The 72,089-nt window shown below is 54.0% G+C and overlaps 2 protein-coding genes across 3 annotated transcripts in view; one reads left to right on the top strand and one right to left on the bottom strand.

Moving 5' to 3' along the window:
- LOC144953215 (uncharacterized) overlaps window positions 1-10,670 on the top strand; it is a 15,225-nt gene extending 4,555 nt beyond the window's left edge. For both annotated transcript variants that reach the window (XM_078883773.1, XM_078883774.1), the window contains exons 2-5: window positions 5,178-5,431; window positions 5,963-6,164; window positions 7,807-8,005; window positions 8,324-10,670. In XM_078883773.1, coding sequence (XP_078739899.1) covers window positions 5,246-5,431; window positions 5,963-6,164; window positions 7,807-8,005; window positions 8,324-8,432 — 696 coding nt within the window. In that variant the 5' untranslated portion in view covers window positions 5,178-5,245 and the 3' untranslated portion in view covers window positions 8,433-10,670. The remainder of the gene's footprint in view (window positions 1-5,177; window positions 5,432-5,962; window positions 6,165-7,806; window positions 8,006-8,323) is intronic.
- Window positions 10,671-33,124: 22,454 nt separating this feature from the next.
- On the bottom strand, window positions 33,125-66,768 carry RARS1 (arginyl-tRNA synthetase 1). Its single transcript, XM_078883859.1, has 15 exons — window positions 66,626-66,768; window positions 61,899-62,057; window positions 56,075-56,443; window positions 54,330-54,438; window positions 51,417-51,517; window positions 49,832-49,953; window positions 48,869-48,989; window positions 44,895-45,024; window positions 43,970-44,074; window positions 42,596-42,774; window positions 40,791-40,900; window positions 39,780-39,885; window positions 36,697-36,869; window positions 35,956-36,206; window positions 33,125-33,886 (listed from the first exon to the last, which is right to left on the bottom strand). The coding sequence occupies exons 1-15, from the start codon at window positions 66,668-66,670 to the stop codon at window positions 33,777-33,779; spliced, it is 2,190 nt and encodes a 729-aa protein (XP_078739985.1). The 5' UTR covers window positions 66,671-66,768; the 3' UTR covers window positions 33,125-33,776.
- Between the last annotated feature and the right edge of the window lie 5,321 nt (window positions 66,769-72,089).

Genomic DNA, 72,089 nt, shown 5'->3' with positions numbered 1-72,089 from the left:
CAGCACTCACACACACACACACAGCACTCACACACACACAGCACTCACACACACAGCCAACACACACACAGCACACACACATCACTCACACACACACACAGCCAACACACACACAGCACACACAGCACTCACACACACAGCACTCACACACATACAGCACACACACAGCACACACACACAGCACTCACACAGCACACACAGGACACTCACACAGCACACACAGCACACACACACAGCACACACACAGCACACACAGCACACACACAGCACTCGCACTCGCACTCACACACACACACAAAGCACACACACACAGCACTCACACACAGCACACACACACACAGCACTCACACAGCACACAGCACTCACACACACAGCACACACACACAGCACTCGCACACACACACAGCACTCACACACACACACACAGCACTCACACACACACAGCACTCACACACACAGCCAACACACACACAGCACTCACACACACACACAGCCAACACACACACAGCACACACAGCACTCACACACAAACAGCACACACACAGCACACACACACAGCACTCACACAGCACACACACAGCACACACACACAGCACACACACAGCACTCGCACCCACACACACAGCACACACACAGCACTCACACACACACACAAAGCACACACACAGCACTCACACACACAGCACTCACACACAGCACACACACTCAAAGCACACAGCACTCACACAGCATACAGCACTCACACACACAGCACACACACACATCACTCAGCACACACACTTAAAGCACACAGCACACACACACAGCACTCACACACAGCACTCGCAAACACATACAGCCCACACACACACACAGCAGTCACACACACACACACACAGCACTCACACACACAGCCAACACACACACAGCACACACACAGCACTCACACACACAGGCAACACACACACAGCACACACAGCACTCACAGCACTCACACAGCACACACACACAGCACTCACACAGCACACACACAGCACTCACACAGCACACACATACAGCACACACACAGCACACACACAGCACACACACAGCACTCTCACACACAGCACTCACACACACACAAAGCACACACACACAGCACTTGCACACAAAGCACACACAGCACACACACACAGAGCACACACACACACAGCACTCACACAGCACACACACACACAGCACACACACACAGCACTCGCACACACACACAGCACTCAGCACACACACTTAAAGCACACAGGACACACACACAGAGCACTCACACACGGCACTCGCACACACATACAGCCCCCACACACACACAGCACTCACACACAGCACTCACACACAGCACACACACAGCACTCAGCACACACACTTAAAGCACACAGCACACACACAGCACTCACACACAGCACTCGCACACACATACAGCCCACACACACACAGCACTCACACACACACAGCACACTCACAGCACACACACTCAAAGCACACATACAGCACTCACAACCAGGGGCGGTTTCTTCATTAGGGCGATTGGGCGACGCACCACCAATGTCATTCAACCACAGAGTCACGCTAGCCGTCACTGTGCCTCTGGATATAGTCCAATCAGCGTCATGCTACGTTCTGTGGAGTACCGCCTCTTTTTGGGCGATTTCCCTCCGGCTGAGAATCGCCCCGAGTGGTCCCATAGACTTACATTCAAAGATGGTTTTTTTTTTCGAACGGGGGGCGCTGCAATGCATTCTCTATGGCTTCCGGGAGGGCTCGCACTAACGTGCTTACGTCATCATACGTAAGCACGTTTCATCCAACAAAATTATTTGTCGCCACCTAGTGGAATCTTTAATAAAAGAAACATGAGTGGATTGTATTAATAGTGAGTATAGAAACAAACAAGATTATTGTAAGAGTCACTTTATTTTTCATTAATATTAAAGAAGTGAAGTTGCCTTTACATGCTTAAGCTGTTAATTTATTCTTTGTGTAGGGCTGTTACGGAAGGGCTGTATGTACATAGGATCAAACGGGGAACAAACACAGTGGGCGGAGCTCCGGGAGTACACGGGGCGGTGCCCGCAACGACGTCCGCATCGGGCAGCCTGGGGGGTAGGGCTGCCCGGGGTTGTGATCCTGAAGGGGGTATAAAGGGGGATGACAGAGAGAGCTCGTGGCTCAGTATTAGAACAAAGGAGGGAGGATTGAAGACCCGGGTAGCTAGAGCCCTGGACTCCCCTGAGACGCCGCCCTTGTCAGGGCCGCGCAGGACCGAGCCAGCGGCGTGGTCCCGTGAACCAGAGTCAGCACTCTGGGACTCCGGGTACCGTAGCCCGACTCACCAGTGTCGGGCCAGATAGCCTCCCCTAGCCCGTTAGTGGAGGACTCGGGGGTAGGTCAGGGATAGCTAGCGGTGTGTCCCCAGTTATCCGGGTGAGGGGGCCGATACCCCCTCTAGTGCTGTCCTGTAGTGACCACTTGTGAAATAAATATACGTGTGCCTCAACCTCGGTGTCCAGCGTCTTCAACGGTACTTCATTTGCATGGGTGGACCTTATACTTATCAATCATCCAGACATTTGCCCCCCCTGAGAGATTTTGCAGGAGCCGCCACTGCTCACAACACGCACACAGTGTCACGCACGACACTCACAACACACATCCGATTTGCGTTCCAAACATCAGTTTGGTGAGGCACGCCGGTGTCGGTGTGAGGCGCCCCAATCGGCGTGGTCGTGTTCAGGCGACCACGTGGGGCTCCCGGCGTTCCTCGCCTCCCCCCAAAGCAAAATACAAAAACCGAGGCGCTGTCTGAGCGAGTCGCCGTCCACGCTCGAATGCCGCTCGCTGCCATCAACCAGCAGCGCGAGTCTACTCTGTCACCTGCTCAGAGTCGCCCAGTGTCGTTAGTCACCCAGTCAGAGTCACCCAGTCGCGTAGTTGCTGCTGCTGCTGCTATCGCCGGATATTGGAGGCGACCTCACGTTCCTGCTCCCTCCCCAGCAGCATCATCACAGCTGAGAGGAGGAGGTGAGGTTGTCTCTCTCGCCCTGCTCACGGAGACTGCGTCCCTGGGTCCCCACCGCGATTCTCGGGCTTCCATTTGGTTCATCGACTCCTCGTGTCTTTACCTTTGTGTGTGACGTTGTCTGTGTCTGGTGTGAGTCAGTGGCTGTTTGTCCCACCGTGTCTACCTGTGTGTCTATCACTCCGCCATTGGGTCGAGGTGCCAGGCTAGGGTGGGGTAGGTGGCGGTGCCGATTGATGTGATTCCGATCATTGCCTCGCGTACGTCGGCAGGAGGTCTAAATGCAGAGCGCGCCGCGTTATTACAAAACGGCGTAGCGCAAAAGCGCCTCAACCGAGGATTGTCTGCAATGGCAAAGGAGCCACCATCGCCCCCCCACCACGACCCTCCTCCGGCTCCCCAGTCTCCCAGTCGGTTACTTTGTCCCGGAGTTTGGTGCATTTGTAGCGTCGGAATTACATCGCACACACCGGCCTGTGTAGACTTGCCTGTAGTTGCGGGCACGAGTCGATAGGGGGTGCCACCCTGAGCTAGAAGGCCAGCTAGGCTGGGACCCCTGGGACCCGACGTCCTTTAAAGGGCCAAGCGTGGACCAGTGGTCGAGACCCGCACCTTGACTGGGTCGGGTCAGGTAGCTTCCCCTTGGCCACCCTTAGTCGGAGCCCGTGGCCCCAGTGGTGGGGCACGTCAGCCCGGAGGCCAGACCTCCCCAGTTAGTGGGAGTAAAAACCGTGTTGCCTCTTGTAGTGCCGTAGATGGGCCACACTTACCGGCAGTGGAGGACAGGGCCCATCTGCAGGTACCTCAGACCCCCAGGAGAGGGGCCACTGTGCCAGCCCAAGAGGGGGGGGCTGCTGGGGGTCTCAGGATCCCAGACAACCCAGACAGCTGAGCCCCTTGGCGCCACCAACGGGGGGCTGCGGGGGATCTAGGATCCCACGCAACCCTACCCCTCGATGGGCAAGAGGGATAAAAGGGCAGCTCCCCAGCCGATCGGGACCAGTCGCCGTTCAAGACCCAAGACCAGCCAGCTTAGGACCCTGGACCCCCTCGTCCCGCTTGTCCTTGTAAGGGCCGGGACGCTGTGCGGGCCAGTGGTGGAACTCTGGGACTCCCAGCTCTGCGCCCTTGTAAGGGCGAGTTGGCTGGATCGGGTCAGGTAGCCTCCCCTAGGGTAATCGTAGCCGGAGGACCCGAGAGCGTAGCCAGAGTCAGGCACGTTAGGAGTGGGCTGTTACCCACGGGCTGTGTCCCACGTAATGAAGAAGTTACCTCTACAAGTGTCTCCGGAACCCATTACACCTCTAAAGACTACAGCTCCGTGGAACCCACTACACATTCATTAATCCCCTCCCCCCCCCCCCCCCCATTGCGTGCAAGAAGTGCTCACAAGTGACACCATCACGTCTACCGCTCTAAGTAACAAAACAGGATTTCTGCACAACTCTGGCTGTCGCCTGATGAAGCTGGTTGTAATTACTGGAGAAACGTCGTACTCAAATGTAAATGTTGTGGCTTTGTTCTCCAACACACCGATGTGCTGCTCTAGTAACGAATTGGCATGTTCTGTTTATGTGACAAACGTTATTAATTGGCTGTGTTGGGTGATGACGGGTTTAAAGACACATATTTACGCGAAAGCCTACAACGTGTTAAACTTGCTATACCACTGCTCATAATCGCAATACTGCCTGCTCCATCACCCCGGACTTTTCGGTTTCACAGTCTGCTACCTTGTTCATGAGTTTGTAGTTCCTCGCCTTCAAGGGTCGTAGCCCCCCTCCCTATATGGCGACAACCCCGACTGAACCAGATGCGTTGCTGCGTATGTGAGATTCCACTTCTTGTTCAGTTCAGACTGAACAAGCAGCAGTGCTAGGGGTGTGATTCCCGTACAGGATGACTGTGCCTTGGCATTCCCAGAACATCGTTTTCTTTCACTTACGAGCCAGTGTCCATGCAGCGTGTTCAAATGAAGCATGCGTTTATGTTATTAAAGTTGGGATAACTAAATCCAAAAGATGAATCTCATCACTGATGTTACAAATGTTAAGATGTAGAAGCGGAGTGATGTGAAAGTGAGGGAGCATGAAGCATTGGAGTGAGGCTGAGAGATGAATAATGACTCATTCTCATTTGTGATCAACAGCAGACAGAGCCAACCATGAAGCTGATCCTCATCCCAGTGTTCATCTTCCTTCTGGGTGAGTTCGCCTGATGATGCCGGTTGTAATTACTGGCAAAACGTCGTACTCAGATTATAAAATGTTGTTCCTTTTGCTCTCTAACACACCGGTGTGCTCCTTCTCCCCACCGTCGCCCGACCTGGGCCACATCGTCCTCGAGTGGTTCACGATGCCCAGACGCTACGCAGAGAACGTGACGAGAAGAGAGATGACCAAGGTGACGGCCGCATTTCATGTCAACCGTGAATAATTGTCTCCGTACTTGATGTCTACGTCGACACGTAACAGATAATAACAAAGTTACGTGGCGCCCTTCAATTACCCAGAAATGTCTCAATTAGTCTCACAACTCCATTTCAAGAAGGCACTGCTCTGAGATCTTTGCCCAATGATGGTACGTTAATGAGAGTTTGGCTTCATGTGGAGGGAAACCAGACTACCTGATGAACCTCGTGTTTAATTCGAGGGGGATTACACGCAATCCTCGACGCAGATTCAAGTCCACAGGTAGACCCACTCTTAACACTATGCAAACTCAACATTGATATTTTGCCATCCCCTTGTCGCCTTGCAGCCGAAGCCTACAACGCTTGGTGTTCCCAGGAGGTCTCCCATCTAGGTGGTAACCGAGCTCAAACCTGCTTAGCTAGCGACATCCAAAGAGCCCAGGGGCATTCAGGACGATTTTACCGTGGGCATCGTGTGCCATTGTGGTTGACCCTCCATATTGTGGTTTGTGTCATTGCAGATCTATCAATCGGGGTATGAAATGCACCCCTTGAGTATCGTTAAGTCTGTGGGAGACGTACGGATGGGAAACTGCTCCATCGGCATCCCCAACTTCCCCATTAGCCTCGGCCCGGTGGCTCTGTGCATCATCAAATGTCACCGATGTAACGCGGAGAACACCGAGGTGCGAGAGGAGATGGTGCTGAACGTGATGCCTGCAGGTGAACAAGAGCTGAGCGTGGCACTCACGTTGTGAGATGACGGCGTGAATTGCGCTGATACAGCTACGCTAGCCACGATATGGCGGTACCCCGCGGTACCAAAGAAAAAAAAATAGCCGAGGAAATTAAATATTTTATTTCTGGGACCCTATTTTTTCCAGGAGTCTACTTAACTCTGCGACTGGGGTACCAATCAATCCGAAATCAGTGCTACTCCACGATGTCGAAATGCCAAACATTAGCATAAAAATCCGTTATCGAAAAATTTAACTTTGAACAGTGCAGTGTCCAGCTCGTCGAGATGAGTCGATTCCCGCATCGCCGACCATCAACAGACTAAAAATTACTGCATCACAGACATTATGCAAGAGCCGGGGTACTATGGTACCCTGGGGTACGGCCATAAGGTTCATATAACTCTTCACAATAGATAAAATATCAACTTTCACAACATCATAATCTCGATCTCAGATGTTATTAACTTGTTCACGTTCATTATACAGGAATCTCTCGCCAACCCCTGTTTCATGTATATGTGGTTTATTATCGGTAGACCAATTAACCAACCGAAGCCAGAAAGTTTGAGTATCCACGGTTAAGCACGGCATTCAGGAAGTCACGTGACATAGGTATTACATCATTGCATTGCAGCATGACATCATTGTATTGCGTGACGTCATTGTTACACAATTCGCGCACCCTGTGGTGCTGCGTAGCTGATCAGCTCCCCGTCTGTTTCGTTGTACGTACTGTACGGCGTGAACGGGCGGGTGTCCCGTTCACCGCTGAATCTCGGAACGGGCAAACGGTTCAGCGTCAATTTGATTCAGAGCGGCTTAGCGCCGTTGTTTTAATGGACATTGCACTGTACTCGCCGCGGAGAACTGTAGCGACACGACCACACCGTGTGATGGCGAGCGCCAAACTGCGCCACGCGCCCTCCCGCATAGCCTAGTAGGAGCTTCGGTATGTCTTCCCACCTACGAGCCAGCTTCAACACGAACCACAAAGGCGACAACGACAAACATTTGTTTATTTTACCAGGTTAGGCCCAATGAGCTGTGTAGCTCTTTTTCAGAAGCGACCTGGCCACAAGTGATAGCCCAACGAAGTGGCTTATCGCGTGGGAATTTACAGCAGCCAAATACTCTTACACGCGTGTTGGTGAATGTGGAGGGGAAACACGGAGCACACGGACAATACAGATGTGTCATATCCACGCCTTAACAATTAATAACGAGTTTGTAATTTTATTATTTGGCAGGTAAAAAACGTGATAAAAATAAAATGAGCATCATCCTTCACGATCTTGTTCAAAACAGATGATGCGATCATGGAGGAGGAAATTGCGAGATCCAAATCGTAGAAGCCGGGAGGTCGAGGGTCACGAGAAAAACGGGGTGCAGGGCTGGAGTGGGCATTTGTACAGAGCTGAGTGATTCTCAGCCAGGAATCTGTGATGCACGTGGATTGGGCCTATGAGTGTGGCACGTGAAGCCGTGTTGAATGAGTGGTCTCTCCCTGCTGCACGTGAAGCCGTGTTTAGTCGCTAGTTGAGGCGGTGGTTCTGGGTGCGAGTGGGGGTCTCGTTGAGCCCCCCTCTCTGTCTAGGTTCTTGACACCGCCGTCCGTGTCTCTGCAGATCCACAGCTGCACAGCGGTGCAAGTGGCACGAGTGTCGCTGCGGCAGGGGAGACCTCGCCCACAGCAGGTCCCCACTTCCGGGGCAGGAAGGGGCTTGTGGCGGCAGTGGTGGTGGTCGTCGTGGTAGCAGCGGCTGTCGTTATCATCTTCATCCAGAAACGCCGTCGGTCGTCTGGTACCTCCCCCGGCTCAGACAGGTATGTACAGTACGTGTGTGTGTTGAACTTCTTTTGTACCCTACGTAGCCATCCGTAGCTAACCGAAGGGGTGGGGGGAAGGACAACAAACTGAACACCCAAAGCAGTTATAAAGAAATGCATTTTTAACCTCTTGCTCAGGCACCAGGATCCTCCAGCCCTCACGAATGAATATGAACACAGGAAGCTGGGCTTGGTTCTCAGAGGTGTCGAGTCGGCACCACTGAGCACCTGGGGGGTGATTCCCCGTGAACTGTGTCCATGTGTTGCTGGGTGCAGGCACCGTGCGGTTTATAAACTCGTGTTCTTGTTCCTCAGTGGCGATGGGCAAGCAGACGTGCACGGTGGTGTGGAGAATTGGCGTCCACTGATGGAGGTGAATGGACACAAGGGGGACAACGGAGACAACGGCACGGGCGCCGTGTGAAGAAATCTTGTGTGGGCTCCCCCGTGACCACCCTGGCCGGCACGTGGAGCCGCTCTTACCCACAGTGCCAAGCGGGAGTGCGGTGCTGACTGCCTGTGGTTCATGAGCTGATTGTTTACAGACCGTGCTTTTGTCATCTCTCTCCCTCTCTGTGACTCTCCACACTCCTCTTTGGCCAATTTAAATCCCTCACCGCTAAATTCCACACGATCCAGAATCTTACTGCTGCCTCACCTCACGGCTTCTGTAAATGAAACCTCATCACAGCCAATCCTGAGATTCCCCCACTGGTTCCCAATCCGGTCCCCAATTGACTGAGACGTCGCACTCTGCACATACACGATCCTCCATAGACTCTCCGCTAGTTCTCTTCTCTCTGTTCAGGGCGTCCCCAATATACGTCCGGGTTAGGGACCGAAAAGTTGTGACTTCATGAAACAATGTATAGCAGGGAATTTAACCCCATCAGAATACTACTCCGTGTTAATGGAGGGGCGATAGGGACCGTAAGAGCGTAAACATTGCCTATGTGATGCAAAGTGAGACAGTTTCTCCCATAAGAATCAATGGAATAGGTAGGGATAGGGACCGTACCTTAGGGGAATGTGTTGTGCTTCATACCTAGCAACCAAAATACGTACTTTAAATGTAGACAACTACATACTGTATGTGTACAGAACTTTACAACACAATGTACACACATTTATCACCAATTATGAGTTCAAGAATCGTTAAACAGCATTTAAACTTATCAAGCACTTTATTGAAAACCAGCTTTATTAGCATTTCGAAGCAGCCCTCTGCACTTTAAAACGTTTTCCTTTTCTTAACAGAAAAACTAAATTGTGACATGTTTAAGCAAAGACTCTAGCAGAAAACTTTTGTAGTGTAAAAAAAGCACTTAATCTTGAACAGCATTTTTTTAAGATGTTACCTTAACCTATGAAATGTTAAATTGCGTCCCTCAAATTCTCAGCGACGTGAGTGCGAAACAAGGGTGTGTGTGTATCGATACTATGAACATCAGGGACCCCCTGCACTCCCCACCACGTGTTCTCCACTCCAGCAAACAAGGCCTTCTGTCAAAACCCTCAGTCAACCCCTCAATGTCTGCTCGCTTATTCGCACACAATCATTCAACGAGGATCAATGAGTCGCAAGACACTTTGTACACGTGGAAGGTAACTGGAGTAACCTTCATGCATTAAATAATTAGTGTTGGGAAAATGTTGTATTTTAAGGTGCAGAATTTTACGTATTTACGTTTGTAAATATTGTTTAATGAAATCTTTATATTGCAATAATTGGCTGTTTTTAAAGCATATAAACCTATGGTATATATTTTTGCTATGAGAAAACATTGGTGTTAAACCACTCGTATTTTCTATTTTTATAGACATGAACCTTACGTCAAAAGCGTAATTAATCAATTGTTGACGACTCCGTCCCACCGCGCACATAAACGCCGCGACCCGCCTAGCGCGGATCATTCTGTTGTCATGTCGTGTCCAAGCGCAGCAGCAAGGACGAATGCGCAGAAGAGCTGAACAAGCGAATGCACTCCATGCTCGGGTATGGGCAGGATCATGAGTCGTATCCAAAGCTGCTCAAACTGCCTACCCGACTTAAGTCCTTTGTGTCATAACGGTATGCATAATACAGTGAAACTGCTCTCTTATCTTAATTATTATTTGTGACCTACCAATATCTGCAGCCAGGATCAATCGATGACAATCCTATTACCTGCAGATATTTAACATATGAGATGCGCTGCACCGTTAATTCTTCCTGTTTCATAATAATTATCTTGTCCGTATGCATCTGTGTTTCTTTGCGGTTCAGCCATAGTCCCCACATACCGCACGTATCAATGCGGATAAGAGGAGCGGTGACCCACTACTCTGTAGAGTAACATCGGTATAAACGCTTGTTTACAATATGAACAGCGCATTGAAAACGCGTACTATTGTATGTACTGTTTACAAAGTGTTTACAAATCCACACTGAGAAACATGATGATTGACAGGGGTATAAATTATTGTTTCGATAGTGTATCTAAATAGAGGTACTGCAGGTGGGTAGTTTTCATGTGATAAAGATCAAAGTTGTTTTATTTTCATAATATAATATTTACATATTAATATAATATTTATGCAAGAGCTGGGGGCTTATGGGACCCCGGGGTCCCGCCATGAGGTTCAAATGCTGGTCGCCAAAAACTCATAAGGCAATAAAAAATGTTGCAGCCATAGCGAGTCTTGTCTATTAATCATCTTATCACAACACGCCTGTAGCTGGGAAGCTCCACTGCAGGCAAGTGAACGCTCATCTCAAGGGCAGGGCCCTGGCTCAAGCTCCCTCCACCCCACTCCACCCCTCTCCATCCCACTCCACCCCACTCCACCTCTCTCCATCCCACTCCACCCCATGTTAATAAGGAGTTGTTAGTGAGTAAGGAGTTGTTAGTGAGTAAGGAGTTAGTAAGGAGTTGTTAGTAAGTAAGGAGTTGTTAGTAAGTAAGGACTTGTCCCTTGCTTTTTTTCAAGGCGTGTGCAGCGATGGCGCAGCTATCGATCGAGGGTCGAATTCGAACCGCGTGCGATCGGCATCGCGCTCGCTGCAGGTGTTGATGCCTTCAGGGAAGTCGTGTACCGTATTCGCAACTGCGCACAATTCAATAAGTTGCTTATGTCGTGGGTTTATGGAGAGCAGAGACGACTCGTAGAGGCAATGCGTTTGTTCCAATAAACGCTAACAGCAACAGTAACAGCCTTCACTAGGGCAACGGCCCTTTTCACCCACTGCCTGGGGAGGTATGGCCTCCGGACTAGGGTGCCCTAACACAGGCTACGGGCTCTAAGTCCTCCGGCTACGAGTGACCTCGGGTGGCTACACTGACCCGACCCAGCCAAGGTGCGGGTCCCGACCACTGGCCCACTCGGACCCGGCCCTTACAAGGACGTTGGGCCGGGGGTTCCCAGAGTCTCACCACTGGCCCACAGAGTCCCGGCCCTTACAAGGACAGCGGGGCGAGAGGTCCCAGGGTCCTGGCTAGCTGCTCTTCTGGCTTCTGTCTTGGACTGGCCCCGGACCCTTCCAGAGAGTTCCAGGGGGGGTCTTGGGGGATCCCAGAACACCCCGCAGCCCGCTCCTGCTTTGGGGCTGGGGAATGAAGCGACCCACATGCCGGTGTAAGTTACTGCCCCTGATGGGCCCTGTCTGCTACTGTAGGTAAGTGCATGCAGCCCATTTACAGCGCGACACTTATAACTGCTTTGCCGTTACTTATTGCCAATTATGGTCTCAAGCTATTGTCCTATCATCTCATAGAGTCCCTGGTGCGTAATAATATGCTACACGGTGGCAGTGGGGGTCCAAAAATGCCGATTTATTACTAATAAACCCCAATGATCCGATCGTATCTTCTTGGTTCTTTCGGTAAAGTCACGTAGAATGGAAATAATAAAATAATAATATAAAACATAATAAAATAATTCTCACGACGTTTCGGCCACAACGCAAGCAGCCGTCCTCAGATGAAGACCAGGTCTGTCTCCCCGACAGACCTGGTCTTCTTTCCATTCTACGTGACTTTACTGAAAGAACCAAGAAAATGAATCCCTGCAGTCACGAAAGCTTTAAATCGAAAGATCCGATCGTAATTAAAGATTTCGATCGAATCATTGGGGGGGCACGTGCCACCCCAATAATTCCTGACATTGTTAATGTGTGACTGTAACAATATGAGTAGAGATATACTATTAGTGGTGTAGTGGTATAAGTGACATTGTCAGTGTGTGAGTGTAACAATGTGAGTAGAGAGATAATATTAGTGGTGTAGTTTAAGATAATAGCTTTTCCCCTTTTTTCTGGCAACAAACAGGTGTTGAAATATTAGAACACCAAACTGAAACCTTTTACAAGGAATCATGTTACCAGAAGATGCCAAAAAGCGTTCACCTTTTGGCGTATATTATCAGAGTATGTTTTTGTTTGCATTCTGACCACAAGTATTGTGGTTAATGCAGACATGATTCCTTGTAAAAGGTTTCAGTTTGGTGTTCTAACATCTTAACACCTGTTTTGTTGCTAGAAAAAAGGGGAAAACCTATTCTCATATGTTGGTACTGGCAAAGGAGGTCCCATGATGTAGTGGTATAAGTGACATTGTTAGTGTGTGTAGTGGTGAGGAGCTGTAGCGTAGCGGTTAGCCCACTGCGCTACGAACCTGGCGACCCGAGTTCGATTCCCTTTCACGGCCAACATCAGTGACAATTATCTGAACCGATCCTGGGTCTCCCCTGGGTCGACTCAGCCTCAAATGAGAACCCGGTGCGATGCGCAGTAAACATTGCCACTGGGAGACGAAGGCGTCCAGGCGTGGTGCCGGCCACTCACCCCCTCGTGTGCCGTTCCCGCCTCCGTGTGTGCTCGCTACCAGCACTTGCCCAGCGATCTGTCAATGCTACACGGGGGGTGTTTGTGTGAGTGGTCAAGGGTGGTTGTTTTGCTCTTCTCGTTCCGCTGAGCAGATTTCCTTTGGTGATAGCGCGGGGGGCGATAGCGACCTGCGGAGCTAAGAGTCATGCGGGTAACAGCAACACGCGCTGCGGGTAAAATTTCGCAGCGACGCTGAGATCACTGAGCGTTTGAGCAGGGCACACAAACTCCACGGCTCCCACGGCCCCCACCCAGGGGCGGGGACTCCCCACGGCCACTCACCACCCCACCCAGACTGTGTTGGGTGGAGGCGTTGCTGGGACGAGCGGCTTTAATTCTCACCACAACGCCCCCTCTACGTCACGTTGTGCTCACGGAGACTTCTATGATGGAACATTCCTCGGGCTTCGGAAGAGCGTGGAGGGGGATTTTGTTTTTAATTTCCGTGAGAAGAGCTGAAGCCGCAGTGGCGAGCCCTCGGGCCCAGCGGCGTGAGCCCCAGCGGAGGCCACAGGCTGTGTGCCCATCGCCACCGCGTGCTGGCGCGGCAGGGCTGGGGTGGCGCGGTGTCCCGAAGCGGCGGGCAGTGAAGAGGACTGCCAAAGGATTTTTAGAATCGACGGCTTGGTGGGGAACCTTGTGAAATGTCTTTACATCAACAGACTAAGGTCGAACTAACATAGCCACCACTGCTCCCTTTTGTCTCCATGTAACGGTAGCTCTCGCTGTTTAATAGGCCGTATGTCTCACTGGTGGTTCTCTTGCGTTTGTAGAGGAGTAAAATGGGGACGTGACGTCAGGTGTGCCGTTCAGGGCGATGACGTCACGTCTCTTAGGGTACTTAAGGGATACCCCGTGACGTAAGCGGGGTCACTGTGGGAACGGGTAAAGTAAACAGGGTGAAGAGGGAACCAGGGGTAGAGAGAGGGATCGAATAGGGAGTCTAGGGAGAAGAAGGTGGTAGCCGTAGAGGTGCTTCTCTCTCCGGTCGGTGGAGTCGGCAGAGTCCATGATCCGACACGAGAGAGAGAGACCGGAGCTAGCCGGCAGGGACCCGGACTCAGAGTAGGACCCCTAGCCCCTGGGAGTTGTGTACCCTGGTGTGTAATATTGTAACAGCTTTAATAAACCCTGGCGAAAGCCCTTAACTTACCTCCGTCTCCGAGTGCGTCCGTCGGAACTTCTCTCCACGTTGATACTCCGGCCTTTAACTGAGCAGCATCCAACGCCGCAGCTCGCGTTGCCCACGAGGTGGCGCTATGCCCGCTTCTCTGACACAGACATGCGATCTTCCCATTAAACTCGTTTACATTGACATGCCAATCTCTCCCTTTGACGCAGCTGCTGTGCATGCGTGCGGCGACGGGACTCCTTTCCATCTCTGACCCCGCCTACTTACCCTTGGGTGACACCCACCTCAAACCTGTATATAGCCTCGTGTTGCAGCAGCCCTTTCTTGTTCAGCAGTTCTACTGCTGTATCTTTCCACCTGATGACGATTGCTTGTGTTGCGATCGAAACGTCGTGGTTTATTATTTATTTTCTACATACGTGACTTTACCGAAAGAACCAAAGAGTATCTCACTAATAGCCAGGATATTGTAAATGGTTTAATAATAATTTTCAACTTCAAGCCCATGACAGAGCTTGATGTCCCGAAGAAGTTGTCTCTTCCAAACAAGTCCTCCACTGGAGCTGACGGCTTGTCTGCCTTCACTTTAATTGCATTGGGTGACGTGATTTTCAGGCCCCTAACCCATATTAAATTTGTCCATTAAAGACGACTCTGTTGTTTTTGTTCACCCCCATGCACAACGGGGGTCTTCAGATGACCCTGATTATCACGGCCAATATCAATCTCATCTCCATTGATAACATTATTTCAAAAATAATTAAACTCCTAAATAAGTAACTTTCTTAAAAAGGAAAATTGTTACATCCAAAACAATCAGGTGAGCTGTTACATCCAAAACAATCAAGCTTCCGTAAACAATGCAGCACAACCTCCACTGTAATGGACACCATAAATCTTGTTTTCAATAATCTAGAAATAAATAAATACTGCGCCTGCCTATTCCTAGATCTATCCAAAGCATCTGATACAGTCGACCATAGCATTTTATTAAATAGACTTCGAAGCCTACGATTCTCCGAGTACACAGTTGACTGGTTTATAAGCTACCTCTCTTGACGTAATCTGGTAGCATCCATTGATATTCTGGTGTCTAACACAATTTTAATTACTAAGCGTTGTACCTCAAGGTTCCGTTTTTGGACCTATCTTGTTCTCCCTGTATGTCAATGACTTGGGCACCCAGCTTGGCCACTCTGAGATTAACATCTTTGCTGATGACACCATATTGAAGGCTGCTGGCAATTACTCCAAAGACGTATACAGGAATTACAGAGTGATTTAAATTTCAGCACCAACTCATCTCACTTAAGCTGGTCCTCAATGCCAATACATCAAAGGTGACGTGTTTCCAGGGAAAAAACAACCGGCAAGTCTTCCTCAGCGATGCAGTCTTAGATAATGAACGAATTGAGCAGGCAGGTAAAACGAATTACCTTAGGGTCGTCGTAGACTCAAAACTTCCTTGCAAGGATCACGTTGGCCACACTCGGAGAAAGGCAAAAATAAATACCGCCTAGTTTGCATGTTCTGCCACGAGTATGTTGTGGTTCATGCAGACTTGATGCCTTGCCAAAGGTATCATCTATTTGGTGTTTGAACATTTTAACCCAATTTTTTATTGTCAGAAAGGGTAAAATCTTTATAATTGTTTTTTAATCATTTTCAAAACTGGCAAAAAATGCCCCAGAGATAGAGCTCACAAAGTATGGCTACTGTGCACGCGTGATGCCCTCAGTGATAAAGAGTTGCGCCTCTATGATGACCTCACTTTGCTGAGCCGCCCTCTCGTGGCGAGTCCCGGGGTACGACGCCTCCTGCACGGCCACGAGAGGGGAGTTCTGCAACATTCGTGCGGTGATCCACCAACCCTCCCTGCTGCTGCTGCCTCCACAGCGCTGGGTCACAGGTCACGTGCATAGCCACCACAACCACCCGTGGTGAAGTTTGGTCCAACAATCATCACGACCCACAGCGGCTTGGCGAGGCCTTCATCCAGCAGTGCACTGGCGAAGCGCCGTTACTGCGGTGGTCGTGTTGTGGTTCACAAACTTTAAACTATTTTTATTTATTTTACTTAACTGTGAGTTTTGTAACCTTTACATGTTTTCATTGATACTGTCACTGTGAGACTGTCTTCTCTAAACCCAATACACGGTGCAACTAAAATAATATTGATAGTTAAAGCCTACAAACTAAACAGTTTTTATTGTTACCAGGTAAGGCCCCACTGAGCTACGTCACTCTCTTGCAGAAGCGACCTGCAGGCCATCACAAATGACAGCTCAACTTAATGGCTTATCACCATGAGGACATTTATTGCAGCCAAACACTCTGAAGGCGCGATGTTGATTCTAAATCACGAGGAAAACACCACATACTCCAAATGTACAGCAGCTGTCAGGATCCGGATCGAACCCACGACCTCCTGTATACCAGGCGAGGTAGTAAACATCTCCTAGCCACCACGGATCGCCAAGCCCTCTGCCTCTTGCTTGAGGGGCTGTGCAGAGCGCCCTCTAGTAGAGGCCCTTCCGCCTGCAGTGGCGTGAGCGAGCCGTTGCAGGGCTGCACCTTCATCGCTTCTCTTTGTCACATCGAGCGCCGTGTTTTACATTCTCCAGCGATCCTGACTGCTGATGAGACACTGAATGTCGAAACCGGTCCAGAATGTTTTTACCTGCAGTTGAACCACCAATGGGGCTGCTGAAATTGTGCACTCACAGGAAGATTTTTGTGGCTGCATTTTATTTTTGTATTTTTGATGTGGAGGGGGACAGATGAACGTGAAGGAGACGAATCTGCTGGGTTTTGGTCGATGTGGATTTGTACAGTGGCGTGATGTGACGGCCAGGGGGCAGTGCAGTTGCGTGATGAGTTTAAGTGATTCATCACGCAGGCGGTTAGGGTTGGATCGCGTGAACTTAAACGTGTCGTGAACCCACCACCACACGGCCAATAAGTAAGGTTTGTCACGTGAACAAGAAACGTGCCAATCAGCGCCTACTTCAGCACATTTACAATTCGAGTACGACGCTTCACTTCCGATTACAACCACTTGTGGCGAATTGCCTGATGGAGAGGGATGGAGAGGGGTGGAGTGGGGTGAGGGAGCTTGAGCCAGGGCCCTGCCCTTGAGATGAACGTTCACTTGCCTGCAGTGGAGCTTCCCAGCTACAGACGTGTTGTGATAAGATGATTAATAGACAAGACTCGCTATGGCTGCAACATTTTTTTTATTGCCTTTTGAGTTTTTGGCGACCAGCATTTGAACCTCATGGCGGGACCCCGGGGTCCCATAAGCCCCCGGCTCTTGCATAAATTATAATGTAAATATTAAATTATGTAAATATTATTATATAAATAATAAAAACTTAGCTCTTTGTCACCTGAAAACGACTCACCTGCAGTACCTCTATTTAGATACACTATCGAAACACTAATTTATACCCCTCTGTCAATCATCGTGTTTCTCAGTGTGGATTTGTAAACACTTTGTAAACAGTACATACAATAGTACGCGTTTTCAATGCGCTGTTCATATTGTAAACAAGCGTTTATACCGATGTTACTCTATAGAGTAGTGGGTTGCCCCTCCTCTTATCCGCATTGCTACGAGCGGTATGTGGGGACTATGGCTGAACCGCAAAGAAACACAGATGCATACGGACAAGAGAATTATTATGAAACTGGAGGAATTAACGGTGCAGCGCATCTCATCTGTTAAATATCTGCAGGTAATAGGATTGTCATCGATTGATCCTGGCTGCAGACATTGGTAAGTCACAAATAATAATGAAGATAAGAGAGCAGTTTCATTGTATTATGCAAACCGTTGTGACACATAAAGCACTTAAGTCGTGTAGGCAGTTTGAGCAGCTTTGGATACGACTCATGATCCTGCCCATACCCGAGCATGGAGTGCATTGGCTTGTTCAGCTCTTCTGCGCATTCGTCCTCGCTGCTGCTGCGCTTGGACACGACATGATAACAGAATGATCCGCGCTAGGCGGGTCGCAGCGTTTGTGTGCGCGGTGGAAATGAGTCGCCAAAAATTAATTGATTAATTACGATTTTGACGTACGGTTCATGTCTATAAAAATAGAAAATACGAGTGGTTTTACACCAATGTTTTCTCATAGCAAAAATGAATACTATAGGTGTTTTGCTTTAAAAACAGCCAATGCTTGCAATATACAGATTTCATAAAACAATATTTACAACCGTAAATACGTAAAAATCTGCACCTTAAAAGGCAACATTTTCCCCAACACTAATTATTTAATGCATGAGGCTTCTAAACCAATGTCTTACTCTCAATGAAAATATGCATCTTCTAAGACCAGTGGTTCCCAACCTTTCCGGGCCCACGTTCACTGCCAGCCCTCTAAACAAACGTGACGAAGAACTTGCAGTAAGAAAGATGGCTTTGTGAGTAACATCGTGGGGTCCTTAACTCGTTCTACAGAGCAATTCCCACGGCCTTGTGGATTGCCATGGGCTATGGCTCATAGCCCATAGCCCATAGGTTCAACCACTCCTCTTGACCCATACCTCCCAAAGGTAAACAGAGACAGTAGTAAATATGCAAACTCAAGGCACTTCTGGAATTGCAGCACATCGTGCTCGTAAGACACAGTCAATAAAGAATGTGCCAAACAGTCCCAGTGTGAGAACCTCTTGAGTCGTCAGACTCGTGCATTCTGTGGGCAATTCACACGGATTCTGGCCCTTAACACCACAACCACACTCCAATACCACCCCCTCTGGCTCACACTCATACACAAGCAAACGCACGCAGCTCACACACCCACTCAGGTTCACACACAGACACACAATGCTGACACATTCAGTAGAGCAGGAAGGGGCTGTAGGGAATCTGCATGGAGCTCACGGGAGATGGAAGACAGCGGTGGTGCAGCCCAGGCGAGGAGAGACACAGACAGAGAGGAAGTCGGCAACGTCTGGAGTCTGGACGTGAGCAGGGGGAGTCTGCGGTGAGAGAGGCAGGGCACTATGGAGTTGAGGGTTCACGAATCACAGATTTGTGAGACTCCCCAGAACCCACTGGGCTATGAAGTGGGCGTTAATAAGCGACCAGACATTGAGAGGTTGACTGACGGTTTTCTGGAGTGGAGAACACGTGGTGGGGAGTACATAGAGGTGAGAGGGGAGAGGAAGCGTAGAGTCTATGGAGGATCGTGTAGGCGGTGAGAGTGCGATCTCGCAGTCGATTGGGGACGTGATTGGGAGCCAGTGGCAGAATCTGAAGATTGGGATGATGAGATTTCACTTACACAAATCGTGAGGTGAGGCAGCAGCGGTATTCTGGATCGTGTGGAATTTAGCATTCAGGGATTTGGAGCTGCCAGAGAGGAGGAGTTTGGAGAGTTAACGTTACGCAGGAAAAGATGACAAAGCCATGAAGATCTGGGAAAACAACCCGTGAAACAAGGCACTCCGCACTGCACTCCTGCATGGCATTGTGGGTATGAGCGGTCATGGGTGCCGGCCAGGGTGGTCATGGGGGAGCCGGTGATCACTTCAAGCGGCGACTGTCCCCACATCTCCATTTGCCTCTGTGGGTCCAGTCGTTATCACCGTCATCAGTGGAATCCCATTCTCCTCCTCATCACCGCGCACGTCTGCTTGCCCATCGCCACTGAGAAACAAGAACAAACACGAGTTTACAAACCGCACGGTGCCTGCACACAGCAACAACTGGACACAGTTCATGAGGAATTGGCCCAGAGGCTCATTGGTGCCAACTCAGCACCTCTGAGAACCCAGGCCAGCTTCCTGCGTTCACGTTCATTATTTAGGAGCTGGGCTGGGGGATCCTGGTGCCTGGGCTCGAGGTAAAAAAAAAACTAATTTGTTTAGAACTGCTTTGTGTGTTTAGTTTGTTGTCCTTCCCCTGAACATCCGGTTAGCTACGTAGGGTGCGAAAGAAGTTCAACACACACGCTGTACATACCTGTGTGAGCCGGGGGAGGTCCCAGACGACCGACAGCATTTCTGGATGATGACGGCAGCCCCTGCTACCACGACCCCCACCACTGCCAACACTGCCACCACTACCGCCACAATCCCCTTCGTGCCCAAGAAGTGGGGACTTGCTGTGGGCGAGGTCTCCGCTGCCGCAGCGACAGTCGTGCCACTTGCACCGTCGTGCGGCTGTGGATCTACAGAGACACGGACGGCGGTGTCAAGAACCTAGACAGAGAGGGGGGCTCAACGAGACCCCCACTCGCACCCAGCACCACCACCCCACCCAGCTACTCAACACAGCTTCACGTGCATTGGAGAAATTCATGATGCAGGTCACACACAAGAGATGCATGAAGGGGAACAGCACGAGCTCACCTTTCAAATCACGTGGCCAAACACAACCAAAGCCAAGACTTCTCTAATATTTGACAAACACGTCCTGGGCAAATATATTAGCAAAAAGTGCACTTTGATTATTGCCTGCAGAAGTTACCAGACGCGATCCGTTGCTTGAGGATTTGGTGACTTTGAGGCTGATACGACCCGTGATGTTCAGCAGTGGAGAGGAGCATCTCAAAAGCACTGTCCCGACCAGACCCCCCGGCACAGCGATCGAGACATTCGAAGCAGACACATCTACGCAAAGAGAGACAAGTCACACTTGTTACGGACATGGAGAGAGACTGGTCACATTGATTGCAGAGGTCGGATGTTTAGCATATACCCACTCTGGTCAGGGTAATGGTTGAACTCTGGGTTGGTGCCAGGATTGAGGTCCGAATTAGTGTCAGCGATAGTGCTTGTGCTAAGGGCAGTGTTTTGATGGGGAGCGGTGGTGTAGCGGTTAGCACGCTGCGCTACGAACCCAGCGACCCAAGTTCGATTCCCCCTCACGGCCAACACCAGTGTCAATTATCTGAACCGGTCTTGGGCCTCATGTAGGTAGGCTCAGCCCCAAATAAATATCTGCTGCTGTGTGTAAACATTTCCATTGGAGGGACAAAGGCGGCCGGGCGTGGTGCTGGCCACCAATCCCATCGTGTGCCGTTCCGGCCTTCATTACGCGCTGCACCTTGCTAACAGCACTTGCCCTAACCCCGACTGTTAAAGGCTACACAGGGGATCTTTATCTTTGTTTAGGTTAGAATTTGCATGAGCGGTCAAGGTAAAGGTTAAGTGTGAAAAGTGAATGAAGGTTTGCTTAAGCACTTGACTTGATGCCTCGGTGACATCGACTGGTGGATGAGTCCTGGCAGCCCACTCACAGTGACTAGGAGATGTTTACTACCTCGCCTGGTATAAAGGAGGTCGTGGGTTCGATCCTAACCTTGACACCTGTATATTTGGAGTATGTGTAGTGGTGGTGTTGACGCGCGCCGACTGTGACAGTGATGGATCACGGGGCGGCACGGGTGCGGGGTTGGGCACGCGTTGTGGGCGTGGTATGGACGCGCGCGCCGGGAGTGACGGATGACGGGGCGGCGCGGCGTGGGTGGTGAGGCACGCTGAGATGTGGGAAAACAGGATCGTAGCCAGCGCCCAGTGATTGGTCAAATAGGATGGGTGCTCTCAGCGACGTCCGCAGGTGGGGTATAAAGGGGGACGCGCGAGAGCACTCGGGGTGGTTAACCAGTTGAAGATCGAAGACGGAGTTGAAGACATAGTGCCCCGAGACCCCTAGTCCCGCTGTCCTTGTAGGGACCGGGGCTCTGTGTGGCTCGGAGGCGAGACTGTGGGACCCGTGGTTCGACGCCCACGTGGGTCGGGACTGGGGGACCCACAGTCGAGACGGACACCCTGGCAGGGTGTGTCCCGAGTAGCTCAGTGGGTGTTTGTCACCCGAGTAGCTCAGTGGGCGTTAGTCGCCAGAGTAGCTAAGTGGGTGTTGGTCACCCGAGTAGCTCAGTGGGTGTTTGTCACCCGAGTAGCTCAGTGGGCGTTAGTCGCCAGAGTAGCTCAGTGGGCGTTAGTCGCCAGAGTAGCTAAGTGGGTGTTGGTCACCCGAGTAGCTCAGTGGGTGTTAGTCACCCGAGTAGCTAAGTGGGTGTTAGTCACCCGAGTAACCAAGTGGGTGTTAGTCACCCGAGTAGCTAAGTGGGTGTTAGTCACCCGGGTAACCAAGTGGGTGTTAGTCACCCGAGTAACCAAGTGGGTGTTAGTCACCCGAGACACTACAGTGGGTGTTAGTCGCCTGTGAACCGAAGTTGGTGAAATAAAGAGTGTGCTACCCGTGAAGTCGTCTCCCGCCGAGTTACTACATTACATATGCGTGTGCTCTCTCCTCGTGATTTTTTCTCCAGGACTTCCGGTTTTTCCCTCCACATTCACAATGAAAACGCGTTGAGAGTATCTGACTGCTTTAAATTTCCACGTGATAATAAACCACTTTGTTGAGCTATCATTTGTGATAGCCAGTTAACTTCTGAGAGCAACATAGCTCAGTGGAGCCTTACCTGGTAAAATAAAAAAAAATTATTTGGTATAAAACATTTAAATAGTTTCGCTAACTTACAACCACATCTGTCTCTGAATATAATCTCTCTGCGTCTGTGAGCGATTCTGAGTTACAGACCATCTTCCAGTCTTTCCCGCTTCTAGGATCGTGAAGTACCAGCTCCAGAAAATCTTCGACGATCTTATAGAGCCATCGTTCCCCCCGGACAAACCTCCGGTCATTTTTCCACCCATGTCACCGTACGAGATGGATTTTGGTAAAACTTTGACCGTCCATCCCCACTTCTACGCGTGCAGATCACCGGCACATTGAGGGAGACAAAGTCAGGGTGAGGGTCCCCGGGTTCGGTTTGACTTCATCGTAGAGACACAATAAATGTCCTCAGGGCTGTCAATTAGAGGCCGCCGTCACAGTCCCTGCTACAAAATGCACCCCAAACCACTGCCCACCCACCAGACCTGCAGGCCATGCTTCCACCCCCATATGAAAGACGCCGTGCCACCCGATTATGCACAACCCCTGCCAAGCTACGCCCTTGCCCCCCAAGTTGCCAGACCATTTCTCCCTGGATAGAAGCTCCCTGGACAGTGGCGCCTTTAATCTTCTTCACTGCTGTCCCGATATGGAACTGCCTCCCTGATGAAAGCATTGTCAGCGAAATCACCGACTTGGGTCTCCGGGCCTTCAAATGGCGAGCACGTGGTACATCTCCTAACTTCACCACACGCCTTGTACGGACTGAGTCTTTGAGCTGCATGAGTAAACCAATGATTATGCCGATTTGGTGAAGTATGGCTGTCGTTCACAATTGCACCGCATACAAAAAGAGGACTGTAGGGTGTGAACGAATCGTGCGTCAACTTACGTGTGATGGCAATGAACAGCACGGCGACTATGCAGGCGAACTTGCCCTCCATGTCCTCCTGGTGACAAAAAAAGAACGATTCACAAAGGGCTCGCGCAGCCGTGCCATTCACCTCCGTTCGGCGGAGGAGACGGGACCCCCCTTTTGTTTGAAGCGCCGATGAGTCAGCGGTCACGTGGTCTCGCGGGGCGGGGTCACGTGGTCTCGCGGGGCGGGGTCACGTGGTCTCGCGGGGCGGGGTCACGTGGTCTCGCGGGGCGGGGTCACGTGGTCACGCGGGGCGGGGTCACGTGGTCTCGCGGGGCGGGGTCACGTGGTCTCGCGGGGCGGGGTCACGTGGTCACGCGGGGCGGGGTCACGTGGTCTCGCGGGGCGGGGTCACGTGGTCTCGCGGGGCGGGGTCACGTGGTCTCGCGGGGCGGGGTCACGTGGTCACGCGGGGCGGGGTCACGTGGTCTCGCAGGGCGGCGTCGTCTCGCTTAGACGGGGGCCAGACACGATCCGGCACAAATCGCTCGGTCAAGAAGCCACCGCGCTCAGGCACAGGACCCTCGAGTTCCCCGTTGACTCACTGCCAAGTTAAAAGTCGAGTTCGTTTCTGCCCCCAAAATGCTCCACTCTCGAACGACTTTTTTTCACGCGAGAAATACAAATTGCTTCTTTCTTCTTCTTCTTGGTTCTTTCGGTAAAGTCACGTAGAAGGGAAATAATAAAATAATATAAATAAAACATAATAAAATAATTCTCACGACGTTTCGGCCACAACGCAAGCAGCCGTCCTCAGGTGGAGAACAGGTCTGTCGAAAAGACAGCGTCTGAATTATGTTATATTTTTATTATTTTATTATTTCCCTTCTACGTGACTTTACCGAAAGAACCAAGAAGATGAATCCCTGCAGTCACGAAAGTTTTAAATCGAAATTTACTTCTTTCTTGTTTTAAAATAAAGCAATTAAACGTAAAATGTAAACACTTGCCGCACATGAAGAACCACAGCACAAGATCTCCCGTGATAGCATATGATAGAACCTCCTTACAGCCATATATTTTAAATCACTCTCACACTCTCCACTCAGTCACACAGCCCTCTCTCTCTCTAGATTTGAAGCTTTCGTGACTGCAAGGATTCATACTCTTAGTTCTTTCGGTAAAGTCACGTATGTAAAAAAATGAAATTTAAATTAATAAAATGAAACAGTGATTTTATTGTTTTCTTTTATTAATTTTTATTTCATTTTTTTACCTACGTGACTTTACGGAAAGAACTAAGAGTATATTCTCTCTCTCTCTCTACACCCCCCCACCCCCGAGACAAAGATCCCCGTGTAGCCTGTAACAGACTGTAGGGGCAAGTGCTGTTCGCGAGCACCTATGAAGGCCGGCACGGCACACGAGGGGGTGGGTGGCCAGCACCACGCCCAGACACCTTCGTCTCACTAGTGGCGATGTGTGTGAGTGTTGTGTGTGTGTGAGAGAGAGAGTGCTGTGTGTGTGAGTGCTGTGTGTTGTGTGTGAGTGCTGTGTGGTGTGTGCGAGTGCTGTGTGGTGTGTGTGAGTGCTGTGTGGTGTGTGTGAGTGCTGTGTGGTGTGTGTGAGTGCTGTGTGTGTGCTGTGTGTGCGAGTGCTGTGTGTGTGAGTGCGTGCCGTGGACTTTCCGTCACCGGCACATTTCACTGCTCCCCAGAGCAGGAGTTGCACCCAGATGTACTCTCGTTACAAGCGGCAGGGAACTTGTGGCAAGACGCATCCCACTCACACAGTCACACATAGACACAGTGATAGACACACAGACACACATAGACACACAGTGATAGACACACATTGACAGAGTGACAGACACACAGAGACAACGTCACATACAAAGGTAAAGACACGAGGAGTCGATGAACCAAATGGAACCCCGAGAATTGCGTTCGGTACCCAGTGACGCAGTCTCCGTGAGCAGGGCGAGAGAGACAACCTCACCTCCTCTCAGCTGTGATGATGATGATGGGGGGGAAGAGCAGGACACCAATAACGCGACTGGGCGTCTCTCTCACCTGGATGTGCTCATCGCTTTTATACGGCTCGGCGGAAAGGTGTAGCACCACGCCCCCTTGCGTCCAATTGGTCCGAGCGACCTCATTAATATTCACATGACGGCACGTTCAGCCCGCTGATTGGTTGATTCCGCCGAGGTACATTAACATGTCTCTGGGTGGGGTGGGGGGCCATGTGGCATGGCTGCTGTGTGTGCCGCATTTTTCCCGCCAATTTTTTTTTATTACTACACGTGCACTATACGCGTATTATAGTTCGATTTAAAGCTTTCGTGACTGCAGGGATTTATCTTCTTGGTTCTTTCGGTAAAGTCGCGTAGAAGGAAAATAATAAAAATAAAACATAATAAAATAAGTCTCTTCTTGGTTCTTTCGGTAAAGTAGCGTAGAAGGAAAATAATAAAATAATAAAACATAATAAAATAATTCTCACGACGTTTCGGCCACAACGCAAGCAGCCGTCTTCAGGTGGAGAACAGGTCTGCCTTCTCGACAGACCTGTTCTCCACCTGAAGACGGCTGCTTGCGTATTATAGGTTTCATGATTAGCACTGTACACATTTTTACGCATCTCTGATGTGAACCACACAACTTCGACAGCCCCATGATGATTTTTAGTTCATGCTGGTAACCCTTGCCAAGTGAAGCTGGCTAATTGGATACGTGAATGAATGAATGAGGTCAGGCATGTCGAAAGTCCGGCCCGCGGGCCAATAACGGCCCGCGGTCAGATTTCATACGGCCCGCAGCTTCGGTCTTATAACGTGTTTTTTATGGCTCGCCAGCTCTGTCAGAATAAATACATCATGGAACTCATGGAAATGTAAGGTATTCTATACAGTCTGTTCAATGTTATCTGACTGAATGAAAGGCAGAATTGCGTTTTTAGAGTTGTTCACGTCTGCCTGAGTGGCTTATATTTGGTTACATTGTCATTTGAAAAATAAAGTTAATTGTGACAATGAAATTGTTTTATAACAGTGTGTATTTTCACGTAACTTTTGTGGTTAAAACAATGTCAAAAGGAACTATTGGCCCCCGGGCATCTTCACTTTATCAAATGTGGCCCTCTTTGCAAAAAGTTTGGACACCCCTGATCTAGGTGCATACATCTTGGGGGTTAACCATACTCCACCCCGCTAGTCAGTGCGAGTTTGTGAAAAGGGCGTCAACTGAGGAGATTGAGCGATGAATTCAGTTCGTATGCAGATGTTAGGTGGATTAATAACATGAGAGGGGGAACCGGTTTGGGGAGGCTTTCATCCAGCAGTGGAATGATCATGACTGATGAATGAATGTTGGAATGAAGGCAGTGAGGAAGGGATATATCCCCTTACGTGGAGACTGCCCAGGAGCGAGAGTGACGAGCGAGCGATTGCTGAGGGATGCAACATCGGCTGTTGCACGGCGAGAAAGACACATGATCACGCTCACTGATAGAACAAAAATGCTCAAAAGAAATGTCCCAGCAGTTGTTAGAGTGCCATACTTTGTGCTTGCAACAGATAATGCAAACTACTATTATAGCCTTCTGCTTCAATACAACCATACAGAAGTGAACAAGAGCTATTCCAAGGATTTGATACTGCAAAGGAAGCGTTTCTGGAAAATGAACAACAGGTAAAACAGATGAGTGACGTTTTACATTTAATCCCGTTCCCATATATGGGGCACTAAATTATTTTCATTCTAATAAAAAGATCTATTGTTTTTGGGCGTGAAAATAAAAGTTCTTCATATCTAATCCTGCAGTTTATTTTTTATTACTGTTTAAAGTCGGCAATATTTCTTTCCTCGCGTAATAATATTTTGATCATCAGTGATGAGGCTTCGCGGAACAATCATCACGTGCTTCCCGCTAGACTAATAAGGTGGCCGCTTTTTTGGGACGACAGGTAAACATTAGTCCAAGATGTCTGCGCCCTTGTTGTCAATATGGAGTAGTGAAGAAGAGGAAATTACGGCCAGACCTCCTTCAAAAGTCCGTAAAAAGTATTTTAAACAATGCTACATGCATCTCACGTCCATAAAGAAAGAAGAAACAAAGGATTTTACACGCACACGGTTGGATACATTCAGAAACTGCGTCAAACGGTGGCTTTTTTTGCAAGGTGAGAATCAGAGAATAGCAGAAACATACATTGTCTAGAAATCGAGTTTGACAATGTTCCCGAAGACGCTGGGTTTCACTCCACTTGCTACAGGCGTTTCATTGACAAAAAGCGCTTGGATGCGGCCGAGAAACGGGCCACACAGCGTCCTGAAGCTCAAGATCAAGGCCAGTCTGTGCCATCGGGTAGTAACGTTAGTATCGCTACAGTTGATTGTCCCGAAAAAAAACTTAGATCCAGGACCGGCCTGCCAGTAGCTTGTGCTGGTCCTGTGCTTCCTGCCTTGTGCATAATTTGTAAGAAAACGGACAAGTACATTACTGTGGGAGGCAAACGCCAGAAGGACCATCTTTCACAAGAAGAAACGTCAGCAGGTAAGTAAAAACAAAACACACACACAAACACACACACGTTTGAACTTTTATTCCCTTATGCTGGGCACCATGGCTAACTTTCAATTACAATTACATAATTTATGTAATGTTTATTTTACAGTCAGAGACAGATTTGCATTGTTTTGCATAAAGCTACCAGAACACTCGATATTGTTTAACTCTAAACACAGTTTTTTATTAGTTGAATTCGTTTTTATTTATTTATTTACAGGCAAGTTGCTGAAAGCTGCTGAGATGAAGGGAGACACTAGCATTCTTCTGCATATTCGAGACAATGACTGTGTGTCTCTGGAGGTGCGATACCACAAGTCCTGTTGTAGACAGTACACCAGGTTTTTGACAAAGTCTAGTGCATCAGTTACTGTGACCTCAGAAGAACAGTGAGTTAGCAATATTTTATATTATTAAATAATAATTAATAATTCCCTCACATTTTCACATTTCAAAAGTAAAGCATTGACCATCTATATTGTCGATTTGTCTGTAAACACAGTCTTGACTGCACAACTATTGCACCAGTAATTCAAAATGAAAACATGTTTAGTGATTTGTTAAGGTAGAAGAAACTAGAAATAATTTTCTTGCTGAAGAATAAAAAATAATCTCAAATCACTTTGTCAGGTTTCGATTTGCTATTTATACTACATTTAAATTTTAAGCCATTGTGCAATAGTTATGGCACATAAAGTAATACATCTTTTCTGTTTTTAATGGGTTTTCTTTTCAGAAATGAGCCAACCTTCGATGCCAGCTACAAGATCTTCTGTGAGAGGATCATCCGCCATAGAATAATTGTAAACCAAGAGGTGTTGACAATGACTCAGCTAAGAAGGATCTTTTTAAATCTGGTGAAAAAACATGAAGATCTTGATGCTTCAAACTACAGGTAATTTGAATTCCACAAATTTCTTTGGAATCTTTGGAAAGAACGTGTCTGCAACATTCTTTTTCTAACAAAAATGGAATTCATAAAAATCATAATCATATTTTATAACGTGTAGAATCTGTTAACAGTGTATTTTAACCTAAAAACAATTTCAGTGTGAATATATCTTTATTTATACCATTGTGATCATCTTTCACTCTATCTTTTTGATTCAGGCAGGATAAATTGAAGAGGAGGTTGGCCCGTGATTTTCCCCAGCTGGTGTTTCACTCCCCCAAGAAGTGCAACATAAGTGAGATGGTTTTCGTTGAGACATTGTCTGCAGATAAGCTGATAGACAGGCTACCTCATCCATCAGGTACAGAAACAACAGAGTCAACTGAGGTAACTAGCGAAAGTGACTGTGAAAACAGGGCTAGTGCAAAAGCTGGTCCACAAAGACCAAGTTCAATGGCCTCCATCAATACTGCAGAGGACACGAGGACACTTTACAGTGTGGCATTCATATTAAAGATGCTTCTGTGTGACCCTCCCGGTATGAAATGCCCGTGGCCACCCACATCAGATGACCTAAATGTGAGCGAGGATAAATCTGTCGTTCCAATTGAACTGTACAATCTGATTTCCTGGATTATTGATGCAACTGAGGGAACCAACACTGGCCCATTATGTTGATATTCCAGATGATTTGAACCTAAAAGTGATATCTATCTGTCACGACATTGTGTATCTTGCATATAAGGGTCAGAGGCAGACCCCTAAGTGATTAGACTAGGTAAATTTCACACATGCATGTCCTACCTGAGCATTCCAGGAAAAAGGTTTGGAGATGCAAGACTGCAAGACACACTCATTGAGTCCGAAGTTGTTGCCCCAGGATCCATCAATGGAGTGATCAGTGGTCATCATTACAACCGCAGCATGAGGGCACACAAACTTCTGTACGAGAGTCTGCAACGCATGAGACTTCTCACCTTCTTAGATTCTCTGCCACCAGAGGAGAGATATGAGTGTCTGGATGTCATCAATGAGATCAAATGTGCATTCCCGGACAGAACAATGGATGTTTTGTATGCAAATGAGAAATTTGACAAAATGTGTTCGAAATATGAAGACTTTGTTAAAAGAAGAAGTGCAGAAAACCCAACGTTTGCCTTCTGGAGTTCATACATCGACATGGTACATATACTCCTTCTATTTGTGAGAGCAACACGAGAATCGGATTGGCAGCTTCACCTGTCAACAGTGCGCTTGATGATGGCATGGTTTTTTGCGTACGAACGTGTAAATTTATGGACGGGATCAGAAGACACCAACACAATGGAAAAAGTTTCAATCAGATGGAACAAACAAAGAAGCACTGGCAGAATTCCTCTATGTTGTGTGGCGAAAGGCTGATCTTACCACTGTGGGCAAGGACTTAAGCTTGTACATAGCACATGGAGACCTGTGTCACTGCGTGACTGTAATGGAGGGTTTACAAACTCTCAGTGCTGTTGAAGATCTGACATGTGATTATGAGGAATGTGACACCAGGGCGTTTTTACATGCACAACATGCTGCACAGGAACATCAAACTGCAGTCATCAAGAGCCCTGATACTGATGTGGCAGTGATTGCTTTAAGTCTGCAGCCAGATTTACCATGTAGGTTGTATTTTTTCACGGGGGTTGGCAACAAAACAAGGCTCATTGACTTAGCTAAGGTGTCGTCAGCTCTTGGCACAAGTGTCTGTTTGGCACTTATTGGGATCCATACCTTCTCAGGTTGTGACTCTACAAGTGCCTTTTATGGCAAAGGCAAAAGGCATTTTCTGTTGCTTGTGAGAAAGATGAATATCTGACTGCTTTTACAAATCTGGGTAGCAGTTTTATCCTAGACCAGTCTACCTTTGAGCTACTTTGCACATATGTGTGCCACCTGTATGGACAGTCATCTGCCGAAAATGTGAACGATGCAAGATACAAACCATTCTGTATGGCATCGTCAGCTTTGCCAGAACTATCCATGCCCCCAACAAGTGACGCCCTGTACCAACACTGCAAAAGGGCAAACTACCAAGCAGCCATAATGAGACATTCTCTGAAAGGTATAATGTGTGCCCCTTCACCCATTGGCAATGGATGGCACCTCGAGGATGGTGAGTTAACAGTGACCTGGATGACTAGAAATCCTGCTCCTGAAAGTGTGTTGCAGGCAGTCCACTGCAGTTGCAAGCATAGCAAATGTGAGACTGGAAGATGTTCCTGTATGTCTGCAAGACTGTCTTGTACTGATTTATGTCGGTGCCAAAATTGTGCAAATGTTTCACAGGAAACAAAAGACCTACATGGGATGATGGCTCTGATAGTGATAGGGATGATACCGATGAGTAAATATGCGCTGTGTTATAATTTAAGGTGATTTTGAGCTGTAAAGAATCTGTTGTAGAATTGTAATTTTTTTGGCAGCATTCCAAAAAAAGGGGACAGTGTAGCATTTCGGGTCATTTCAGCCAACTTGGGCTAAAGTGTGCTTATATTTGTATCTTTCTGTGATTACACAGTACCTACTGAAAATTTTGATGTATAAAACATCAGTTTTGCTAAATTTATGTTTGTTTAATTTTGCTTAGTACCAATCCGTGAAGTTGAAGCATATTTTCTACAAATGTGCCATATTTCATGGTCTACATTCACACTTGAGTATATAATGCACCAAAACCTGTCTCAAGTGTCAGTTTGAGAGATATTTTGTGTTGCTAAAATGTATATAAATAAAGTTACAAACAAAAGCAGCAGCATAAGATTTTCGTTTTGTCCAATTCACAATTATATACATTTATGGATTGTGACAAAAAACTGCAGGGTATTTTGCGGAGAACTTTTAACATAAAGTCGATAATGGTTTTGTCTATGAAAAAAATCATTTAAAAAGTAGTGCCCAGGTGTGGGAACGAAAATCATTTTCCAGCCACTTTTTCCTAGTTCACCTTATGGCGTACGAGCGAGCCATAAATAACACATTATAAGACCGAAGCTGCGGGCCGTATGAAATCTGATCGCGGGCCGTGATTGGCCCGCGGGCCGGACTTTGGACATGCCTGGTGTAGTGTATAGTAGTGTAGTGTATAGTGGTGTAGTGTATAGTGTAGTGTATAGTGTAGTGTATAGTGGTGTAGTGTATAGTGTAGTGTATAGTGGTGTAGTGTATAGTGTAGTGTATAATGGTGTAGTCTATAGTGTAGTGTATAATGGTGTAGTGTATAATGGTGTAGTGTATAGTGTAGTGTATAGTGTAGTGTATAGTGGTGTAGTGTATAGTTTAGTGTATAGTGGTGTAGTGTATAGTAGTGTAGTGTATAGTAGTGTCTAGTAGTGTATAGTGTAGTGTATAGTGGTGTAGTGTGTATTGTAGTGTATAGTGGTGTAGTGTGTATTGTAGTGTATAGTAGAGTAGTGTATAGTAGTGTAGTGTATAGTGGTGTAGTGTATAGTGTAGTGTATAGTAGTGTAGTGTATAGTGTAGTGTATAGTAGTGTAGTGTATAGTGTAGTGTATAGTATAGTGTATAGTGTAGTGTATAGTGTAGTGTATAGTGTAGTGTATAGTGTAGTGTATAGTGTAGTGTGTAGGTGCTGGCGAAGAACAACAAACTATGAACACAACAACATCAACAGCAGCAACAAGCAGCAGCTTGAAAGAACTGTGTTTATTCATCTCCCCGTGGTGTCTGAATAATCCCTCGTCGCTGAACCCCCTGAACCCCCTCCTGGACATCAAAGAGCTTTACAGCTCATGGGATTTCCCTCCTCCCGCAGGAGACACACAAAGACCTCGCAATGCTGTTTCAAATCTCGACTTAGAGCTTTGTTCGTGACCGCAGAGATTCATATTCTTCGGGTCTTTCGGCAAAGTCACGGAGATGGGTTCAAAGAAAACAACAAAAAACAACGAAAACGACGACTTTTGGATCGCTGCCACGCCAAATCGAGCTCTCTCAGCTGCTGGAATCGCGACAACGCAAGCCCAGCAGGGCCAGGGGGCGGAGCCAGTGACGTCACGTGCTCTCAGCTGCACGTGACATCAGAATCCGCAGGAGCGGATCTGACAGAGCTACCTCTGAGCCCCACTTCTAGAAGTGACGCTTGAATGGAACCCGCAGAAGTGGACACCACAGAACTACCTCTGAGCCCCACTTCTATGAGTGGCGCTTGAATGGAACCCGCAGAAGTGGACACCACAGAACTACCTCTGAGCCCCACTTCTAGAAGTGACGCTTGAATGGGACCCGCAGAAGTGGACTCCACAGAGCTACCTCTGAGCTCCACTTATATAAGTGACGCTTGAATGGAACCCGCAGAAGTGGACGCCACAGAGCTACCGCTGAGCATGCTGGGTAAATTGCGTGGCAGCAGTCAAACCGAGAGTTTATTTCTCCCAGCTCGGGAGCGAAGCAGAATCAAGTGCATTGTGGGTAACAGCGAGTGGCGAGTACAGCACTGCCCCCCCCCACTGCAATACTTGACCCTGATTGGTCCACGCCATTTGGGGTCGTAGCGAAGCAGACCTCGATTGGTCGTCGAGTTTTACGGGGTGCGGTAACGGAGTCGCTGATTGGTCGGAGGTTTGGGGCAGTTGTGACGGGGACCGTGATTGGGAGCCGAGTATACGGGGCTTAGCAACAAGGATCCTGATTGGTCGCGGGGTTCGGGGTTGTAGTAACGGTGTCTCTGATTGGTCGCGGTGTTCGGGGTTGTAGTAACGGTGTCTCTGATTGGTCGCGGTGTTTGGGGTTGTAATAACGGTGTCTCTGATTGGTCGCGGTGTTCGGGGTTGTAGTAACGGTGTCTCTGATTGGTCGCGGGGTTCGGGGTTGTAGTAACGCTGTCTCCGATTGGTTGCAGTGTGGTGGGGGTTGTATTAACGGGGTCTCTGATTGGTCGGGGTGTTCGGGTTGTAGTAACGGGGTCTCTGATTGGTCGCGGTGTTCGGGGTTGTAGTAACGGGGTCTCTGATTGGTCGCGGTGTGGTCGGGTTGTAGTAACGGTGTCACATGCGCTGCACGGGCGTGAGGCCCAGGATGTGGAAGCAAGTCTCCATCACCATGGCGGTCGCCTCACACAGCAGCAGGCGGCTCATGTTCACCTTCACCACCTCACCTGGTGAGCGGCGGCGGGGGGGGAGGGTAGGGGGGGGGTGAGAGAGTCGGTTGGTGGGTGGGTGAGTGGGTGGGTGGGTGAGTGGGTGGGTGGGTGAGTAGTTGAGTGAGTGAGTGGGTGGGTGAGTGAGTGGGTGGGTGAGTGAGTGGGTGGGTGAGTGGTTGAGTGGGTGAATGGGTGAGTGAGTGAGTGGGTGGGTGGGTGGGTGAGTGGGTGGGTGGGTGAGTGAGTGAGTGGGTGGGTGGGTGGGTGATTGAGTGAGTGAGTGGGTGGGTGGGTGAGTGGGTGAGTGAGTGGGTGGGTGGGTGGATGGGTGGGTGAGTGAGTGAGTGAGTGGGTGAGTGAGTGAGTGGGTGGGTGGGTGGGTGAGTGAGTGAGTGAGTGGGTGGGTGGATGGGTGGGTGAGTGGGTGGGTGGGTGGATGGGTGGGTGGGTGAGTGGGTGGGTGGGTGGGTGGATGGGTGGATGGGTGGGTGGGTGGGTGGGTGGGTGGGTGAGTGGGTGGGTGGGTGGGTGAGTGGGTGGGTGGGTGGGTGGGTGAGTGGGTGGGTGGGTGGGTGGATGGATGGGTGGGTGGGTGGATGGGTGGATGGGTGGGTGGGTGGGTGGATGGGTGGGTGGGTGAGTGGGTGGGTGGGTGGGTGGATGGGTGGGTGGGTGAGTGGGTGGGTGGGTGGGTGAGTGAGTGAGTGGGTGAGTGTGGGTGAGTGAGCGGGTTAACAAGCACTCTTTTCCACATCAGCCCACCACTTCTCTAGCCCGTGTCACTCGCTCAACCACACTCACCCACGCACTCACCCACTGCTCCACCCACACCACCCTCACCACCCACCATCCACACCACCCACCACACCACTCACCCACACCACTCACCCACACCACCCACACACCACCCACACCACCCACACCACCAACCCACACCACCCACACCACTCACCCACACCACACGACGCACATCACCCACCCACCCACCCACACCACCCACCCACAACACACCACCCTCCCACACCACCTAGCCACTCGCACCACCCACACCACCCACACCACCCACACCACCCACACCACCCACACCACCCACAACACCACCACACCACCCCACCCACCCACCCACTCACCCACCCACCCACCCACCCACCCACCCACTCACTCACACCACCCACACCACCCACACCACCCACACACACCACCCACACACACCACCCACCCACACCACCCACACCACCCACCCACAAACCCCACACTCACTCACCCACTCACTCACTCACCCACCCACCCACTCACTCACCCACCCACCCACTCACTCACCCACCCACCCACCCACTCACCCACCCACCCACCCACTCACCCACCCACCCACCCACTCACCCACCCACCCACCCACTCACTCACCTCACCCACCCACCCACCCACCCACCCCACCCACTCACTCACTCACCCACCCACCCACTCACCCACCCACCCACTCACCCACCCACCCACCCACTCACTCACTCACTCACCCACCCACCCACCCACCCACCCACCCCACCCACCCCACCCACACCACCCCACACCACACCACCCCACCCACACCACACCACCCACACCACCCACCACACCACCACACCACCCACACCACACCACCCACACCTCCCCACTCACCCACACCACCCACCCATACCACCCACCCCACCCACCCACACCACACACCCACTCACACCACACACACCACCCACCACCCACCCACACCACCCACACCACCCACACACACTACCCACACCACACCACCCACCCCACCCACTCCACCCACCCACACCACACACACCACCTACACCACTCACACCACCCACACCACACACACCACCCACCCACAAACCCCACACTCACTCACCCACTCACCCACTCACTCACTCACTCACCCACCACCCCCACACCACCCACACCACACCACCCACCCACACCACCCACCCACCCCACCCACCCCACCCTCCCCACCCACACCACCCACACCACCCACACCACACCACCCACCCACACCACCCACACCACCCACCCACCCCACACCACACACCACACCCACCCCCCCGTACCGGTGGTGCGATCCTTCTCCACGCAGTAGCAGGCGTCGTAAAAGTCGGTGAAGGTCCCGGCGAGCTCGTACAGGAAGTCGCACAGCGTGTGCAGCTGCAGGTCGTCCGCCGTCCGGGCCAGGACCTCGGGCAGGCGCAGGATGGCGCGGGCCAGCCGGCGCTCGCTGGCGTGACCCAGCGCCACGCCGCCGACGCGCCGAGCCTCGGAGCGCAGCTGAGCCGGATCCACGTGAGCCACTCGCGCTATCGAGCTGTGGGGGGGGGGGGGGGTGAAGAGCTTTATTGCTCATGGGGTTTGCTCCTGCGGCATGAATACAGTCGGGGGGGGAGATGGGGAGATGGGGGGGGAGATGGGAGGTGTGTGTCTGTGTGTATGTGTCTGTGTGTGTGTGTCTGTGTGTGTGTGTGTCTGTGTGTGTCTGTGTGTGTGTGTGTGTCTGTGTGTGTGTCTGTGTGTGTGTCTGTGTGTGTGTGTCTGTGTGTGTCTGTGTGTGTGTCTGTGTGTGTGTCTGTGTGTGTGTCTGTGTGTCTGTGTGTGTGTGTCTGTCTGTCTGTCTGTGTGTGCGTGTGTGTGTCTGTGTGTGTCTGTGTGTGTCTGTGTGTGTCTGTGTGTGTGTGTCTGTGTGTGTCTGTGTGTGTGTGTGTCTGTGTGTGTGTGTCTGTGTGTGTGTGTCTGTGTGTGTGTGTCTGTGTGTGTCTGTGTGTGTGTGTGTGTGTCAGTGCGTGTGTGTGCGTGTTCACCGTATGCGAGTGTAGGCGTAGAGCAGGTACACGGCGGTGTTGCCGCGGTCGTCCAGCATCTTGGCGAAGGAGAAGACGTAGTCGTTGGTGCGGCTGTGCGCCAGGTCGGCGTACTTGATGCAGCCAAACGCCACCGCACGACGCGCCGCCTCAAGCTCCTCCGGCGTCAGCACCTGCACCGCACCACACGGCACACGGCACGGCACACACACACAGACACCACTCAGACACCGTACACACACACCACACAGACACCGCACACACCACACACACACCACACACACACAGACACACCACACACACACACACAGACACACACACACACAGACACACACACCACACACACACACACACACACAGACACACACACCGCACCACGCACACACACACACAGACACACACAGACACACACACAGACACACACAGACACACACACAGACACACACACACACACAGACACACACACACAGACACACACACACAGACACACACACACACAGACACACACACACCCAGACACACACACACAGACACACACACACACACAGACACAAACACACCACACACACACAGACACACACAGACACACACACACACCACACACACACCACACACACCACACACACCGCACACACACACCGCACACACACCACACACACACCGCACACACACCGCACACACACCACACACACATCACACCACACACACCGCACCACACCGCACACACACACCGCACACAAACACCGCACACACACAGATAGAGCATGTGTTCAAGCTGGCTGAGAAAAAGCGACAGGCCCACTCTCATCGGCTACAGCATCCCACGCCAGAGAATGGAGGTTCGGAGAGCGGTGAGGCGCTGCAAGGATGGGTGGTGGTCACGGGTGCAGAGGCGATGGAGTCTGCCTCAGTGGCCTGCGATCACAAATCACTATTTAACTCCATCAAAAAAGTAACCTGCAGCGCCACACCTATTACCATCATTAGGGGGAAAAACGATGATCCAATCTCCGACCCCCAGGAACAGGTTTGCAGATTTGCTGAGCATTTCTGAGGTCCTGGGGGAGGGGAAATCCCTCAGCCAGGAAAACAACGTGGGACAAAGTGGGGGTAACCCTGCTGAGGCTGCGGTGCCTCAAATATTGGAGGAGAAAGTCACCCCATGCGAGTGGCTGGCTGAGGTGCCATCTGTTGAGGAAGTAGTGAAAGCTATCCAGAGTCTGAGACCAGGAAAGGCACCGGGCAGAGATGATCTCCCACAGACTGCCCTACATGACATCATTACAACAGTCTGGGCCACTGGACGGGTTCCGCAGGATTGGAAGGATGCCCTGGTGGTCCCCCTCTTTAAGAAGGGGGACCGCACAGACTCTAACAACTACAGGGGCATCTCACTCCTCAGTGTGCCGGGAAAAGTCCTGGCAAGGATTATTCAACATCGCCTTGCTAAGCATGCTGAGGAGAGGCTTGCGGAGCAGAGGTGTAGGGAATTCCAACAAGACCTACATCTCTGCTTTATTGACCTGATCAAGGCCTATGATACCATCAGTAGGCCTGGGCTCTGGGTTGTTATTCATGCTTTCGGAGTCCCTGACCCGCTGCTCACGATCATTAAGGACCTTCATGATGGTGAGTGGGCCCGGGTAAAACTACGTGGCCGGGAGTCAGAGCCTTTCCCTGTACACCTTGGGATGCGACAGGGAAGTCCTCTGGCTCCCACATTATTTAACATCTATTTTGACCGCGTAGTTCGTGAAGCCTTCAATAGCTGTACCGGAGGAATTTCCATTTGGTACAGATGGGAGGCTAATCGATGCCCGGGTGCGGTCAAGGAATGGCTCCCTATTGTTCAACCACGTTATGTGTGCCGATGATCTGGTAATTGCTGCTCATTCAGAGAAGGAGTTGGAGACGCTGCTGCTGAGACGGGAGCGTGCCACAAAGAGGTGGGGCCTTACCATCAGCCCCACCAAAACTAAGCACCTGCCTGGGTATTTTGTACCATCGGACACTCCACTCCCACAACTCCCAATCGGTGATGGGGCAGTTGTGGAGAGAGTGGAGAGTTTCCCATACCTGGGCAGTGTGCTTATGACCAGCTCCGGTTTAACAGCAGAGGTCTCACTCCGAATCAGTCGAGCGGCAATATCTTTTCATCGGTTGCGTAATGCTGTGTGGAAGCTACCTGGTCTGTCGCTCCGCACGAAGCTTCAGGTCTTCTCGGCCACAGTCATTCCCTCCCTTCTCTACGCTTGCGAAACGTGGACCCCCCTCATGGAGCATCTGCGCCGGTTAGAAACATTTAGGCTGGCCTGCCTACGATCCATCCTGGGTTTAACCAGGCTGGATTGTGTGAGGAGCTCAGAGATCCTTGAAAGATCTGGGCAAAGTCCCATCGGTGAGCTCCTCCGGCAGGCAAGACTGCATTGGTTGGGTCATGTAGCCCGCATGCCCAGCCACCGCATGCCTAAACAGCTATTGTTCGGCCAGATCGAGGGGGCTAAACGGGCGCGGCACGGGCTAGAGAAGAGATGGAGTGATGTGGTACAGGAAGACGTGGAGCTGAGTGAACTTACCGATGACTGGTACCAGCGGTGTCAAGATCGGCCTCTGTGGAGGAGGCTCGTGAAGGACGCTGCTACTGGGCAGTGCCAGGCTAGGTGCACCTTGAGGCTACTGGGCAGTTGGAGGCAGTCGCCCTCCAACAACAATGGAGGGCGGAGGAGCGACGCTCACAACAACGAGCGGAGTGCCGGGTGGCTAAAGCACAGCAAGTTGGCACAGTAGGGGGCACAGGTGGTGCATCAGCCAGTCATCTCGGTCAGTCGACCCGTGGCACCTGGGTCTGCCCCGTGACCTCCTGCCAGCGGGCGTTCGACACCTCACGTGGCCTCAAGGTGCACTTGGCCTGGCACAAGCGTCGTGGTGACGTCACCGCCACAAAGTGGCGAATGGCGGTTGTTGTTGTGTCTATATGTGTGTCTACGTGAGTGTGTGTCTACGTGAGAGTCTCCACCTGGTGTCTACGTGAGTGCGGGTCTACGTGAGTGTGTGTGAGTGTCTACGTGAGTGTGAGTCTCCACCTGGTGTCTGCCCTTCTCCTGGAGTTTCTCCCCGGCCCTGCGGAGTCCCTCGTCCAGCAGCTCGGCCAAGCGCACCGTCTCCCCGGAGCGCGTCTTGAACTTCTTCCTGCTCCACACAGCACACGGGGGGGGGGGGGGGTCACGGGGGTCACGGGGGGGTCACGGGGGAGGGGGTCACGGGGGGGTCACGGGGGGGTCACGGGGGGGGGTGGTTGGGGGGGACAACAACAGCCATTCGCCACTAAGTGGCGGTGACGTCACCACGAAGCTTGTGCCAGGCCATGTGCACCTTGAGGCCACGTGAGGTGTCGAACGCCCGCTGGCAGGAGGTCACGGAAAAACCCAGGTGCCACGGGTCGACTGACCGAGATGAGTGGCTGATGCACCACCTGTGCCCCCTACTGTGCCAACTTTCTGTGCTTTAGCCACCCGGCGCTCCGCTCGTTGTTGTGAGCGTCGCTCCTCTGCCCTTCGTTGTTGTTGGAGGGCGACTGCCTCCAACTGCCCAGTAGCGTCCTTCACGAGCCTCCTCCATAGAGGCCGATCTTGACACTGCTGGTACCAGTCATCGGCAAGTCCACTCAGCTCCACGTCCTCCTGTACTACATCACTCCATCTCTTCTCTAGCCCGTGCCGCGCCCGTTTAGCCCCCTCGATCCGGCCGAACAAAAGCTGTTTAGGCATGCGATGGCTGGGCATGCGGGCTACATGACCCAGCCAACGCAGCCTTGCCTGCCGGAGGAGCTCACCGATGGGACTTTGCCCAGATCTTTCAAGGATTTGTGAGCTCCTCACACAATCCAGCCTGCAGGTTAAACCCAGGATGGATCGTAGGCAGGCCAGCCTCAATGTTTCCAATCTGCGAAGTTTCTCCATTAGGGGGGTCCACACGAGAATACACAACATCAACGCCCCATCCCAAAACGTGTCTCCCTACCAACCCGTGACCCCCCCGTGACCCCTCCGTGACCCCCCCGTGACCCCCCCGTGACCCTGCCGTGCCCCTCCCACCTGTCCTCCCCGAGCACGACTCCGAATGGGGTGTGCACCACGCGCACCCCCCCCTCCTGGTACCAGCCAGCCAGGCGCGCCGCAGAGAACACCGCCGCAAAGTGGGAAGCCTGCACACAGCACAGCACAGACACCGCACACAGCACAGCACAGACACCGCACAGCACATCACAGACACCGCAGACACCGCACAGCACAGACACCACACAGCACAGACACCGCACAGCACAGACACCGCACACCGCACAGCACAGACACCGCACAGCACACCACAGACACCGCACAGCACAGACACCGGACACCACACAGCACAGACACCGCACAGCACAGACACCGCACACCGCACAGCACAGACACCGCACAGCACACCACAGACACCGCACAGCACACCACAGACACCGCACACCACAGACACCGCACAGCACAGCACAGACACCGCACACAGCACATCACAGACACCGCACAGACACCGCACACCACAGACACCGCACACCACAGACACAGCACAGCACAGACACCGCACACAGCACATCACAGACACCGCAGACACCGCACAGCACAGACACCGCACAGCACAGACACCGCACAGCACAGACACCGCACACCGCACAGCACAGACACCGCACACAGCACAGCACAGACACCGCACACCACAGCACAGACACCGCACACAGACACCGCACACAGCACAGACACAGCACACCACAGACACCGCACACAGCACAGACACCGCACACAGACACCGCACACAGCACAGACACAGCACACACCACAGACACCGCACACAGCACAGACACCGCACACAGCACAAACACCGCACAGCACAGACACCACAGACACCGCACACCACAGACACCGCACACAGCACAGCACAGACACCGCACACCACAGCACAGACACCGCACACAGACACCGCACACAGACACCGCACACAGCACAGACACAGCACACCACAGACACCGCACACCGCAACACCACAGCACACCACAGACACCGCACAGCACAGACACCGCACAGCACACACCACAGACACCGCACAGCACAGACACCGCACAGCACACACCACAGACACAGCACAGTTATTTAGGTCCAACGTGTCATAGGTGAACCCTGCCACTCACCCACCCAGCCACCCACCCAGCAACCCACCCACCCACCCAGCCACTCACCCACCCACCCAGCCACCCAGCCACCCAGCCACCCACCTACCCAGCCACTCACCCACCCACCCAGCCACTCACCCACCCACCCACCCAGCCACTCAACCACCCACCCAGCCACTCACCCACCCACCCACCCAGCCACTCAACCACCCACCCACCCAGCCACTCGCCCACCCACCCACCCAGCCACTCGCCCACCCACCCAGACACTCGCCCACCCACCCAGCCACCCACCCAGCCAGCCACCCACCCACCCACCCAGCCACCCAACCACCCACCCACCCACTCACCCACCCACCCACCCACCCACCCACTCACTCACTCACCCACCCACCCACCCACTCACCCACCCACCCACCCACTCACCCACCCACCCACTCACCCACCCACCCACCCACCCACCCACTCACCCACCCACCCACCCACCCACTCACCCACCCACTCACCCACCCACCCACCCACCCACTCACCCACCCACTCACTCACCCACCCACTCACCCACCCACCCACCCAGCCACCCAACCACCCAGCCACCCAACCACCCACCCACCCACCCAGCCACCCACCCACCCAGCCACCCACCCACCCAGCCACCCACCCACCCACCCAGCCACCCACCCACCCACTCACCCACCCACCCACCTGCCCACTGTCCGTCACGTAGATGATGATGTCTGCGTGCTCTGTCTGGATGCGGTGGCGCAGGGCGGCCAGATCCGACGTGTCGTAGGTGAAGCCGCCGTCCGACTTGACCACGGTGAGCGGCACGGAGCAGCCCGGAGCAAACAACACCAGGCGGCCCTCGTCCTCCTGCAGCAGGCCTGATGCAACAATCACCACCACAATCACCACCACAATCACAATCACCACCACAATCACAATCACCACCACAATCACCACCACAATCACCACCACAATCACCACCACAATCACAATCACCACAATCACCACAATCACCACCACTATCACCCGGAGCAAACAACACCAGGCGGCCATCGTCCTCCTGCAGCAGGCCTGACACAGTCGTCACAATCACCACAATCACCACAACGACCACCACAACAATCACCACAATCACCACCACCATCGTCACCACCACAATCACCACCACAATCACCACAATCACCACCACAACAATCACCACAATCACCACCACAATCACCACCACAATCACCACCACAATCACTATCACCACCACAATCACCACCACAATCACCACCACGATCACCACCACGATCACCACCACAATCACCACCACAATCACCACCACAATCACCACCACCACAATCACCACCACAATCACCACCACAATCACCACCACCGTCGTCACCACCACAATCACCACCACAATCACCACCACAACAATCACCACAATCACCACCACAATCACTATCACCACCACAATCACCACCACAATCACCACCACGATCACCACCACGATCACCACCACAATCACCACCACCACAATCACCACCACAATCACCACCACAATCACCACCACAATCACCACCACAATCACCACCACAATCACCACCACAATCACCACCACCGTCGTCACCACCACAATCACCACCACAATAATCACCATCACAATCATCACAATCACCACCACAATCACCACCACAATCACCACCGCCGCCACCACCACCGTCACCACTAATGTCACCACCACCACCGTCACCACCACCACCACCACCACCGTCACCACCACCGTCACCACCACCACAATCATCACCACCACCACCGTCACCACCACCACTATCATTACCACCACCACCGTCACCACCACAATCACCACCACCACCACCACCACTGGTGTTACAGCTGCTGGTGGTGCAGCTGCTGCTGCTGGTGCAGCAGCTGGTGGTGGTGCAGCAGCAGCAGCTGGTGGTGCAGCAGCAGCAGCAGCAGCTGGTGGTGCAGCAGCAGCAGCTACACCAGCAGCAGCAGCTGGTGTAGTAGCAGCTGCAGCAGCAGCAGCTGCTGTAGTAGCAGCAGGTGCAGCAGCTGTAGCACCTTTGTGCTTGAGCTCCGCCACGACGTCCTGCATGAGGCTCTGGTAGAAGGACTCCCCCCGCTCCTCGAGACGCACGCCCAGCCAGTCGTAGATCTTCTGGAACTCTGTGTGGCCGGGGCGGGGAAGTATGGTCAAGGGGCAAAGACAAAGGTCCCCCGTGTAGCCTGTAACAGACTGCAGGGGCAAGTGCTGTTAGTAGCGAGTAACACCCAGAAAGACAAAGGTCCCCCGTGTAGCTCTAACAGACTGTAGGGGCAAGTGCTGCTAGTGAGAAGCACCCACAAAGACAAAGATCCCCCGTGTAGCCTCAACAGACTGTTGGGGCAAGTGCTGCTAGTAGCGAGTAGCACCTACACAGACAAAGATCCCCCGTGTAGCTCTAACAGACTGTTGGGGCAAGTGCTGTTAGTGAGTAGCACCTACACAGACAAAGATTTCCCGTGTAGCTCTAACAGACTGTAGGGGCAAGTGCTGTTAGCGAGCACCTATGAAGGCCAGAACGGTACACGAGGGGGTGGGTGGCCAGCACCACGCCCGACCGCCTTTGTCTCCCTAGCGGCGATGTTTACACACCGCACCAGGTACTCATTTGAGGCTGAGTCGACCTAGGGGAGGCCAGGGACCGGTTCAGATAGTCGTCACTGGTGTTGGCCGTGAGCGAGAATCGAACCCGGGTCGCCGGGTTCATAGCGCAACGTAGCGCTAACCACTACACTACCGCTCCCCAGACACACACACAGACACACACACACACTGACAGCTACAAACACACACACACTGCTACAGACACACTGCTACAGACACACACACATCCACTGCCACACACACACACACTGACTGCTACAGACACACACACTGCTACAGACACACTGCTACAGACACACACACACACACACCGACTGCTACACACCCCCCCCCCCCCACCTCGTCGTGAGATGTCACAGATGAGGCTCCAGCCGCGCAGGATGGACTCCTCCTTGCTCTGCAGGCGCACGACACACTCGTAGGCCCGGCTCCGGAACGACGGGTCCTCGTCAAAGCGAAGCTTCGATTCCTACACACACACACGCACACACGTACACGCACACGCGCACAGTCGTACACACACACGCACACACACATGCGCACACACGTACACGCACAGTCGTACACACACAACAACAACAACCGCCATTCGCCACTAAGTGGCGGTGACGTCACCACGACGCTTGTGCCAGGCCATGTGCACCTTGAGGCCACGTGAAGTGTCGAACGCCCGCTGGCAGGAGGTCACGGGGCAGACCCAGGTGCCACGGGTCGACTGACCAAGATGACCGAGATGACTGGCTGATGCACCACCTGTGCCCCCTACTGTACCAACTTGCTGTGCTTTAGCCACCCGGCGCTCCGCTCGTTGTTGTGAGCGTTGCTCCTCCGCCCTCCGTTGTTGTTGGAGGGCGACTGCCTCCAACTGCCCAGTAGCGTCCTTCACGAGCCTCCTCCACTGAGGCCGATCTTGACACCGCTGGTACCAGTCATCGGCAAGTCCACTCAGCTCCACATCCTCCTGTACCACATCACTCCATCTCTTCTCTAGCCCGTGCTGCGCCCGTTTAGCCCCCTCGATCCGGCCGAACAAAAGCTGTTTAGGCATGCGGTGGCTGGGCATGCGGGCTACATGACCCAGCCAACGCAGCCTTGCCTGCCGGAGGAGCTCACTGATGGGACTTTGCCCAGATCTTTCAAGGACTTGTGAGCTCCTCACACAATCCAGCCTGGTTAAACCCAGGATGGATCGTAGGCAGGCCAGCCTAAATGTTTCCAACCGGCGAAGATGCTCCACTAGGGGGGTCCACGTTTCGCAAGCGTAGAGAAGGGAGGGAATGACCGTGGCCGAGAAGACCTGAAGCTTCGTGCGGAGAGACAGACCAGGTAGCTTCCACACAGCGTTACGCAACCGATGAAAAGATATTGCCGCTCGACTGATTCGGAGTGAGACAGCTTTTGTTCGGCCGGATCGAGGGGGCTAAACGGGCGTGGCATGGGCTAGAGAAGAGATGGAGTGATGTGGTACAGGAGGATGTGGAGCTGAGTGGACTTGCCAATGACTGGTACCAGCGGTGTCAAGATCGGCCTCTGTGGAGGAGGCTCGTGAAGGACGCTACTGGGCAGTTGGAGGCAATCGCCCTCCAACAACAACGGAGAGCGGAGGAGCGATGCTCACAACAACGAGCGGAGCGCCGGGTGGCTAAAGCACAGCAAGTTGGTACAGTAGGAGGCACAGGTGGTGCATCAGCCAGTCATCTCGGTCATCTCAGTCGACCCGTGGCACCTGCTGGGTCTGCCCCGTGACCTCCTGCCAGCGGGCGTTCGACACTTCACGTGGCCTCAAGGTGCACTTGGCCTGGCACAAGCGTCGTGGTGACGTCATCGCCACTTAGTGGCGAATGGCGGTTGTTGTTGTTGTATGTGTATGAGTGTATGTGAGTGTGTGTGTGTGAGTGTGTGAGTGTGTGACAGAGGAGGTGTTCAGGTTAATTGAGAAAAAGCGACAGGCCCACTCTCATCGGCTACAGCGTCCCACGTCAGAGAATGAGGAGGTTTACCGCAGCCTTCACGCGGAGGTTCGGAGAGCCGTAAGGCGCTGCAAGGATGGGTGGTGGTCGCGGGTTGCTGAGGAGATGGAATCTGCCTCAGTGGCCTGCGATCACAAATCACTATTTAACTCCATCAAAAAAGTAACCTGCAGCGCCACACCTATTACCATCATTAGGGGAAAAAACGGTGATCCAATCTCCGACCCCCAGGAACAGGTTTGCAGATTTGCTGAGCATTTCTGTGAGGTCCTGGGGGAGGGAAAATCTCTCAGCCAGGAAAACATCATGGCACAAAGTGGGGATAACCCTGCTGAGGCTGCGGTGCCTCAAATATTGGAGGAGGTCACCCCCTGTGAGTGGCTGGCTGAGGTGCCATCTGTTGAGGAAGTACTGAAGGCGATCCGGAGTCTGAGACCAGGAAAGGCACCGGGCAGAGATGATCTCCCAAGCGAAATGCTGAGGGAGGGTGGCGCTTGTGCACAGACTGCCCTATATGACATCATAACTGTCTGGACCGCTGGACGGGTACCGCAGGATTGGAAGGATGCCCTGGTGGTCCCCCTCTTTAAGAAGGGGGACCGCACAGACTGTAACAACTACAGGGGCATCTCACTCCTCAGTGTGCCGGGAAAGGTCCTGGCAAGGATTATTCAACATCGCCTTGCTAGGCACGCTGAGGAGAGGGGCTTACGGAACCCCAATGCGGTTTCATGAAAGGGCGGTCCTGTACAGATGCCATATTTTCTGTCCGTCTGCTACAGCAGAGGTGTAGGGAATTCCAACAAGACCTCCATCTCTGCTTTATTGACCTGGTCAAGGCCTATGATACCATCAGTAGGCCTGGGCTCTGGGTTGTTCTTCGTGCTTTCGGAGTCCCAGACCCTCTGCTCACGATCAGTAAGGACCTTCATGATGGTGAGCGGGCCCGGGTAAAACTACGTGGCCGGGAGTCGGAGCCTTTCCCTGTACACCTTGGGGTGCGACAGGGATGTCCTCTGGCTCCCACATTATTTAACATCTATTTCGACTGCGAAGTTCGTGAAGCCTTCAATAGCTGTACCTGGGGAATTTCCATTTGGTACAGATATAATGGGAGGCTGATCGACGCCCGGGTGCGATCAAGCGATGGCTCCCTATTGGTCAACCACGTTATGTATGCCGATGATTTGGTAATAGCTGCTCATTCAGAAGAGGAGTTGGAGACGCTGCTGCTGAGACTGGAGCGTGCCACTAAGAAGTGGGGCCTTACCATCAGCCCCACCAAAACTAAGCACCTGCCTGGGTATTTTGTACCATCGGGCACTCCACCCCCACAACTCCCAATCGGTGATGGGGCAGTTGTGGAGAGAGTGGAGAGTTTCCCATACCTGGGCAGTGTGCTTATGACCGGCTCCAGTTTATCAGCAGAGGTCTCACTCCGAATCAGTCGAGCGGCAATATCTTTTCATCGGTTGCGTAACGCTGTGTGGAAGCTACCTGGTCTGTCGCTCCGCACGAAGCTTCAGGTCTTCTCGGCCACGGTCATTCCCTCCCTTCTCTACGCTTGCGAAACATGGACCCCCCTAGTGGAGCATCTTCGCCGGTTGGAAACATTTAGGCTGGCCTGCCTACGATCCATCCTGGGTTTAACCAGGCTGGATTGTGTGAGGAGCTCACAAGTCCTTGAAAGATCTGGGCAAAGTCCCATCAGTGAGCTCCTCCGGCAGGCAAGACTGCGTTGGCTGGGTCATGTAGCCCGCATGCCCAGCCACCGCATGCCTAAACAGCTTTTGTTCGGCCGGATCGAGGGGGCTAAACGGGCGCGGCACGGGCTAGAGAAGAGATGGAGTGATGTGGTACAGGAGGACGTGGAGCTGAGTGGACTTGCCGATGACTGGTACCAGCGGTGTCAAGATCGGCCTCAGTGGAGGAGGCTCGTGAAGGACGCTACTGGGCAGTTGGAGGCAGTCGCCCTCCAACAACAACGGAGGGCGGAGGAGCGACGCTCACAACAACGAGCGGAGCGCCGGGTGGCTAAAGCACAGCAAGTTGGCACAGTAGGGGGCACAGGTGGTGCATCAGCCAGTCATCTCGGTCATCTCGGTCAGTCGACCCGTGGCACCTGGGTCTGACCCGTGACCTCCTGCCAGCGGGCGTTCGACACTTCACGTGGCCTCAGGGTGCACATGGCCTGGCACAAGCGTCGTGGTGACGTCACCGCCACTTAGTGGCGAATGGCGGTTGTTGTTGTTGTTGTTGTATGTGAGTGTGTGTGTGAGTGTGTGTGTATGTGAGTGTGTGTGTGAGTGTGTATGTATGTGTGTATGTGTGAGTGTGAGTGACCTTGTAGAAGGCCTGCAGATCAGCGATGGGTGGTGGCTGCTCCGTGTAGTTGGGGAAGCGGTCCACCAGGTGGGCAATCAGCATCCCGAACTGCGTGCCCCAGTCGCCAATGTGGTTCAGCCTGTAGCAGGGGGTGAGCGTGGGGTGAGCTGGGGGTGAGCGTGGGGTGAGCGTGGGGGTGAGCGTGGGGTGAGCGTGGGGTGAGTGTGTGGGTGAGCGGGGGGTGAGTGTGTGGGTGAGCAGGGGGTGAGCTGGGGGTGAGTGAGTGAGTGAGTGTGTGGGGCGAGTGTCTGCGGTGAGCGTGGGGTGAGCAGGGGGTGAGTGTGTGGTGAATGAGTGAGTGAGTCAGCATCCAGAACTGCGTGCCCCAGTCACCGATGTGGTTCAGCCTGTAGCAGGGGGTGAGCGTGGGATGAGCGGGGGGTGAGCGGGGGGTGAGTATGGGGGTGAGCGTGGGGTGAGCGGGGGGTGAGCGTGGGGTGAGCGTGGGGTGAGCGTGGGGTGAGCGGGGGGTGAGTGTGTGGGGTGAGCGGGGGGTGAGTGTGGGGTGAGCGGGGGGTGAGCGGGGGGTGAGTGTGGGGTGAGTGTGTGGGGTGAGCGGGGGGTGAGTGTGGGGTGAGTGTGGGGTGAGGGGGGGGTGAGGGGGGGGTGAGTGTGGGGTGAGCGTGGGGTGAGCGGGGGGTGAGCGTGGGGTGAGCGTGGGGTGAGTGTGTGGGGTGAGCGGGGGGTGAGTGTGGGGTGAGCGGGGTGTGAGTGTGGGGTGAGTGTGGGATGAGTGTGTGGGGTGAGTGTGTGTGTGAGCGTGTGGGTGAGCATGTGGGTGAGTGGGTGAGCGTGTGAGTGTGTGAGTGTGTGGGTGAGCGAGTGGGTGAGCGTGTGGGTGAGCGTGTGGGTGAGTGGGTGAGCGTGTGAGTGTGTGTGTGTGTGGGTGTGCAGGGGGTGAGCGTGTGGATGAGCGCTCACCGCACGACGTCGTGCCCCAGGAACTCGTACAGGCGGCTGGTGCTGTCCCCGATGATCGTGGAGCGGAGGTGACCCACGTGCATCTCCTTGGCCACGTTCGGGGAGGAGAAGTCGATGACGACCTGCAACCACAACAACAACAACCACAACAACAACAACAACAACATCAACAACAATAAGCATCACCGCATCAACAACCACGACAACATAAACAACCACGACATCAACAACAATAAGCACCACCACATCAACAACCACCACAGCAACAACCAAAACAACAACAACAACAACATCAACAACAATAAGCACCACCGCATCAACAACCACGACAATCAACAACAAACAACAAAATTAACACTGACAACAACAGCATTCACAACAATCACCACCAACAACAACAGCAATCAGCAACAACGATAACATTAACAACAACCCACCCCACCCACCCACCACCACTCACCCACTCCACCCACCCACCCACCCACCCACCCACCCACCCACACACCCACCCACACCACCCACCCACCCACCCACTCACCCACCCACCACCCACCACCCACCCACCACCCACCCACTCACCCACCCACCCACCCACTCACCCACCCACTCACCCACCCACCCCACCACCACCCACCCACTCACCCACCCACCCCCACACCCACACCCACCCACCCACCCACCCACCCACTCACCCACCCACCCACCACACCCACCCACCCACCCACCCCACCACCCACCCACCCCCACCCACCCACCCACCCACCACCCACCCACCCACCCACCCACACACCCACCCACCCACCCACCCACCCACCCCACCACCACCCACCCACCCACCCACACACACCCACCCACCCCACCCCACCCACCCACCCACACACTCACCCACCCACCCCACACTCACCCACCCACCCACCCACCCACTCACCCACCCACCCACCCACACACTCCACCCCCACCCACCCCACCCACCCACACACCCACCCACCCCACCCACCTCACCCACCCACCCACCCACCCACCCACCCACCCACCCACCCACCCCACCCACCCACCCACCCACCCACCCACCCACCCACCCACCCACACCCACCCACCCACCCACCCACTCACCCACCCACCCACCCACCCACCCCCACCCACCACCCACCCACCCACTCACCCACCCACCCACCACCACCCACCCACCACCCCCACCCACTCACCCACTCACCCACCCACCCACTCACCCACCATACAACCCACTCACCCACCACACAACCCACTCACCCACCACACAACCCACTCACCCACCACACAACCCACTCACCCACCACACAACCCACTCACCCACCACACAACCCACTCACCCACCCACCCACCCACCCACCCACCAACCCACCCACCCACCAACCCACCCACCCACCCACCCACTCACCCACTCACTCACCCACCCACCCACCCACTCACTCACCCACCCACCCACCCACCCACCCACCCACCCACTCACCCACCCACCAACCCACCCACCCACCCACCAACCCACCCACCCACCCACACACCCACACACCCACCCACTCACCCACCCACCAACCCACCCACCCACCTTCTTGCGGGCTCCGGTGTTGGGGGGGCTCACTCCGTGCAGGAGGAGGCGTGTGAGTTGGCGCGCGAGGAACGCCGTGTCCAGGTACACGTTGATAAAGCCTGCACGGAGGACAGCGGGGTCAGAGGTCAGGGGGTCAGGGAGTCAGGGGGCGCACACCCCACTGGAGCCCCACGCGCTCACAATCACCCACCCACTCACCCATCCACTCACTCACCTATCCACTCACTCACTCACCCATCCACTCACTCACCCATCCACTCACTCACCCATCCACTCACTCACCTATCCACTCACCCATCCACTCACTCACCCATCCACTCACTCACTCACTCACCCATCCACTCAACTCACTCACCCATCCACTCACTCGCCCATCCACTCACTCGCTCACTCACCCACTCATCCATCCACTCACTCACTCACCCATCCACTCACTCACTCACCCATCCACTCACTCACTCACCCACTCACTCACTCACCCATCCACTCACTCACCCACTCACTCACTCACCCATCCACTCACTCACCCATCCACTCACTCACCCATCCACTCACTCACTCACCCACTCACTCACTCACCCACTCATCCATCCACTCACTCACCCATCCACTCACCCATCCACTCACTCACCTATCCACTCACTCACTCACCCATCCACTCACCCATCCACTCACTCACCTATCCACTCACTCACTCACCCATCCACTCACTCACTCACCCATCCACTCACTCACCCATCCACTCACTCACTCACCCATCCACTCACTCACTCACCCATCCACTCACTCACTCACCCATCCACTCATTCACCCATCCACTCAATCACTCACCCATCCACTCATTCACCCATCCACTCAATCACTCACCCACTCACTCACCTACCCATCCACTCACCTCACTCACCCATCCACTCACTCACCCCCTCACCCATCCACTCACTCACCATCCACTCACCTCATTCACCCATCCACTCACCCATCCACTCACTCCATCACCCATCCACTCACTCACTTACCCACCCACCCACCCACTCACTCACTCACCCACCCACCCACTCACCCACTCACCCACAGAGTCCGTGCTTGGTGCGAGTGGAGCGATGAGCAGTGAGTTGTGATTGAGTGAGCGAGTGGTGAGTGGTGAGCGCTGAGTGGTGAGTGGTGAGCGCTGAGCGGTGAGTGATGAGTGGTGACTGGTGAGCGCTGAGTGGTGAGTGGTGAGCGCTGAGTGGTGAGTGGTGAGCGCTGAGCGGTGAGTGATGAGTGGTGACTGGTGAACGCTGAGTGGTGAGTGGTGAGCGCTGAGTGGTGAGCGCTGAGTGGTGTGTGGTGAGTGGTGAGTGGTGAGCGAGTGGTGAGTGGTGAGCGAGTGGTGAGTGGTGAGCGGTGAGCGACTGGTGAGTAACTGGTGAGGGTGAGTGGTGAGGGTTAGTGGTGAGGGTGAGTGGTGAGGGTGAGTGGTGAGTAACTGGTGAGGGTGAGTGATGAGGGTTAGTGGTGAGGGTGAGGGTGAGTGGTGAGTAACTGGTGAGGGTGAGTGGTGAGGGTGAGTGGTGAGTAACTGGTGAGGGTGAGTGGCGAGGGTTAGTGGTGAGGGTGAGTGGTGAGTAACTGGTGAAGGTGAGTGGTGAGGGTGAGTGGTGAGTAACTGGTGAGGGTGAGTGGTGAGGGTTAGTGGTGAGGGTGAGTGGTGAGGGTTAGTGGTGAGGGTGAGGGTGAGTGGTGAGTAACTGGTGAGGGTGAGTGGTGAGTAACTGGTGAGGGTGAGTGGTGAGGGTGAGTGGTGAGGGTGAGTGGTGAGGGTTAGTGGTGAGGGTGAGGGTGAGTGGTGAGTAACTGGTGAGGGTGAGTGGTGAGGGTGAGTGGTGAGGGTGAGTGGTGAGTGAGTGAGTGAGTGGGTGAGTGGTGAGGGTGAGTGGTAAGTGGTGAGTGGTGAGGGGTGAGTGAGGGTGAGTGGTGAGGGTGAGTGGTGAGTAACTGGTGAGGGTGAGTGGTGAGGGTGAGTGGTGAGTAACTGGTGAGGGTGAGTGGTGAGGGTTAGTGGTGAGGGTGAGTGGTGAGTAACTGGTGAGGGTGAGTGGTGAGGGTGAGTAACTGGTGAGGGTGAGTGGTGAGGGTGAGTGGTGAGGGTGAGTGGTGAGGGTTAGTGGTGAGGGTGAGTGGTGAGTAACTGGTGAGGGTGAGTGGTGAGGATGAGTGGTGAGTAACTGGTGAGGGTGAGTGGTGAGGGTGAGTGGTGAGGGTGAGTGGTGAAGGTTAGTGGTGAGGGTGAGGGTGAGTGGTGAGTAACTGGTGAGGGTGAGTGGTGAGGGTGAGTGGTGGGGGTGAGTGGTGAGGGTGAGTGGTGAGTGAGTGAGTGGGTGAGTGGTGAGGGTGAGTGGTAAGTGGTGAGGGGTGAGTGAGGGTGAGTGGTGAGGGTGAGTGGTGAGTAACTGGTGAGGGTGAGTGGTGAGGGTGAGTGGTGAGTAACTGGTGAGGGTGAGTGGTGAGGGCTAGTGGTGAGGGTGAGTGGTGAGTAACTGGTGAGGGTGAGTGGTGAGGGTGAGTGGTGAGTAACTGGTGAGGGTGAGTGGTGAGGGTGAGTGGTGAGGGTGAGTGGTGAGGGTTAGTGGTGAGGGTGAGGGTGAGTGGTGAGGGGTGAGTGAGGGTGAGTGGTGAGGGTGAGTGGTGAGGGTGAGTGGTAAGTGGTGAGGGGTGAGTGGTGAGTAACTGGTGAGGGTGAGTGGTGAGTAACTGGTGAGGGTGAGTGGTGAGTAACTGGTGAGGGTGAGTGGTGAGAGTGAGTGGTGAGGGTGAGTGGTGAGGGTGAGTGAGTGAGTGGTGAGTGGTGAGTAACTGGTGAGGGTGAGTGGTGAGGGTGAGTGGTGAGGGTGAGTGGTGAGGGTGAGTGAGTGGTGAGGGGTGAGTGACCTGGGCCCACGACCTCCACGCGCTCCACCAGGTCGCTGGCCGGGAGGTGACTCACAATAGCCGCCCCCACGTCCTTGGGGCTGACCTTCTGACCTTTAGCCTTCAGCAGCTGGGGGTCGGAGGTCAGAGGTCAAAGTCACAGTCACTCAGATGCCTCTCTGTGTGCTGAGTTTGTGGGTATCTCTGTGTGCTGAGTCTGTGGGTCTCTGTGTGGTGAGTCTGTGGGTCTCTGTGTGGTGAGTCTGTGGGTTTCTCTGTGTGGTGAGTTTGTGGGTCTCTCTGTGTGCTGAGTCTGTGGGTCTCTGTGTGGTGAGTTTGTGGGTCTCTGTGTGGTGAGTCTGTGGGTCTCTGTGTGCTGAGTCTGTGGGTCTCTCTGTGTGGTGAGTCTGTGGGTCTCTGTGTGGTGAGTCTGTGGGTCTCTGTGTGGTGAGTCTGTGGGTCTCTGTGTGGTGAGTCTGTGGGTCTCTCTGTGTGGTGAGTCTGTGGGTCTCTCTGTGTGGTGAGTCTGTGGGTCTCTGTGGGTCTCTGTGTGGTGAGTCTGTGGGTCTCTGTGTGGTGAGTCTGTGGGTCTCTGTGTGGTGAGTCTGTGGGTCTCTGTGTGGTGAGTCTGTGGGTCTCTGTGGGTCTCTGTGTGGTGAGTCTGTGGGTCTCTGTGTGGTGAGTCTGTGGGTCTCTGTGTGCTGAGTCTGTGGGTCTCTCTGTGTGCTGAGTCTGTGGGTCTCTGTGTGGTGAGTCTGTGGGTCTCTGTGGGTCTCTGTGTGCTGAGTCTGTGGGTCTCTCTGTGTGGTGAGTCTGTGGGTCTCTGTGTGGTGAGTCTGTGGGTCTCTGTGGGTCTCTGTGTGCTGAGTATGTGGGTCTCTCTGTGTGGTGAGTCTGTGGGTCTCTGTGTGGTGAGTCTGTGGGTCTCTGTGGGTCTCTGTGTGGTGAGTCTGTGGGTCTCTGTGTGCTGAGTCTGTGGGTCTCTGTGTGGTGAGTGTGTGGTTCTCTGTGTGGTGAGTCTGTGGGTCTCTGTGTGCTGAGTCTGTGGGTCTCTGTGTGGTGAGTGTGTGGTTCTCTGTGTGCTGAGTCTGTGGGTGCTCTGTGTGGCAGTCTGTGGCTGTGTGGTGAGTCTGTGGGTCTCTGTGTGGTGAGTCTGTGGGTCTCTCTGTGTAGGAGTCTGTGGGTCTCTCTGTGTAGGAGTCTGTGGGTCTCTGTGGGTCTCTGTGGGTCTCTGTGTGCTGAGTCTGTGGGTCTCTGTGTGCTGAGTCTGTGGGTCTCTGTGTGGTGAGTCTGTGGGTCTCTCTGTGTGGTGAGTCTGTGGGTCTCTGTGTGGTGAGTCTGTGGGTCTCTGTGGGTCTCTGTGTGCTGAGTCTGTGGGTCTCTCTGTGTGGTGAGTCTGTGGGTCTCTGTGTGGTGAGTATGTGGGTCTCTCTGTGTGGTGAGTCTGTGGGTCTCTGTGTGGTGAGTCTGTGGGTCTCTGTGGGTCTCTGTGTGGTGAGTCTGTGGATCTCTGTGTGGTGAGTCTGTGGGTCTCTGTGTGGTGAGTGTGTGGTTCTCTGTGTGGTGAGTCTGTGGGTCTCTGTGTGCTGAGTCTGTGGGTCTCTGTGTGGCAGTCTGTGGCTCTGTGTGGTGAGTTTGTGGGTCTCTGTGTGCTGAGTCTGTGGGTCTCTGTGTGGTGAGTCTGTGGGTCTCTCTGTGTAGGAGTCTGTGGGTCTCTGTGGGTCTCTGTGGGTCTCTGCGTGAACACCGCGATGATAGCGGCTGACCTGCGCGATTGCCATGGCGCTGTTGCACTGGTAATCGGCGAGGCGCTGCTCCTGCTGCTGCTCGTGCTGCTGCTGCTTCTGCTGCTGCTGCTGCTGCGGCTTCGAGGGAGCGATGGCCACGGGAGGCACGGCGAGGCCGGGGAAGGCGGCGCTCACGGCGCTGGCGAACGCCGCGGCGAGTCGTGCGGCGACGTTCACCATCCCCCCGTCCACGTCGGCTCCGTCGCCGCCGTCGCGGTCCCCGTGGGGAGCCTCGCGGTCGCCGTGGAGACCGTCGCGGTCGCCGTGGGGACCGGTGGCGGGGGAGGAGGAGGTGGAGGAGGTGGAGGTTGGCTGAGGCCGTTGCTTGGTCACCTCGTCGCTCAGACACTGCGGAGGGAAGTCAGAGGTTGGCCTGCAAGTTGATGGTGGGTGGGTTGGTGGGTGGGTGAGTTGGTGGGTGGGTTGATGGGTGGGTGAGTGGGTGGGTAGATGGGTGAGTGAGTTGGTGGGTGGGTTGGTGGGTTGGTGGATGGGTGGGTGGGTGAGTTGGTGGGTGAGTGAGTGGGTGGGTGGGTGAGTGAGTAGGTGAGTGGGTTGATGGGTGGGTGAGTGGGTGGGTTGGTAGGTGAGTTGGTGGGTGGGTGGGTGAGTGAGTGGGTGGGTGGGTGAGTGGGTGGGTGAGTGGATGGGTGGGTGGGTGAGTGAGTGAGTGGGTGGGTGGGTGAGTGGGTGGGTGAGTGGGTGAGTGGGTGAGTGGGTGAGTGAGTAAATGGGTGGGTAGAGTGAGTGAGTGAGTGGGTGGGTGAGTGGGTGGGTGGGTGAGTGGGTGGATGAGTGGATGGGTGGGTGAGTGGGTGGGTGAGTGGGTGAGTGGGTGAGTGGGTGAGTGAGTGGGTGAGTGAGTGGATGAGTGGGTGAGTGAGTGGATGAATGGGTGAATGAGTGGGTAGGTGGATCGGTGAGTGAGTGGATGAGTGAGTGAATGAGTGAGTGGGTGGGTGAGTGAATGAGTGAGTGGGTGAGTGAGTGGGTGAATGAGTGAGTCGATGAATGAGTGAGTGGGTGAGTGAGTGGGTGGGTGGATGGGTGAGTGGGTGAATGAGCGAGTGGGTGGGTGAATGAGTGGGTGGGTGGATGGGTGATTGGATAAGTGGGTGAATGAGTGGATAAGTGGGTGAATGAGTGGGTAGGGTGAATGAGTGGGTGAGTGGGTGGGTGAGTGGGTGGGTGGGTCGGTGAGTGAGTGGGTGGGTGGGTGGGTGAGTGAGTAGGTGGGTGGGTGGGTGAGTGGATGGGTGGGTGAGTGAGTTGGTTGGTGGGTGGGTGAGTAGGTGGGTGGGTGTGTGAGTGGGTAGGTGGGTAGGTGAGTGAGTGAGTGAGTGGGTGGGTGGGTGAGTGAGTGGGTGGGTGGATGGGTGGATGGGTGGGTTGATGGGTGGGTTGATGGGTGGGCGGGTGAGTTGGTGGGTGGGTGAGTGAGTGAGTGGGTGGGTGGGTGATGAGTGAGTAGGTGGGTGGGTGGGTGGGTGAGTGGGTAGGTGAATGAGTAGGTGGGTGGATGGGTGGGTGAGTGAGTGGGTGGGTGGGTGAGTGGGTGGGTGGGTGAGTGGGTGAGTGGGTGGGTGGGTGAGTGAGTAAATGGGTGGGTGAGTGAGTGAGTGGGTGGATGAGTGGGTGGGTGGGTGGGTGAGTGGGTGGGTGGGTGGGTGAGTGGGTGAGTGGGTGGGTGGGTGAGTGAGTAAATGGGTGGGTGAGTGAGTGAGTGGGTGGGTGACTGGGTGGGTGGGTGAGTGGGTGGGTGGGTTGATGGTTGGGTGAGTGCGTGGGTAGATGGGTGAGTGAGTTGGTGGGTGGGTTGGTGGGTTGGTGGATGGGTGGGTGGGTGAGTTGGTGGGTGAGTGAGTGGGTGAGTGAGTGGGTGGGTGGGTGAGTGAGTAGGTGAGTGGGTTGATGGGTGGGTGAGTGGGTGGGTGGGTGGGTGAGTGAGTGGGTGGGTGGGTGAGTGGGTGGGTGGGTGGGTGGGTGGGTGAGTGGGTGGGTGGGTGAGTGAGTGAGTGAGTGAGTGAGTGAGTGAGTGGGTGGGTGGGTGGGTGGGTGGGTGGGTGGGTGGGTGAGTGGGTGGGTGAGTGGGTGAGTGGGTGGGTGGGTGGGTGAGTGAGTAAATGGGTGGGTGAGGGGGTGGGTGGGTGGGTGAGTGGGTGGGTGAGTGGATGGGTGGGTGAGTGGGTGGGTGGGCGAGTGAGTGGATGAGTGGGTGAGTGAGTGGATGAATGGGTGAGTGAGTGAGTGAGTGGGTGGGTGGGTGAGTGGGTGGGTGAGTGGGTGAGTGGGTGAGTGGGTGAGTGGGTGAGTGAGTAAATGGGTGGGTGAGTGATTGAGTGGGTGGGTGAGTGAGTGGGTGGGTGAGTGGATGGGTGGGTGAGTGGGTGGGTGGGTGAGTGGGTGAGTGGGTGAGTGAGTGGGTGAGTGAGTGGATGAATGGGTGAATGAGTGGGTAGGTGGATCGGTGAGTGAGTGGATGAGTGAGTGAATGAGTGAGTGGGTGGGTGAGTGAATGAGTGAGTGGGTGAGTGAGTGGGTGAATGAGTGAGTCGATGAATGAGTGAGTGGGTGAGTGAGTGGGTGGGTGGATGGGTGAGTGGGTGAATGAGCGAGTGGGTGGGTGAATGAGTGGGTGGGTGGATGGGTGATTGGATAAGTGGGTGAATGAGTGGATAAGTGGGTGAATGAGTGGGTAGGGTGAATGAGTAGGTGAGTGGGTGGGTGAGTGGGTGGGTGGGTCGGTGAGTGAGTGGGTGGGTGGGTGGGTGAGTGAGTAGGTGGGTGGGTGGGTGAGTGGATGGGTGGGTGAGTGAGTTGGTTGGTGGGTGGGTGAGTGAGTAGGTGGGTGGGTGTGTGAGTGGGTAGGTGGGTAGGTGAGTGAGTGAGTGGATGGGTGGGTGAGTGAGTGGGTGGGTGGATGGGTGGGTGGATGGGTGGGTTGATGGGTGGGTTGATGGGTGGGCGGGTGAGTTGGTGGGTGGGTGAGTGAGTGAGTGGGTGGGTGATGAGTGAGTAGGTGGGTGGGTGGGTGGGTGAGTGGGTAGGTGAATGAGTAGGTGGGTGGATGGGTGGGTGGGTGAGTGGGTGGGTGGGTGAGTGGGTGGGTGGGTGGGTGAGTGGGTGGGTGGGTGAGTGAGTAAATGGGTGGGTGAGTGAGTGAGTGGGTGGATGAGTGGGTGGGTGGGTGGGTGAGTGGGTGGGTGGGTGAGTGGGTGGGTGGGTGAGTGAGTAAATGGGTGGGTGAGTGAGTGAGTGGGTGGGTGACTGGGTGGGTGGGTGAGTGGGTGGGTGGGTTGATGGGTGGGTGAGTGCGTGGGTAGATGGGTGAGTGAGTTGGTGGGTGGGTTGGTGGGTTGGTGAGTGAGTAGGTGAGTGGGTTGATGGGTGGGTGAGTGGGTGAGTGAGTGGGTGGGTGGGTGAGTGAGTAGGTGAGTGGGTTGATGGGTGGGTGAGTGGGTGGGTTGGTAGGTGAGTTGGTGGGTGGGTGGGTGAGTGAGTGGGTGGGTGGGTGAGTGGGTGGGTGGGTGGGTGGGTGGGTGAGTGAGTGAGTGGGTGGGTGGGTGGGTGAGTGGGTGGGTGAGTGGGTGAGTGGGTGGGTGGGTGAGTGAGTAAATGGGTGGGTGAGTGGGTGGGTGGGTTAGTGGGTGAGTGGGTGGGTGGGTGGGTGAGTGGGTGGGTGAGTGGATGGGTGGGTGAGTGGGTGGGTGGGCGAGTGAGTGGATGAGTGGGTGAGTGAGTGGATGAATGGGTGAATGAGTGGGTAGGTGGATGGGTGAGTGAGTGGATGAGTGAGTGGGTGGGTGAGTGAATGAGTGAGTGGGTGAGTGAGTGGGTGAGTGGATGGGTGAGTGGGTGAATGAGCGAGTGGGTGGGTGAATGAGTGGGTGGGTGGATGGGTGATTGGATAAGTGGGTGAATGAGTGGATAAGTGGGTGAATGAGTGGGTAGGGTGAATGAGTGGGTGAGTGGGTGGGTGAGTGGGTGGGTGGGTGAGTGAGTAGGTGGGTGGGTGGGTGAGTGGATGGGTGGGTGAGTTGGTTGGTGGGTGGGTGAGTGAGTAGGTGGGTGGGTGTGTGAGTGGGTAGGTGGGTAGGTGAGTGAGTGAGTGGGTGGGTGGGTGGGTGGGTGGGTGGGTGAGTGGGTGGGTGGATGGGTGGGTGGATGGGTGGGTTGATGGGTGGGTTGATGGGTGGGCGGGTGAGTTGGTGGGTGGGTTAGTGAGTGAGTGGGTGGGTGATGAGTGAGTAGGTGGGTGGGTGGGTGAGTGGGTAGGTGAATGAGTAGGTGGGTGGATGGGTGGGTGGGTGAGTGGGTGGGTGGGTGAGTGGGTGGGTGAGTGAGTAGGTGGGTGGGTGGGTGGGTGAGTGAGTGAGTAGGTGGGTGGGTGGGTGAGTTGGTGGGTGGGTGAGGGAGTAGGTGGGTGGATGGGTTGATGAGTGGATGAGTGGTTGAATGAATGAGTGAGTGGGTGGGTGGACGGGTGAGTGAGTTATTGTGAAGATGCAGTGGTGGTTCTGACGATGTCAATAAAACCGATGGTGACGTGGTTGTGAATGTGTTGGTGGTGATCATGATCCAGGGCTCAAACCTCCAACCCAGCACCTCAGCGGCTCTGACGCGTCCGTCACGAGCCCACCGAGAGACACCCAGAGCCAGGGCTTGAACCCAGGATCTCAGTGTCTGCGACACGGCCATGACAAACCCATTGAGAGAGACGGAGAGAGACACCCAGATCCAGGGCTCAAGCACCAAGCCCATGCCCTGTGTGGACAGGTGGAGTATCTGGGCCAGACACCTCAGTCAGTCAACCCACGGAACTTGCTGGGTCAATCCTGTGACCTCCTCCTCCTGCACCTAGCCTGGCACAGCAGCCAATCAATGGCACCTGCCGGGTCTGTCCCGTGACCTCCTCCTCCTGCACCTAGCCTGGCACAGCAGCCAACCCACGGCACCTGCAGGGTCTGTCCCGTGACCTCCTCCTGCACCTAGCCTGGTACAGCAGTCAACCCATGGCACCTGCTGTGTCTGTCCCGTGACTTCCTCCTCCTGCACCTAGCCTGGTACAGCAGTCAACCCATGGCACCTGCCGGGTCTGTCCCATGACCTCATCCTCCTGCACCTAGCCTGGCACAGCAGTCAACCCATGGCACCTGCTGGGTCTGCCCCGTGACCTCCTCCTGCTGCACCTAGCCTGGCACAGCAGTCACCCCATGGCACCTGCTGGGTCTATCCCGTGACCTCCTCCTCCTGCACCTAGCCTGGCACAGCAGTCAACCCATGGCACCTGCTGGGTCTGTCCCGTGACCTCCTCCTGCACCTAGCCTGGCACAGCAGTAAACCCATGGCACCTGCTGGGTCTGTCCCGTGACCTCCTCCTGCACCTAGCCTGGCACAGCAGTAAACCCATGGCACCAGCTGGGTCTGTCCCCGTGACCTCCTGCACCTAGCCTGGCACAGCAGTCAACCTGTGGCACCTGCTTGGTCTGTCCCGTGACCTCCTGCACCTAGCCTGGCACAGCAGTCAACATACGGGACCTGCTGGGTCTGTCCCGTGACCTCCTGAACCTAGCCTGGCACAGCAGTCAACCCACGGCACCTGCCGGGTCTGTCCCGTGACCTCCTCCTGCTGCACCTAGCCTGGCACAGCAGTAAACCCATGGCACCTGCTGGGTCTGTCCCGTGACCTCCTCCTGCACCTAGCCTGGCACAGCAGTCAACCCACGGCACCTGCCGGGTCTGTCTCGTGACCTCCTCCTCATGCACCTAGCCTGGCACAGCAGCCAACCGCGGTGCCCCTCACCCGCTTGAGGTGGCGGAGGCGATACTGCAGCTTCCCGTTCTCCTCGAGGAGACGCTCCACCCCCGGAGGAGCTTGGGGCGACTCGGTGGCGCCGCCGGCGTCCACCACGGCGCCACGCAGGGACGACACCTCGGCCGAGAGACGGCTGATCTCCAAATCCTGACGCAAGTGGGTGGGTGAGTCGACCAGTCAGTGAGTGGGTGAGTGGGTGGGTGAGTGAGCGAGTGGGTGAGTGAGTGGGTGAGTGAGTGAGCCAGTGGGTGAGTGGGTAAGTGGGTGAGTGAGTGGGTGAGTGAGTGGGTGAGTGGGTGAGTGAGTGAGTGAGTGGGTGAGTGAGTGGGTGAGTGAGTGAGTGGGTAAGGGAGTGGGTGGGTGAGTGGGTGAGTGAGTGGGTGGGTGAGTGAGTGGGTGGGTGAGTGGGTGAGTGAGTGAGTGGGTGAGTGAGTGGGTGAGTGAGTGAGTGGGTAAGGGAGTGGGTGAGTGGGTGGGTGATTGAGTGGGTGGGTGGGTGAGTGAGTGGGTGAGTGAGTGGGTAAGGGAGTGGGTGAGTGGGTGGGTGGGTGAGTGGGTGGGTGAGTGAGTGGGTGGGTGAGTGGGTGAGTGGGTGAGTGAGTGGGTTAGTCGACCAGTTGGTCGTTCAGTGAGTGAGCAGGTGAATGAGTCAGTGGAGACTCACCACACAGAGACCCCCACAGACTCACCACACAGCGACACACAGACTCACCAAAAAGAGACCCACAGACTCACCACACAGACACCCACAGACTCACCACACAGACTCACCACGCAGAGACCCACAGACTCACCACACAGAGACCCATAGACTCACCACACAGAGACCCATAGACTCACCACACAAGAGACCCACAGACTCACCACACAGAGACCCACAGACTCGCCACGCAGAGACCCACAAACTCACCACACAGAGGCCCACAGACTCACCACACAGAGACCCACAGAGACCCACAGACTCACCACACAGAGACCCACAGACTCACCACACAGAGACCCACAGACTCACCACACAGAGACCCAAAGACTCACACACAGACCCACAGACTCACCACACAGAGACCCACAGACTCACCACACAGAGACCCACAGACTCACCACACAGAGACCCACAGACTCAGCACACAAAGACCCAGACTCACCACACAGAGACCCACAGACTCACCACACAGAAACCCACAGACTCACCACACAGAGACCCACAGACTCACCACACAGAGACCCACAGACTCAGCACACAAAGACCCACAGACTCACCACACAGGGACCCACAGACTCACCACGCAGAGACCCACAGACTCACACACAGAGACCCACAGACTCACCACGCAGAGACCCACAGACTCACCACGCAGAGACCCACAGACTCACCACACAAAGACCCACAGACTCACCACACAGAGACCCACAGACTCACCACACAGAGACCCACAGACTCACCACACAGAGACCCACAGACTCACCACACAGAGACCCACAGACTCACCACACAGAGACCCACAGACTCACCACACAGAGACCCACAGACTCACCACACAGAGACCCACAGACTCACCACAGACACCCACAGACGCACCACAGACAACCACAGACTCACCACACAGAGACCCATAGACTCACCACACAGAGACCCACAGACTCACCACACAGCGACCCACAGACTCACCACACAGACACCCACAGACTCACACAGAGACCCACAGTCTCACCACACAGAGACCCACAGACTCACCACACAGAGACCCATAGACTCACCACACAGAGACCCATAGACTCACCACGCAGAGACCCACAGACTCACCACACAGAGACCCATAGACTCACCACACAGACTCACCACACAGAGACGCACAGACTCATCACAAAGAGACCCACAGACTCACCACACAGACTCACCACACAGAGACCCACAGACTCACCACACAGAGACCCACAGACTCACCACACAGAGACCCACAGACTCACCACACAGACTCACCACACAGAGACCCACAGACTCACCACACAGAGACCCACAGACTCACCACACAGAGACCCACAGACTCATCACACAGAGACCCATAGACTCACCACACAGAGACCCACAGACTCACCAGACAGAGACCCACAGACTGACTACACAGAGACCCACAGACTCACCACACAGAGACCCATAAACTCACCACACAGAGACCCACAGACTCATCACACAGAGACCCACAGAATCACCACACAGAAACCCACAGACTCACCACACAGAGACCCACAGACTCATCACACAGACACCCACAGACTCACCACACAGAGACCCACAGACTCACCACACAGAGACTCACAGACTCATCACACAGACACCCACAGACTCACCACACAGAGACCCACAGACTCACCACACAGAGACCCACAGACTCACTACACAGAGACCCACAGACTCACCACACAGAGACCCACAGACTCACCACACAGAGACCCACAAACTCAGCACGCAGAGACCCACAGACTCACCACACAGAGACCCACAGACTCACCACACAGAGACCCACAGACTCACCACACAGAGGCCCACAGACTCACCACACAGAGACCCACAGAGACCCACAGACTCACCACACAGAGACCCACAGACTCACCACACAGAGACCCACAGACTCACCACACAGAGACCCAAAGACTCACACACAGACCCACAGACTCACCACACAGAGACCCACAGACTCACCACACAGAGACCCACAGACTCACCACACAGAGACCCACAGACTCAGCACACAGAGACCCACAGACTCACCACGCAGAGACCCACAGACTCACCACACAAAGACCCAGACTCACCACACAGAGACCCACAGACTCACCACACAGAAACCCACAGACTCACCACACAGAGACCCACAGACTCACCACACAGAGACCCACAGACTCAGCACACAAAGACCCACAGACTCACCACGCAGAGACCCACAGACTCACACACAGAGACCCACAGACTCACCACACAGAGACCCACAGACTCACCACACAGAGACCCACAGACTCACCACACAGAGACCCACAGACTCACCACGCAGAGACCCACAGACTCACCACACAGAGACCCACAGACTCACCACACAGAGACCCACAGACTCACCACACAGAGACCCACAGACTCACCACACAGAGACCCACAGACTCACCACACAGAGACCCACAGACTCACCACACAGAGACCCACAGACTCACCACACAGAGACCCACAGACTCACCACACAGAGACCCACAGACTCACCACAGACACCCACAGACGCACCACAGACAACCACAGACTCACCACACAGAGACCCATAGACTCACCACACAGAGACCCACAGACTCACCACACAGCGACCCACAGACTCACCACACAGACACCCACAGACTCACACAGAGACCCACAGTCTCACCACACAGAGACCCACAGACTCACCACACAGAGACCCATAGACTCACCACACAGAGACCCATAGACTCACCACACAGACTCACCACACAGAGACGCACAGACTCATCACAAAGAGACCCACAGGCTCACCACACAGACTCTCCACACAGAGACCCACAGACTCACCACACAGAGACCCACAGACTCACCACACAGAGACCCACAGACTCACCACACAGACTCACCACACAGAGACCCACAGACTCACCACACAGAGACCCACAGACTCACCACACAGAGACCCACAGACTCATCACACAGAGACCCATAGACTCACCACACAGAGACCCACAGACTCACCAGACAGAGACCCACAGACTGACTACACAGAGACCCACAGACTCACCACACAGAGACCCATAAACTCACCACACAGAGACCCACAGACTCATCACACAGAGACCCACAGAATCACCACACAGAAACCCACAGACTCACCACACAGAGACCCACAGACTCACCACACAGAGACCCACAGACTCATCACACAGACACCCACAGACTCACCACACAGAGACCCACAGACTCACCACACAGAGACCCACAGACTCACCACACAGAGACCCACAGACTCACCACACAGAGACCCACAAACTCAGCACGCAGAGACCCACAGACTCACCACACAGAGACCCACAGACTCACCACACAGAGACCCACAGACTCATCACACAGAGACCCACAGACTCACCACACAGAGATCCACAGACTCACCACACAGAGACCCACAGACTCACCACACAGAGACCCACAGACTCACCACACAGAGACCCACAGACTCACCACAGAGACCCACAGACTCACCACACAGAGACCCACACACTCACCACACAGAGACCCACAGACTCACCACACAGAGACCCACAGACTCACCACACAGAGACCCACAGACTCACCATACAGAGACCCACAGACTCACCATACAGAGACCCACAGACTCACCACACAGAGACCCCCAGACTCATCACACAGAGACCCACAGACTCACCACACAGAAACCCACAGACTCACCACACAGAGACCCACAGACTCACCATACAGAGACCCACAGACTCACCACAGAGACCCACAGACTCACCACAGACACCCACAGACTCACCACACAGAGACCCACAGACTCACCACACAGAGACCCACAGACTCACCATACAGAGACCCACAGACTCACCACAGAGACCCACAGACTCACCACAGACACCCACAGACTCACCACACAGAGACCCACAGACTCACCACACAGAGACCCACATCACCCGCCATTCTCACGCCTCACCTGCTGCTGTAAGCGGTGCTTGAACCGGTCTACGGCTTCTGCCATCGCGACTGAGTCGAGTCGAGGTCGAGGAGGAGGGAGCGAAACGTCGGAACTCTGCGCCTGGACTGACACCCCACGTGTACTGGGAAAAGGAAATGGCCCAGAGTAAAGCGCGCGAGACGACTTCCGGGTCACCACGCCCCGCCTTCCACCGCCTCCTGCCACTCCCACAACACACCCCCCCCCCACCCTCCCAGCCACCCACCCACTCACCCACTCACTCACTCACCCACTCACTCACTCACCCACTCACTCACCCAGCCACTCACTCACCCACCCAGCCACTCACTCACCCACCTACTCACCCACCCACTCACTCACTCACCCACCCACTCACCCACTCACCCACTCACCCACTCACCCCCCACCCACTCACCCAAACACCCACTCACTCACTCACCCACTCACTCACCCACTCACTCACCCACCCACTCACTCACCCACTCACTCACTCACCCACCCACCCACTCACTCACCCACCCACTCACTCACTCACTCACCCACCCACCCACCCACTCACTCACCCACTCACTCACCCAGCCACTCACTCACTCACTCACCCACCCACCCACTCACTCACCCACTCACCCACTCACCCACCCACCCACCCACCCACCCACCCACTCACTCACCCACTCACTCAACCAGCCACTCACTCACTCACCCACCCACCCACTCACCCACCCACCCACTCACCCACTCACCCACCCACCCACTCACCCACCCACTCACTCACTCACTCACCCACCCACCCACCCACTCACCCACCCACCCACTCACCCACTCACTCACTAACTCACCCACCCACCCACTCACTCACTAACCCACACACTCACCCAGCCACTCACCCACCCTTCCACTCACCCACCCACCCACTCACTCACCCACTCACCCACCCACGCATTCACCCACTCACTCACTCACCCACCCACCCACTCACTCACTCACCCACACACTCACCCAGCCACTCACCCACCCACCGACTCACTCACTCACCCACCCATTCACTCACTTACCCACCCACTCACCCACTCACCCACTCACTCACCCACTCACTCACCCACCCACTCACCCACTCACTCACCCACTCACCCACCCACCCACTCACCCACAAACCCACTCACCCACTCACTCATCCACCCACTCACTCACCCACTCACTCACCCACCCACCCACTCACTCACCTACATAACCACCCACACACTCACCCACATACTCACCCACTCACTCACTCACTCACCCACTCACCCACCCACTCACATACTCACCCACACACTCACCCACCCACACACCCACAAACCCACTCACCCACTCACCCACCCACTCACCCACTCACTCACCCACAAAACCACCCACACACTCACCCACCCACTCACCCACCCACTCACTCACTCACCCACCCACTCACCCACATACCCACACACACACACTCACCCACACACTCACTCACCCACACACTCACCACCCACTCACTCACCCACTCACTCACCCACCCACTCACCCACCCACGCCCCACTCACCCACCCACTCACCCAACCACCCAATCACCCACACATCCACACACACACGCATTCACGCACCCACTCACCCAGCCACTCATTCACTCACCCACTCACTCACCCACTCACTCACTCACTCACCCACTCACTCACCCACTCACCCACCCACTCACCCAACCACCCAATCACCCACTCACTCACTCACCCACTCACTCACCCACCCACTCACTCACCCACTCACCCACTCACTCACTCACCCACTCACTCACCCACTCACTCACCCACTCACTCACCCACTCACTCACTCACTCACCCACCCACTCACTCACTCACCCACTCACTCACTCACTCACCCACCCACCCACTCACTCACCCACTCACTCACTCACCCACCCACTCACTCACTCACTCACCCACTCACTCACCCACCCACTCACTCACTCACCCACCCACTCACGCTATCACCCGCGCACTCACCTTACCCCCCCCTCAATTAGTCGCCCACTTGGTCTACTCCACCACCCCCACGTGACTCACCCACTTGGACTACTCCACCACCCCCACGTGACTCACCCACTTGGTCTACTCCACCACCCCCTCGTGAGTCACCCACTTGGACTACTCCACCACCCCCACGTGACTCACCCACTTGGTCTACTCGACCACCCCCACATGAGTCACTCACTTGGACTACTCCACCACCCCCACGTGACTCACCCACTTGGACTACTCCACCACCCCCTCGTGAGTCACCCACTTGGACTGCTCCACCACCCCCACGTGACTCACCCACTTGGACTACTCCACCACCTCCACGTGACTCACTCACTTGGTCTACTCCACCACCCCCTCGTGACTCACCCACTTGGACTACTCGACCACCCCCACGTGACTCACCCACTTGGTCTACTCCACCACCCCCACATGAGTCACCCACTTGGTCCACTCCACCACCCCCACGTGAGTCACCCACTTGGACTGCTCCACCACCCCCACGTGAGTCACCCACTTGGTCTACTCCACCACCCCCACGTGAGTCACCCACTTGGACTACTCCACCACCCCCACGTGAGTCACCCACTTCGACTGCTCCACCACCCCCACGTTAGTCACCCACTTGGTCTACTCCACCACCCCCACGTGAGTCACCCACTTGGACTGCTCCACCACCCCCACGTGAGTCACCCACTTGGACTACTCCACCACCCCCACGTGAGTCACCCACTTCGACTGCTCCACCACCCCCACGTGAGTCACCCACTTGGTCTACTCCACCACCCCCACGTGAGTCACCCACTTGGACTGCTCCACCACCCCCACGTGAGTCACCCACTTGGTCTAATCCACCACCCCCACGTGAGTCACCCACTTGGACTGCTCCACCACCCCCACGTGACTCACCCACTTGGACTACTCCACCACCCCCACGTGAGTCACCCACTTGGTCTACTCCACCACCCCCACATGAGTCACCCACTTGGACTGCTCCACCACCCCCACGTGACCCTCCCACGTGATCTCGCCCGCCCATTCACAGCGGACCTCCGGCATCTTCTAGAAGTGTCGACGTTTCAACCTCCCCCCCTTCCTCAGGCGTCCGCCGCCCCCCAAACCGAACAAGAGCCCCCCCCCCTCGCCCGCCGAGGTACTCACCCAGCAGTGGAGACGTCTCTTCCCTCCCCCTCGCGATCTCACCACGATGAGGCCTGCTAGTCGAGCTCGAGTCGTGGGGAGGCCGTTTGACCATACTTCACCTATTAGTGTAGCGTGTAGTGTGTGTAGTGTAGTGTGTATAGTGGTGTAGTGGTGTAGTGTGTGTAGTGTGTATAGTGGTGTAGTGTGTGTAGTGGTGTAGTGTAGTGTGTGTAGTAGTGTAGTGGTGTAGTGTATAGTGGTGTAGTGTGTATAGCAGAGGTGGGACAAAGTCATTGTTATGCAAGTCCAAGTCGAGTCGCAAGTCATCAAATTCATGACTCGAGTCTGACTCGAGTCCAAGTCACATGACTCGAGTCCACACCTCTGGTGTATAGTGGTGTAGTGTGTGTAGTAGTGTAGTAGTGTGTATAGTAGTGTAGTGTGTGTAGTGTGTATAGTGGTGTAGTGTGTATAGTGGTGTAGTGTGTGTAGTAGTATAGTGTGTGTAGTAGTATAGTGTGTGTAGTAGTGTAGTGTGTGTAGTGTGTGGTGTAGTGTGTGTAGTGGTGTAGTAGTGTAGCGTGTAGTGTATAGTAGTATAGCGTGTAGTGTAGTGTAGTAATGTAGTGTGTGTATAGTGTAGAGTGTATAGTGTGCGTTGTAGTGTAGTGTGTTGTAATGTAGTGTGTGTAGTGGTGTGTAGTGTGTTTAGTGGTGTAGTGTGTATAGTGGTGTAGTGTGTGTAGTGTAGTGTGTGTAGTGGTGTGTAGTTGTGTGTAGTGGTGTAGTAGTGTAGTGGTGTAGTGTGTGTAGTGGTGTGTAGTGTGTGTAGTGGTGTAGTAGTGTAGTGGTGTAGTGGTGTAGTGTGTGTAGTGGTGTAGTGTGTGTAGTGGTGTAGCGTGTATAGTGGTGTAGCGTGTATAGTGGTGTAGTGTGTATAGTGGTGTAGTGTGTGTAGTAGTGTAGTGTGTGTAGTGGTGTAGTGTGTGTAGTGGTGTAGTGTGTATAGTGGTGTAGTGTGTATAGTGCTGTAGTGTGTATAGTGGTGTAGTGTGTGTATAGTGGTGTAGCGTGTAAATGTTGTGGATTCACTCCTCATCACACCGGTGGGGGCTAAAGTAGTGAACTATTTTGTCTTTTGTCAACGTGACTCATTTTTTACTGATCTGCCGTGTCGGGTGGTTGAGGGTTGCGACGCATTTTATACATAACGCGATCTCAGCCCAAAGCCTTCATAATGAATGATGATGGCGATGATTATGACGATGATGATGACGATAATGATGATGACGATGATGACGATGATGATGACGATGATGACGACGATGATGATGATGATGACGACGATGATGATGATGACGATGACGACGACGATGATGATGATAATGACGATGATGATGACGACGACGATGATGATGATGACGATGATGACGACGAGGACGATGATGATGACGATGACGACGATGATGATGACGATGACGTTGATGATGACGTTGATGACGTTGATGACGATGATGATGACGTTGATGACGATGATGATGACGATGATGATGACGACGATGATGATGATGACGACGATGATGATGATTGTGATGATGACGATGGTGATGACGTTGATGATGACGTTGATGACGATGATGATGACGATGATAACGATGATGATGACGATGATAACGATGACGATGATGATGAAATTGATGATGACGACGATGATGACGACGTTGATGACGATGATAATGATGACGATGATGATGACGATGATAACGACGATGATGATGACGATGATGATGATGACGATGATGATGACGATGATAATGATGATGACGACGATGATAACGATGACGATGATGATGGCAGCTGACGGAGGCCACTGCCTCCTTGCTTGTCGCCGTGTCTGTGTCGGCAGTCGGGAGGAGCAAGTTGCTGGTGGTGCTGGTGGTGGTGCTGGTGGTGGTGGTTGTGGTGGTGGTGGTTGTAGTGGTGGTGGTTGTGTTGGTGGTGGTGGTGCTGGTAGTGCTGGTGGTGGTTGTGGTGGTGGTGGTGGTGGTTGTGGTGGTGGTGGTTGTGGTGGTGGTGGTGGTGCTGGTGGTGGTTGTGGTGGTGGTTGTGGTTGTGCTGGTGGTGGTGGTGAGGCCGTCATGGCGTGCTCGGGAGCGGCCCCCGTGGCCGACACGTCGGAGGCCGTGTCGCTGTGCCCCGAGCTGGGACTCTTCCTGAAGCCCGTGGGGCGCATCGTGGTGGTGGTGTCACTGCCGCACCTCAAGACGCCCGGGCAGGTCATCTCCAAC

This window comes from Lampetra fluviatilis, chromosome 73 (genome assembly GCF_964198595.1).
Source record: "Lampetra fluviatilis chromosome 73, kcLamFluv1.1, whole genome shotgun sequence".
NCBI lineage: Eukaryota > Metazoa > Chordata > Hyperoartia > Petromyzontiformes > Petromyzontidae > Lampetra > Lampetra fluviatilis.
This window is presented reverse-complemented; position numbering and strand designations above follow the sequence as displayed.

Bases quoted from the DNA above. Each gene is read 5' to 3' on its own strand.
- RARS1 (XM_078883859.1), bottom strand. From the start codon at position 66,670: ATGGCAGAAGCCGTAGACCGGTTCAAGCACCGCTTACAGCAGCAG. The intron at 62,058-66,625 runs GTGAGGCGTGAG...CACTTGCGTCAG, and splicing joins AGCACCGCTTACAGCAGCAG to GATTTGGAGATCAGCCGTCT. The intron at 36,870-39,779 runs GTGGAGACTCAC...GGTGCGGTGCAG, and splicing joins AGGAGAAGGGCAGACACCAG to GTGCTGACGCCGGAGGAGCT.